The sequence below is a fragment of the Amia ocellicauda genome, chromosome 3 (assembly GCF_036373705.1).
Source record: "Amia ocellicauda isolate fAmiCal2 chromosome 3, fAmiCal2.hap1, whole genome shotgun sequence".
NCBI lineage: Eukaryota > Metazoa > Chordata > Actinopteri > Amiiformes > Amiidae > Amia > Amia ocellicauda.
In genome coordinates, this window is record NC_089852.1 from 32,949,288 (window position 1) to 33,021,376 (window position 72,089).

The 72,089-nt window shown below is 39.8% G+C and overlaps 5 protein-coding genes across 5 annotated transcripts; 2 read left to right on the plus strand and 3 right to left on the minus strand.

The window, feature by feature from the left end:
* The first annotated feature begins 3,444 nt into the window (after positions 1–3,444).
* LOC136747086 (olfactory receptor 52E8-like) lies at positions 3,445–4,389 on the plus strand. Its single transcript, XM_066700042.1, has one exon. It carries the CDS (start codon positions 3,445–3,447, stop codon positions 4,387–4,389), a length of 945 nt encoding a protein of 314 aa, XP_066556139.1.
* Positions 4,390–33,021: 28,632 nt separating this feature from the next.
* Positions 33,022–33,942, plus strand: LOC136747087 (olfactory receptor-like protein DTMT). The gene is made up of 2 exons (XM_066700044.1): positions 33,022–33,404; positions 33,714–33,942. The coding sequence occupies exons 1-2, from the start codon at positions 33,022–33,024 to the stop codon at positions 33,940–33,942; spliced, it is 612 nt and encodes a 203-aa protein (XP_066556141.1).
* Positions 33,943–39,014: 5,072 nt separating this feature from the next.
* LOC136747088 (olfactory receptor 52E8-like) lies at positions 39,015–48,555 on the minus strand. The gene is made up of 3 exons (XM_066700045.1): positions 48,468–48,555; positions 43,779–43,893; positions 39,015–39,900 (listed from the first exon to the last, which is right to left on the minus strand). The coding sequence occupies exons 1-3, from the start codon at positions 48,553–48,555 to the stop codon at positions 39,015–39,017; spliced, it is 1,089 nt and encodes a 362-aa protein (XP_066556142.1).
* A 7,238-nt stretch (positions 48,556–55,793) lies between these two features.
* LOC136747089 (olfactory receptor 52L1-like) lies at positions 55,794–56,699 on the minus strand. Its single transcript, XM_066700046.1, has one exon. It carries the CDS (start codon positions 56,697–56,699, stop codon positions 55,794–55,796), a length of 906 nt encoding a protein of 301 aa, XP_066556143.1.
* Positions 56,700–57,760: 1,061 nt separating this feature from the next.
* LOC136747090 (olfactory receptor 1-like) lies at positions 57,761–58,756 on the minus strand. Its single transcript, XM_066700047.1, has one exon. It carries the CDS (start codon positions 58,754–58,756, stop codon positions 57,761–57,763), a length of 996 nt encoding a protein of 331 aa, XP_066556144.1.
* Positions 58,757–72,089: the final 13,333 nt, after the last annotated feature.

Here is a 72,089-nt window from a genome sequence, read left to right on the forward strand (position 1 = left end):
ACCTTTTGACACCTCACTGACTCCACCTCCAAATTCCTAAACTAGGTCACCTTTCCTTCAATCTAGTCTAACCAACACAACAGCTGAATGAACTATAATTAAGGCAAACTAGGAAAAAGGCAAATCTAAAAACAAGATTAGGAATACTAAGACTTTCTGAAAATAGAAACACAACAAAATAACTCTCTCTCTAACCTGTCCTGTGTCTGACTTGGATAACTCCTTAACATTTCCCAAGTGATCAGTCTATCATTCAGTCATCATCCCTGCTTACCCTTTCCACCTGTATCCTGTTTCCTCCACTCATCAACCCTTGTATATTTGTTCCCCTCTCAAGATGTGAAGTCTTGTTTTGTCTTACCGCAGCATTAGTGAGCAGTCTTTCCTAGCCTTCTCTTCATCTTGTGTCTCCAGATCTTCCTTGTTTGCCTGGTTTGCTTGATCAATCAATTTTCCTTCTGTGACCCCAACTACACCTTTTGCCAACCCCCCTTTGTTCTGCTCGCCAGACTCGTGTTTGCAAAGTCTGTTTCCTCTACACCACAATTGGATTCAACTCCTATCTGTCATCCCGGTCCCTTTCCTGACAGCTTTGAAATGGCTCCATCAGTCTATTACAGGTGCGTACATCAATGCAGAAGATGCACTTTTCAACACTACAGTGCCTTTTCAACAGGTCTGTTTGTTTTGCATTTAGCAACCTGGCAGTGTCTTTATTCTGTGTGCCCGTGGGCAGCCCTGGAAGAAGAATGAGGAGTACCTTCAGTCCTGTATAGATAGGCTACTGATTTGCAGTGCCAACAGCAGTAGATAAATGCTAAAACCAGCCCTAAACCTAATACAAAATAATTAGCATACATGATCAAACAGGTGACTGACCAAGGCATAGATCCAACGACCTTGGTTTGCAACGTGATCAAGATTGAATTCCAAGGAAAGTAAGAACTTGCTGAGCCGATCAGAGGACAGGCAGACGAGCTATAACATGTGCGATTCTTCAATTGTTTATATTTTGTGACATCTGCTGATAAAATAAATAATGGTAATAATATATGAATATATGATGTGTAGAAATTCACGTATTTCAGCTGATGTGCTGATGAAATTGATAACGAAGAAGAAAATCTGACTATAATCATCCAAAATGACAACGACAATGACTAAATGTTTTTGCATTTTCATTTGTGAAAATATGACTAGACAAAATCAGCAGTTTGACTAAAACTCAGAACTCACCATTTGAGCTTTTACCACCTGGCTAACTGTCAAACAGCAACACCCAATCCTAGGCATGCATGACTGTTGCTGCCATGCAGTGCATGCTTATAATTGGCTGAAAACAACTGGGATCTACAGTACATGGCCTTGAGAAGGAGGAGTGTGGAAAAGTTAAGTAGAATCAAGAGTTTTGAGAGTCATTCCTCCAAAATAAATACAAATATATAATCAAAAACAGAGTGTTAAATGCAAGTTACTTACGCTATCTATAATGTTACTGTTATTATTATCAACATTAGCTATTATACACAAACTGATACAAAAACTAAAAAAACGTAGCAAGGCTACCTAGCACACTCAATACAATTGGTTAGTTCCTAGTGCGAGTAACCACTTATTCAGTACTTGGAAGAGAGAAATCTGCAGTCTAACAGTACTTCAAATACAATGAGAAAACAAAGAAAATTAGTTTTGGTAAGTAATAAGTTGCCACACAATTATTTTATGGATTAAAATGCTAACAAATTCGAAGTGTCTTAATTCTAAAGTTAAAAAGGGTAAATCAACGTAATTTATTTTATATTCCAAAGACTAAAAGTGAATTGAATGTATGCATGTTTTAGGTCGATATGACAAAATTAAATAGCATGACTAAAATTAGTGTACTTTCAGTTGACTAAAACTAAGATTTTTGTAAATTTTTAGTACACTAAAAATAAATAAAAGTGCATGACTAAAATGCGACTATATCTCATAGACATTTTAGTCAACCTGACTAAGACTACTACTAAATAAAAAAACTGGTGACTAGAGTGCACTAGAGTCAGGTCTATGACCAGGAGTGAAAACAACACCCATCTAGTGGTCACAGTGTGTAATGACACCATTATGTAAACTCACAATCCCCATCATCCATATATTATAGTACCCAAATACAACCATTTACACGTGATACAGTTAAAGTACACCAACTGTACTCCTACAGTACTTGCTTATAACAACAAAACTGGTACTATCTGTTACAGGTCATACACCTGCAATTCATACATCTGCTTAAATCAGACCACAAGGTGCTTGTCAGTCATTAAATAATAAATAAATTAAATAAATAAATAATGAAGCATTTTTTCAGAATACAACATTCAGCCCAATCATCTTCTCAGATGAAATAGCAAAAATTATTGAAATTTAGTTAATTGGTCTTCGTCCAACATGTATTTTCACAAACACCCATTTGTTTTCTGATGCTCGTGAAGTACTCTGCATATTCCATCAGGGACATTTAATGGAAACACTAGGGCATCATTATTTCCCTCGAAAATAGGCAGGCTTGTGATGCATGAACTTCCCTGGACATTTTCAGGATTGAAAACCTTGTAAACAAGTATCAAGGGGAGAAGATAAAAATCGTGGTTGACATGAACTGCATTCATCTAACTGCCAACAGTAAAAGGACAAATACTTCTAATCTACTCTTCCTCATAGTCTAGGTACGTTATATCATATGTGTATGTGTAATTATGTACTCCGTATTCAAAATGTTCCACACAAGCTTTGCTGTTTTTTTATTTTTTATTATTATTATTGAATGTTAACCAGAATGTATTGCTTTGAAGCTGAAATACAGAGAATTCCTCATGTGTTCAACAAACTAAATAAACATTAAATACAAATCCTGAAGAAAGGCTTTTCTTTCAGCTTTTATTAAAAATATATAATTTGTCTGTTTGGATCTCAGTTATGTGATTTGTTCATCTAATACTTCTTGAACAGCTTTTTCTCTTATGTTCAGTATATAAAATGTAACACAGTTCACTTCACTACAGTTGTTACAGGTCTAAGGTTGTTTCATAGTTGCAATTATCCTGTATAAGTGCAAGTGCTGCAGGGATAATGACATCTGTGTCTGATGCACCCCATTTCTGACACATGAAATTTAATATTTTAGTCATCCATTATGGACGTGAAAAAAATAAACAAATGCATATACTTATGGATCAAACTTGTATTACAAATTACCAGCACTTGAGGACTTTATTAACATTTTTTTTTCTTTTCTGAATGTGGACATACTACAAAATACCAAAGAATCTTACCATTTTGTATTTTTGTCTGCCCAAATTATCCATGGGGCCAGTGTCTGAAAGACTTAAAGCATTTGTTGAAGGTGAATGTTAACCCTGTACTTCTCTTTCCTCTCAGGTATTTGCTTGAAGAGGGAAGACAATGGAAAACTCCACACAGATTACTACTTTTAGATTAACTGCATATGCTGAAATGGGAGGTGTCAAATATTTATACTTTATGATTGTATTTCTGTTGTTCCTCATTATAATTTTCTTCAATGTAGTTCTCATCACAGTGATCTGTGTAGAGAGGAGTCTGCATGAGCCCATGTATTATTTCTTGTGTAGTTTAGCAGCAAATGGAGTATATGGGAGTATAGGATTGTTCCCTGCTGTGTTAGTTAATGTTTTATCTGACACTCATGAGATTTCTCGGGGCTGTTGCTTTGTACAGATTTTTATTCTGCACTCTTATGGCTGCTGTGAATTTTCTAATTTAGCTGTGATGGGTTATGACAGGTATGTGTCAATTTGCCATCCACTGCAGTACCATAGCATTATGTCTCCTATAAGAGTCTGTCTACTCATTGCCCTGACTTGGATGTTTGCAATCTGTACTTTTTCAATCACAATCCAACTCACTATTAGAATGCAACTGTGTGGAAGAATTATTGAAAAAATATACTGTGCCAATTATTCAGTAGTTAAACTAGCCTGTGGAAACACAACCACATTTAACATTTATGCATCACTGTCTATTGTTTATACCACATTTCCACAACTGTTGCTCATTGTTTATTCATATGTAAAAATCCTCAGGGTTTGTCTAAAATCTTCCAAAGAATCTCAAGTGAAAGCTCTGAACACCTGCACGTCGCACATAATTACACTGGTGATTTTTTCATTTGGTGGATTTTTTGAATTGATTCAGAACAGATTTGATATGAGCTCTGTTCCCAGTGTCATACAGATTCTACTCTCAATGTATTTTTTAATATTGCCTCCTCTTTTAAATCCAGTTATTTATGGAATGAGGACTAAAGCCATTAAAACAGGAATTCAAAGAATGTTTCTGGAAAACACAAAAACAAGCCAGAATGTTTGAACCATGCTCAATGATAAAAGCTCATGTAGTTTCTTTGTGTTTTATTAACTGAAAATAAATACACTGTGAAAATCTTAAATCAATTAATAAATTAAATGTTTAAATAAATACATATATAAATGTTGAAATGAATCAATCAATACATTTTGAAATAAATATGTGGACATTTATCTGTTTCAACATTTATTCCTTTATTTACTTCAACATTTATTTATTTACCGTTTGCTGCTTTTCTATTTCTATTTCTCAGTGCACTTTTACGTTTTACATTTTACATTTCACTGTGACAAAACCCACTATAGGTGTAATTGACAGAGGGGGTTGTTTCAAGTGCGCTATTGGCCTTATAAATATTGTCCCACCCTGCTCCAGGGTACATAATCGATGCTGATGTGTGCTCCCAAGATCAGTGTGTGAACATTTTATTTCCTGCACCAGTGGCGTATCAAAGGCTTCATTACCATGTATAATTTTATATTAACCATCCAACTCATTGTTACCTCATAGGAGAAGGGACAGCTTCACTCAAAAATACACATAAAGTGGTCGCAAATGCTATGTTCGAATACATGACCTAAGGTTCAAATTATTATTATTATTACTATTATTTATTTCTTGGCAGACGCCCTTATCCAGGGCGACTTACAACACACAATATTGAAAGGGAATGTAATGAATAAAAATAATCTTGTGGAAGAATAACATATTGATGTCACTACTGTGCTACATATGATCAGACATACAACTTTCATATCTTGTATGCATTTATTATATGCACATGGGCAGATACAACTCTTGCAATCTTTTTTATAATTTATTTTATTGGGGAGAAAACATATGCAGGCCTTCAAAAAGAATATCATCATCCATTTTTAGACAAAACTAAAGTCAGAAAAATAAAAATAGAAAATCCCCTTAAGTCTACCATCCGCAATGACATCAGCCATAACATTATGACCACTGACAGGTGAAGTGAATAACACTGATAATCTTGTTATCATGGCACCTGTCAGTGGGTGGGATATGTTAGGCAGCAAGTGAACATTTTGTCCTAAAAGTTGATTTGTTAGAAGCACGAAAAATGGGCAAGCGTAAGGATCTGAGCGACTTTGACAAGGGCCAAATTGTGATGGCTAGACGACTGGGTCAGAACATCTCCAAAACTGCAGCTCTTGTGGAGTGTTCCCATTCTGCCGTTGTCAGTACCTATCAAAAGTGGTCCAAGGAAGGAAAAGCAGTGTACCGGCGACAGGGTCATGGGTGGCCAAGGCTCATTGATGCACGTGGAGATCGAAGGCTAATCCAAAAGACGAGATACTGTAGCTCAAATTGCTGAAAAAGTTAATGCTGGTTCTGATAGAAACGTGTCAGAACACACAGTGCATCGCAGTTTGTTGTGTATGGGGCTGCGTAGCCGTAGACCAGTCAGGGTGCCCATGCTGACCCCTGCCCACTGCCGAAAGCGCCTACAATGGGCATGTGAACATCAGAACTGGACCACGGATCAATAGAAGAAGGTGGCCTGGTCTGTTGAATTATGTTTTATTTTACATCACGTGGATGGCTGGGTGCATGTACGTCGCTTAACTGGGAAACACATGGCACCAGGATGCACTATGGGAAGAAGGCAAGCCGGTGGAGGCATTGTGATGCTTTGGGCAATGTTCTGCTGGGAAACCTTGGGTCCTGCCATTCATGTGGATTATACATTGACATGTACCACCTACCTAAGCATTGTTGCAGACCATGTACACCCTTTCATGGAAACGTTATTCCCTGATGGCATTGGCCTCTTTCAGCAGGATAATGCTCCCTGCCACAAAGTAAAAATGGCTCAGGAATGGTTTGAGGAACACAACAAGTTCAGGGTGTTGATTTGGCCTCCAAATTCCCCAGATCTCAATCCAATCGAGCATCTGTGGGATGTGCTGGATAAACAAGTCCAATCCATGGAGGCCCCACCTCGCAATTTACAGGACTTAAAGTATTTGCTGCTAACGTCTTGGTGCCAGATACCACAGCACACCTTCAGAGATCTAGTGGCGGCAAAAGGGGGACCTGCACAATATTAGGCAGGTGGTCATGATGTTATGGCTGATCAGTGTGTATGTATATATATATATATATATATATATATATATATACACACACAGCCCTGGAACAAATTAAGAGACCTCTAATTTTTTTTCTTAAATCAGCATCTGTACATTTATGGCAGCCATTCCATTCCAGTGTCTGTTGAATTCCAACACAGACACACCTCATTCTACTGAATGAGGTACTGATTAGGTGATCACCTGAACCAAATCTAATTTAACGTGGAAAAGTATAAAACCCACTGCTGTGGTCATCACTATCCTCTTGAAATAGGACCAGCTGGATGGCACAAACAGTGCTAGTAGTTCCTCAAAAGTAATTGAAATCAAAAATAACTATTGACCATGTCAAAAGGAAGGTTGAAAAGGAAAGTTTTGAGTGAGGAAAAGAAGGGTTCAATGAGCGTCAGGTTGCTTCCATCCTTTCCATCTATTCCAACATTTCAAAGATGGCGGTTCATAAGAACAATGTCAAGCAGCAGACATTGGGGACAACAAAGTTACAGACCAGCAAAGGGCAAAAACGACTCTCTACTGACCAGGATGACCGCCAACTCATTTGAATGTCACTCAAGGATGACATCAAGTGACCTACAAAATGAATGGCAAACAGCAGCTGGGGTGAAGTTCACAGCGAGGATGGTTCAAAACAGGCTCCTAGGGGCAGGGCTGAAGTCGTGCAAAGCTAGAAAAAGAGGTTTGTCAAAGACCATAAGGATTGGACCGTAGAGGACTGGAGTAAGGTAATCTTCTCTGATGAGTCCAGTTTTCAGCTTTGCCCAAGACTTGGTTGTCTAATGCTTAGACGAATACCTGGAGAGTCCTACAAACCACAGTGTCTCGCACCCACTGTGAAATTTGGTGGAGTGATGATCAGGGTATGCTTCAGCAAGGCTGGAATCGGGCAGATTTGTCTTTGTGAAGGACACAAGAATCAAGCCACGTACAAGGTTGTCCTGGAAGAAAACTTGCTTCCTTCTGTTCTGACAATGTCCCCCAACTCTGAGGATTGGTTTTTCTAGCAGGGCCTCCTAGCGGCTGCATCACAGACCCTCCACCTCGGCCTCCTTCACTTGAGGCCGCTGGTGGTTCAGGTCTCCCGGGTCACAGTTACTCCGGCGTGCTGGAAGGCGCTCCGTTGGTGGCGGAGCCCTCAAAATTTAACCCTCTGTGTGTCCCTGGGGCAAGTCTACCACTGAGCAGTTATGACGACAGACGCCTCCAAGCAGGGTTGGGGAGCAGTCTGCGACGAACGTGGAGTCTGAGGCAGGTGGACGGAGCCAGGACGGGCCCTCCATATCAACATCCTGTAGTTACGGTACTCCTTGGACTGTCTCATTTCCTGACGGTCCTGAGGGACAGACATGTACTGGTTCGGAAGGACAACACAGCGGTGGTTGCCTATATCAACAGGCAAGGCGGTCTCTGTTCGCGCAGATTGTACTGTCTAGCACGCCGTCTGCTTCAGTGCTTACTTTGTAAATCCTAAGGTGCCGGAACACATAGTGTATATGGGAGCGGAGGTTTGACGCTGGTACCAGAACAGTGCTGTTGACAGTAAAAAAAGAATGAGAACGGGGGGTTGCACCAGGATCAGCATAAATACGTACCGGAACACAGATCCGGCAGGATCCAGCACAAATTAAGCACTGGGGATCCCCCAAAACAGGCGCCGGATCTAAATTCGGAGGTGCCGGATTCGGATCCGGCTTGTTCCAGCACAAATTAAGCCCTGGTCTGCTTCTGTGGGCGCAGCCACGGTTCCGCTCCATCAGAGCAGTTCACCTCCCAGGCCTGTCCAACACGGCGGTGGACTTCCTTTCTCGGGGAGGCCCCCGGTCTCGGAATGGCGCCTCCATCTGTCTGTGATACAGCGACTGTGGAGCCGGATCGGCAGAGCGGACATGGATCTCTTTGCCTCGGCAGAGTCCACACACTGCCCAATATGGTTCTCTGTCCAAGACCGCTCAGGAACCCTAGGGATCAACGCGCTAGACCACAGGTGGCCACGCTGTCTCCTTTACGTGTTCCCACCATTCCCCCAACTCACGGTGGTCCTGGAGAAGGTCAGGAGAGAACAAGCAACAGTTCATTGCCCCATCGGGGTCATATTGCAATTTCTACAAGAGCTGTTGGATCAGGGCAAGTCCCCATCCACGCTCAAAGTGTATCTGGCGGCCATCTCCGGATGTCATGTCCGGATTGATGGCGAGCCCCCTGGGTCTTATTTCCTGGCTGTGCAGTTTTTAAAGGGAGATCAACGGCTGCGGCCTCCTCACACTCCTTCACTGCCTGCATGGCGTCTTGATGTAGTGCTGGATGCACTTTCCCAAGCCCCATTTGAGCCACTGAACTCAGCTGAGCTGAAGCTGGTGTCAAGCAGGTGATTGCCAGCAAAGACTGCATTTTAGCTGGCAATCACCTCTGCAAAATGTGTGAGTGAGTTACACGCCCTGTCCGTACACCCATCGTGTGTCCATTTTGTGGGAGATGGCTCCAGGGTCACGCTACGGCCTAACCCTGCGTTCCTCCCAAAAGTGCTGTCTCCATTCCATGTCAACAGGCCTATTGAGTTGATGGCTTTTCATCCTCCTCCCTTCGCTTCAGAGCAAGAGAGTTGGCTTCACCTGCTCTGCCTGTGCGGGCCCTCAGGTGCTATTTGGAACGCACTATGGACATTGGCGCTCAGACCAACTGTTTGTGTCTTATGGAGCGCAGACATAGGGCCAGGCACTTTCAATGCAGCGCCTCTCGCATTGGATTCTGGACACCATTACCATGGCCTACAAGTCCACCAGGACCCAGGACTCGAGGCGTGGCCACATCTTGGTCCCTTTTTCAAGGTGCCCCCTTGGCAGACATTTGTGCGGCTGCAGCTTGGGCCTTGCCGCTTACATTTGCCCGGTTCTACAGGCTGGACGTGACAGGACTGGTCCCTTCCAATGGGAACCCGGTGTTGGCTGCAGTCGAGCTCTGGCTCCTGCCTTTTCCTCTCCCAGTCTGCCCCTGTTAAGTGCATCCTGATGGTGCTATTTGAACCGTGTCTTCCCTTCCACCGGACTATGCCTTCCAGTCGAGCATCCACGTGAGCTGCTCCTGGACTTGCTGACAGCCCTGTCGTGGTGTTCCCAGCATTATATGTGAAAAATTACATTTTGGTAGAAGAACTCGTATTAGATCCCAGTAACTGAACAGAATCTTTGAGGGTGAAACTTTTGAACAAGAGATCTGGAGGCTTAGTGGTAGGAGTGTGTTACAGGCCACCCAACTCAGATATTCAGCAAGATGTTGTATTGTACAGTGTAATCAGGACTGCATGTAGCAAGGATGTGGCTGTTATAATGGGGGATTTCAATTTCCCAAACTACAGAAGCAGAAATTGAAATGGTTGAGATGGTAAATGACTGCTTTCTAACTCAATTTGTCAAGGAACCAACCAGGGAGGGTGCATGTATTGACTTGATCTTTTCAAATTACCAAGATAGAATCAGGGGAACAGTAGTTAGATAACCAATGGCAAATTGTGATCACAATATGGTTAGCTTTGAGGCATACTTTCAAAAAACAAGGTCCAAGTCTAAAACAATGGTCTAAAATTTTAGAAAAGCAAACCTTGAAGGTATGAGGTGGCACTTAGAAGAGGTATACTGGAGCACACTGGATACAGAGTCAGTTGAAAATGGATGGGTATATTTTAAGAATATACTACTTGAGGCTTAGCAAAACTTAGAAAATTGAGGACCAAAAAACACTGGCCAAAATGGTTTAATAGAGGTATGCAAAAAAATATAAAGAGAAAGAAAATGTTGTAGACAAGATGGAGATGAAAGGGATGGAGACTAAACAAAATACATAGAATATGTTGAGCTGCAAAGAGATCTTAAGAAAGGGATCAGGAAAGCAAAGAGGGAAATAGAAAGAAACATAGCTCTTGGAGCTAAAACTAATGCAAAGAGCTTTTTTCAATATTACAACAGCAAGCGATCAATAACGGAGGAAGTGAAACAGATAAAGGGCAAAAATGGAGGTATCTTGGAAAACGAACAAGATGTGGCAAATGTTTTAATGAGTATTTCACAGAGGTTTTTACAAAAGAAAGAACAGATAACATGCCACAGGTTAACAATCAGTCCAGTCAAATCCTAAGAGAGATCAGGATAAATGAGCAGGAAGTACTAAAGGGACTAGCAGCATTAAAAACCAACAAATCACCTGGGCCAGATGGGATATTTCCAACAGTACTTAAAGAAATGACAATTATTGTTGGAAAAAATTATTAGACAGAAAATAGAGGCGCATCTTAATGAAAACCATATTCTTGAAGATAGTCAACATGGGTTTAGATGAGGCAGATCATGTCTTACTAATTTATTCGAATTTTTTGAACATGCAACTGCAGCTGTTGATCACGTGAAAGCATATGATATGATATACTTAGATTTTCAAAAAGCTTTTGATAAGGTTCCACACCAAATACTGATCCTCAAATTGGAAGCTGTAGGCATTCTGGGTAATGTAAGTAGATGGATTATGAACTGGTTGATGTATAGGAAACAAAGGGTGTCGATTACAGGAGTCGCTTCTAACTGGAGTGAGGTTGTTAGTGTAGTTCCACAGGGATCAGTACTAGGGCCTTTGCTTTTTCTAATATATATTAATGATCTGGATTCTGGGATAGTTAGCAAACTTGTCAAATTTGCAGATGATACTAAAATAGGTTGCTCAGCAGATACAATCTTGACAGCAGAGGCTATTCAGAGGGACTTGGATAATATTCAGTTGTGGGCCGACACCTGGCAAATGAAATTCAGTGTGGACAAGTGCAAGGTAATACATGCAGGTAACAAAAATGTCCACTATAATTACACTATGGGAGGTACAGATCTAGATGAAGTAACGCATTAGAAAGATCTAGGAGTCTATGTGAATTCCTCACTTTCTCCATCCAAACAATGTGGTGAAGCAATAAAAAAGGCAAACAGAATGCTAGGGTATATTGTCAAAAGTGTAGAATTTAAAACAAGGGAAGTAATGTTAAGACTACAATGCACTAGTTAGACCTCATCTGGATACTGTGTGCAGTTCTGGGCACCACACTTCAAGAAAGATATTGCTGCTCTAGAGGCAGTTCAGAGCAGAGCAACCAGACTTATTCCAGGTCTGAAAGGAAAGTCCTACTCAGAGAGACTGAGGGAATTGAACCTTTTCACCCTGGAACAGAGGAGACTATGTGGGGACTTGATCCAAGTCTTCAAAATCATGAAGGGCATCGACCACATCAAACCAGAGGAGCTTTTCCAGATCAGCAGGGACACACGTACCCGGGGACACAAATGGAAATTGGGCTTCAAGGCATTCAAAACAGAAAACAGGAGACACTTCTTCACACAAAGAGTAGTCACAATCTGGAATAAACTTCCCAGCGATGTGGTAGAAGCTGAAAGTTTGGGAACATTTAAAAATAGACTGGATAGGATCCTTGGATCACTTAGATATTAATGGACACCAAACGAGCACGATGGGTCGAATGGCCTCCTCCCGTTTGTAAACTTTCTTATGTTCTTATGTCTGTCATGTGGCCTACAGGTACGTTGCCTTACAACGCCGCCCTGTATATAGTTAGTTAATTATGCATTGTGTTGCGGTGGTGCATGCATCTGGCCTTTACCCCGCTCTGTATTTACAATGTGTGTTAAACAGCAGGACTGTGGCTCCGTTCTAGCTTGTTAGTAGACTGGGGCTCACTGCCACTGTTCCCAGCTAATGGCACTCGAGCTGTTTTCACTGCCTTGCTGTGTATATAGTTCCTTGGTCAGCAGGTCTGTGGCCCACTCTGGCTTTGTGCCATAAAGCAAAAGACCCCTGCTGCTGTCCTCGTGTTCTGCGTTGTACATAGTTAATTTGTCAACACAGTAGAGCTAACGTTGCCCTGCGTTAGCTAGACTAATCAGCAGGCGTTGACTGCTCCCGTGACCCACGTGTGGCAATGAGTTGGTTCCTGCGCCCCGTGGTGTATATAGTTCGTTTGTATGACATTTTAAGTTGTCAGCATGGGGGGCTCTCCTCTCTGTACTGTTCAGTTGAATAAGATGCTCCTGTGCTTCGCATGAATATTCCAGCTGCAACGCTGTATATACAGTTGTATTCAGCTTGGCTACTCAGTTGTGTATTATATTGAATTTCAGTGGGTCTGTAGCACTGCTCCTGTTGGATCAGGGGTCCACTGCCATGATATGCGCGGAAGGCGCACAAGTTGCTTGATTGCCCGCGCCAGATATTGTGCAAATAGATTACGGCCTTACTCCTAGCTGCACTAGTAGAGCAGCCGGCCTTGCCTTACAGTTAAACTCTGTAGCCCCGGTTTGTATATGCTGATGCTAGACAGTTCCCATTATGTAGAGTACAGTTCCCCCGCTTCTCCTCCCTTGCGACGGTTTTATTATACAGTAACCCCACTCCGTTGGGCAGTGCTTCTGATTTGAAAAATAACGATAGGTTTGACAATGCAACCCCAGTTATCTGAAAAAGGAAGCACTGTCCAATGGTTGCAAGGTCACGCGAGAGTCCTAGGTCTCGGCAAAAGAGGACGAACCTGCGCTTTTATACGAACAGTGGAAGGGACCTGTTTGAGTGATGTATGCAGGGGCCAATGGCAGCTTTGATAGAGTGATGTTTGGGATCAATTCTCGTCGTCATCCAGAGTTAAATTAAAGTCTGAAACTCTGGTTGATAAAATAAAGTGTCAATAGGTCTCTTTGAATCATTTTAAAATTCAGACATTTTAATTGTTTGTTTAGACAATTAACTAACTAAATAACTGAAGCATGTATATTGTAATAAAAAATAAAAACAAATTAAATTTCTAGTCAAACTCAACCAAATTCAGCTACCCTTAGTGTATTGGATTAGCCAATACCGCACTGGATTACCGCCCACTAGCTGTGATTGACAGAGGGGGTTTTGTCACAGTGAAATGTAAAATGAAATAGAAAACATGCTTTGAAATGTAAAAACGCCCTGAGAAATGTAAATATCAAAGTGGCAAACAGGAAAATAATGAATGAATAAATAAATGTTGAAATAAATAAATAAATTTATACATTTTAAAATAAGTACATACATAAATAAGGTTGAAATGAATAAATAGATAGATAAATGACCACACATTTATTTATTTAAACATGTATTGATTGATTTCAACATGTATTTATTGATGTGGGCTATTTATTTAATTATTTATGTTCTCTGTGTATTCATTTAACATTTTGTCATGGATAGTGTAGAACCCGTCTCGTAAATAAGTGGAGAAGTCGTCAAGATAAAGCAAATAGAACTTTAATCAAGCCGGCTCGGAAGCACCACGTCAGGAAAATTCCTTCAGTGAGGACTTAATGTTTACAAACATGAGTGCAACTTTATAGGAAAAAGACGTAACATCTTATGGCCATTCATCCAATCAGGAGGTACAAGTCCAGGTCCGTTTACGATCTGTCCTCCCGTGGAGAGGTGATGGATCCAAAAAGCAGATGTCTGTCTTTGATGTGCACTAGGAAGATGCGATCCCACGGTCGTCATTTACCTAGTGTCAATCGCTCATTAACAGAAACAGTTCCTGCCTATCTGGAGAAACGATTAAGTCACAAACACATTTTCAGCAAACAGCTGTAGGCTATTTTGGCACTGTGTGATCTTTTATTACTGACAGGAGTTTCTAACAAATTAACCTTGTTGACCTTTTGCTGAGCCTGCTAAAGCTAATCTGCTCAGTCTGTATACAAGCTACTTCTAATGCTAGTATTAATATAAAACATTATATAATTATCACAAAACACTTTCTTCAACTTTTCCTATACAGAGTCTTCAGATAGTCCTCCATATTTATTGTGGCATTTACAAGGTTATAATACAGCCATACTCCTAGCTGCATTGTAACAGATTCATAATTGTTTCCCTTAAGCTTGTGAAGTACACATTTATTTAGGGATTCTGATAATTATCTCTCCCCATTAATGAAAGTTTACCTAGTTTACTCTGTCTCATTAGGCTGCAACCTCCCTGGGCATTTCTCACAGTGGATAGCCATGCCAAAGGACAATAAAAGGGTGGTTGATGCTGCAGGTTCATTCATAATGCAGTGCAGTGCATTCGACATACCTTGTGCACAACTCAGCTTGCCAAACAATTAACTGACTCCTACGATCCTCATTACTGTAATTCTTGTACAAGTGTAAGTATGTGATTATTACTATCAGTCTGTCTTTTGATGTAGTTTATTGGGGATCATGGTGCTGTAATGACAGTTCCTGAACAGTAGATTTCATTAACTTATTTGCACTTATCTGCCCCCCCTCCCCTCTGTTTTTATTATATTTGTACGGTTTCATTTTAAATTACCTTAATTGTAACTGAATGTAGTTGTTTATTATGCATGTTTTGACTGTACTGCACGTTGCACTGTGGTAACTATTGGCTTATGTACTACTCTTGAGCTATCCATAATTAATACACTATATCCATTCTTAGTTGATTTTACTCTAATTAGGACTAAGATTATGTAAGATGTGTTCTCACCTTAGTTTGTGCTAGACCACATCAAACCTTCAACCTACACATCTGTACCCTATCACTGTTACATTTATTTTTAGAAGCCACTTCATCATATGTATAAATCAAAACATGATAAGGTACATCTTTGTGAGTCAGAGTATTGATTTGGTTTAGCCATTTAGTGTTATTGTTTACATTCATAAATAATAAAAATTAAAAATGCAATAATGTTAATATTAATTATTATGATTAATTAATCATAATCCCATATTAAACATAATTTTACCTGAAAGGACTCTTTTTAAATGTAAATGTAGCAAATTACGGCAAAAGTCATTTGTGGCAAACTTAATACATTCCTGTTCCTCCCAGGTTCCTCCAAGAGACAGAGAAGACGATGGAAAACACCTCCCAGATTATTTATTTTACATTGTCTGCTTATGCTGAAATGGGAGGGGTCAAATATTTATATTTTATGATTGTACTTCTTTTGTTCCTTGTTATAATTTTCTTAAATGTAGTTCTCATCACAGTGATCTGTTTAGAGAGGAGTCTGCATGAGCCCATGTATTATTTCCTGTGTAGTTTAGCAACAAATGGAGTGTATGGGAGTATAGGATTGTTCCCTGCTGTTTTAGTTAATGTTTTATCTGACACCCATGAGATTTCTCGGGTCTGTTGTTTTGTTCAAATTTTCATACTGCACACCTATGCCTGTGGTGAATTTACTAATTTAGCTGTGATGGCTTATGACAGATATGTGTCAATTTGCCATCCACTAAATTACCATAAAATTATGTCCACTATGAGAGTGTATCGACTTATTACCTTGACTTGGGTGTTTTCTGTTGGTCATTTCTTTGTGACTATTGCTTTAACTGTTAGAATGCAGCTGTGTAGAAAAATAATTGAAAAGATATACTGTGCAAACTATTCGGTTGTCAAATTAGCTTGTGAAGATATATCTGCAATTAGCACTTTTGTCTTAATAGCTATGATTTATTCCACATGTCCACAACTGTTGCTCATTGTCTATTCCTATGCAGAAATCCTAAAGGTTTGCCTAAAAGCTTCCAAAGAATCACAAGCAAAAGCTCTGAACACCTGCACATCCCACATAATGACACTGGTGAATTATTCATTTGGTGGATTTTATGAATTGATTCAAAACAGATTTGATATGAGCTCTGTTCCCCATGCTGTACAGATTATGCTCTCTGTGCATTTTATCATATTTCCTCCACTTATAAATCCCATTATTTATGGAGTGAGGACTAAATCCATCAAAAGAAGAATTCAAAGAAAGTTTCTTGCAAACACAAAAACAATCCCACAAGTTTAAGCATGTAGGAAGAAACACCTCCTGTAATTATATTTTACATTAATATTCAAATTGCTTCATTTCTGACCAAAAAAGAAAAAGAAAAAGACAGCTGATTAACCCATATTTCACAAAAAAAGTGTGCAGCTTTAATTATCCCTGGCACCATCAAGTGTAATGCTCTACAGACCTGCACTCCCCATTTACTGACCTTCATAAACTACTGCTTCCCCAGCTGTTTTGTTCACCAACGTTTTGACATGGCTAAATTGCCCCATTCTGTGCTTGTCATCAAGTCAATCAATAGTCTCTTGTCACCCACTCTATTCAATCCAAGAGATAAGAAAGAGGATCTTGACACTTTTTTTCCAGCACAATAAAGTATTCTGTTGCAGGATTTAAGAAAACAGAGAACAAAATAAATATTTCGTTAACCAGCTAAATACTACATGCATGTACTACATGCATGGTATCTCTTTGTGCAAATCATTCTGTTGCTTTTTTAAATGCAGGGAAATTATATTAATGGAGTGACTCATAATTTATTGCACACTCCCAGATTATGGAAACTCTCAAGCCATGCCCTTTATTTTGTAAATCATCAGCACTCCATCACTGTTAGTCACTGCACTAGGCCTTGATTATTACTTGTAATCCAAACATGACAAATAAAAGACTAACATCTTGACAATTTACTGATATTGGAAATTATATGGTACTGCGGTTTTGTTGTTGTTATATTTTTAAAGATAATTATGTTTTTACACCCACACACTTATTTATATATCTAAACGGTCACACTTTACAATAACTCATTAATTAATATATGACTAACACAGGATTAAAACATGTATATGTCATGCACTTCATCTGAGTTCACATGTATAACCGGAGTAGGTTTTAGGTTTTAGGTTTTGGGCTTAGTGCTGGTTCATGTGCTCAACATCAGAACTCAGATGATGTTCATGATGTATTGATGTTTAAATCCTATAGTATCCATGCATTAATTCATGAGTCATACCAGTACCGTATTGTAAAGTGTAACCCTAAATTAAAGTGTTAACAAAAGGTCAGCTTTTCCACTGTAATGTGCAGACAACAGTAAGACTGATGTGTTGCACTTGCATTTATTTATATTCAAATTATTGCAGGTTAGTGATTGTGAAACATTTATTTGAGAGGAAGGGGAGTAGGGAGACAGGGCGGTAGTTCTGAGGAGAGGTGGGGTCAAGGGTTGGTTTCTTGAGCAGTGAGATGACAGCAGCTTGTTTAAAAGCAGAGGGGAAACAGCCAGAGAGGAGTGAGGAGTTGAGGATGGAGACGATGAAGGGGAGTAAATCAGGAGCAGTCGCTTGGAGGAGGCGAGTGGAGAGAGGGTCCAAGGCACACGTTGTAGCTTTGTGACCTAGAAGAAGAGAGGAAAGTTCAGAGACCGAAAGAGGTGAGAATGAAGAAAAGGAGGCTAGGTCGGTAGGGTGGGCTATTGAAGATCTTGCGGATGTCTGTGATCTTGGAGGAGATGGAGCCAAAATCATCTGCAGTGAGAGACGAGGGAATGGGAGGGGGAGGGGGAGGAGTAGGTGGAGTAGATTTTGCGGGGGTTATTGACAAAGGATTCAAAGAGTGATTGGAAGTAAGACTTCTTGGCTGAGGTGAGCGAGGAGGAGAATGTGGACAGTAGACAGCAGTAGAGGTAGAGGCAGCTGGGAGTTTGAACCTCTTCCACTTCTGTTCAGCAGAACGCAGAGTGGATCAGTGAAGAACCCAGTCTAGATGCATAGATGGTAAATGTATTTATTTAACACGCCAGGCCTGGAAGTGGCCCGACATGGAAGCACTCTACCTCAGCAGAGACTTATTGAACAGCACAAGTGGTCAGCCTTATATACATTGCAGGACATGTGGGTCTGTGGCCGGGGTCTGTCACTGGGGGTTTGCCAGAGTGTTATCTTGAGGTCAGATTTCTGACCCTTGTAATGTTCATGGTAGTCTTCCTCGGAAGAGGTGTGGGATCCAAAGAACAGATGTCTTCCTTTGATGTACTAGGAAAGGTCCGATCCCACGGTCGTAATTTAACAACTGTCAATCGCTCATTAACAAAAACAGTTCCTGCCTATCTGGAGAAAAGATGTAGTCCACAAACAGACTTTTAAAAAACAGCTGTGGGCCCTCTCTCTCTCTGCAGTTTGATCCTTTCTATTATTGACAGGAATGTCTAGAGGGTATGCCCTGAACAACTTGCAAAATGGTTGTTGCTACCATAATACATTTACTTTGCTTGGTCTGCATATTATTATTAATATAAAACATAATACAGTTTATATAAAACATTAATAACGTCTCTTCAATCAGGTTGAGCGGAGGACAGAAGAGATCCAAGGCTGAGGAGGGGAGGGACGGACAGTACGAGACGTGAAAGGACAGAGAGAGTCAAAGGAGGAGTTGAGGGAGGAGAACAAAGAGAAGGTAGCACAGTTAACAGACAGATGGGAAAAACAGTCAATGGAAGGTAAGAGAGTGAGAGCTGTGGAGGCCAGGGTGGAGGGAGAGACAGAGTGGAGATTACGGTGGAAGGTGATAGAAGTTGTGGGTGGGGTGGGGAGCGAGGGGAGAGAAAGGGAATCACTTGTGTTATCTTGTTTTCCTTTTATTATTCACTTCACAAATCACCTTTTTATTACTTTTAATATTGTGTGGTTTTCTTAATTGCTTTGATTATGGATTTCTATTCAATTATTGGTTTTGTATTTTTAATTTCTTTCACTTTTGTTATTATTAAAACAGTATAGATTTGTTAAGTATCTTTTATTTATTATTGCTACTGCTGTCAGGTCCTCCTGTTGTTTCTCCCTGTTGGCCCCCACGGAACACACCGGTTAAATAGAAAGAGTGTTTAATTATCATCCTGAACATTTTACTGACCCTTTTCCCCGAATCACTGAGTTATGTACTTACTGTCATTCCTGCATAAGATTGCAGACTTCTGGACTTACCTGTCTCCATCAGCCAGAGTGTCTCGTTTAACGGTGTTGCAGCTCTGCCTCCTTCCAAGCTGCACCCTTCTGAAAAGAGAGAGAAAGAGAGAGGCAACTAGATACAGTACAAAACCTGCATTGTGGCATCAGGCGGAGGCAGTAACTGGTGGTGGTGAGGAGAGCTGTGTTGTTAGAAGTATCTGAAAGAGATAAACATTGAGGTTAAAGGTAATAGGCTTAGTGGTGGTAGTATGGTTGCTGTCTGGTGGGGACAAGCCAAGGGTTGGTGTTGCACATCTCGCACTTTATGCTCCTGAAATTTACAGCGGAAACTCTTAGATTTTTTATTGCCATTTTAGTTAGGATCCTTATTATTGAATTCTCTATTCTTATTTTTGTGTTTCTTTTGGATAGGGTTTTTATAGTGATTACGCCCAGGCTATTAAAGACATTTTGTATAGATTTTATACACTATTTCCTTTGGTGCTATTGTCTTAGTACAGACTTCCTGCCCTGTACTACTTATTTGCACTAGTATCTGATTAAAAAAAAATAATAATTGCATTAAACTTACCTGTGTGTGTCGTGTTGTCCTTTCTTCCTCAGCCGTGCTTGTACAGGGAAAAGGTTGGGTGGCTTGAACCCGCCCATCCTCATTAAACCAGGGTGGTGTTGTCAATTGTGTTCACTCACTATCTCCAACCTTAGCATGCAACAAATTGTTTAAATATAAATGAATTTAAAAAAAGTTAAAGTTTGCAAATATTGGTGCTGCAACAGTCGCTAGGCCTTTTTGTATATTCCACTATGTAATTTGTAATCAATTGGGCCTACACTTCTGCTGAAGTTTAAAAGCGTAGATGAAGACTGCCTTGTTGGAAGCTGAGTGGCAGTTCCACAGACCTCCAGAGAGTGGAATGGAGGGGAGAGGGAGAGAAGTCCCTGCCCTTTGTAAGTGTTGCCCTTCGAAAGGGGGGCACTGAAGGCTGCTGGCACTGACTGCTGGCGCGGGGATCCTTGGAGCTGTTAAATACTGTAACTAATTAGGAGGGTACACACCTGTGTTGCATTGAATGACACAAGTCTGTCAGGATGGCACAAGTCCCTAAGTCCCTCCCAGTCTGGAATGCTAGTAGCATAATTAATGGCAGCTTCGATCTTTCACTTTTGTTATTATTGAAACAATATAGTGTGGTTAAGCATCTTTTATTTATTATTGATGCTGCTATCAGCTTCTCCTGTTGTTTCTCCCTGTTGGCCCCCACGGAACACACCGGTTAAATACCTGTAAAAGAAAGAGTGCTTAATTATCATACTGCACATTTTACTGACCGTTTATCCCAAATCACTGAATTATGTTCTGCATAAGATTGCAGACTTCTGGACTTATCTGTCTCCATCAGCCAGAGTGTCTCATTTAACGGTGTTGCAGCTCTGCCTCCTTCCAAGTTGCACCCTTCTGAAAAGAGAGAGAGGCAAATAGATACAGTACAAAACCTGGATCGTGGTATCAGGCAGAGGCACTAACCTCTGGTGAGGTGATGAGGAGAGCTGTGTTGTTAGAAGTATCTGAAAGAGATAAACATCGAGGTTAAAGGTAAAAGCCTTGCGAAGAACAAATCCCAAAGAGCCCCGATACCATAATCACCTAGTGGTGGTGGTGTGTGGTGTTTCTGTCTGGTGGAGACAAGCCAAGGGTTGGTGTTGCACATCTCACACTTTATGCTCCTGAAATGTACAGGGGAAAGTCTTAGATTAGGATCCTTATTATTGATTTCTCTATTCTTATCTTCATGTTTCTATTGTATAGGTTTTCTACATTATTTCCTTTGTTGCTTTGGTCTTAGTACAGACTTCCTGCCCTGTACTACTTTTTTTCACTAGTGTCTGATTCAAAAAATAAAATAATCCTCATTAAACCAGGGTGGTGTAGTCGATTGTGTTCACTAGCTATCTCCAACCTTATAAACAATCAATTTAAAAAAAGATATAGGGCTCTAGTTTACAAATATGGCTGCTGCAACAGTCGCTAGGACTTTTTGTCTTTTCCACTATGTAATTTGCATATCAATTGGGCCTACCGGACTATTTCCACTTCTGCTGAAGTGTAAATGGTAGCATGCTGATGTTTTACTAAACTGTTGCACTTGTATGTCATTGAAGGCATAGTTAATCCTATATCCATTGCTGACTAAAACAATAGGTTGTGAACGCAACCTCAGTTATCTGAAAAAGGAAGCACACTGGAAAATGCCCAGGGAGGTTATGGCCTAATGAGACACTTTACAAAGTAAACTAGGTGCATTTTAATTAATGGGTAGAGATAATTATGCCCAGAGTTGATATACAGAATCCCTAAAGAGATGTGAACCTAAAATGTCCTTTACAATGCATCTAGAATGATTTAGAAAAACTCTAAAGAGTATGTAAAATAAACCAAAAATGTAACTAAGAAATAAGTCCTATTTAGCAATGGGCATTTTTTTTTTTTTTTTTTTTAATTAAAGGCACCAAAATTGTGTGCTTAAGGGGTTGAACAGAATTTTCTCACATGCGCACATCTTTATCTTTCAAGTCGGAAGCACTGCCCAAGGGGGAGGGGATACTGTATAACAAAACCGTCACAAGGGAGGAGGCAGTGAGCTGATAAGGGAGCCTGCCCAGAGGCATACCACTAGGGGACCTCGGCAATACAACTCCAGACAGTAACCTCAGGGGCCCCGTAGGGCCACACCTGAGCCGTCCAGGAGCAAGGACTGCAGTCACACTCTTACCGGGAACTGTCTAGAATCAGCATATACAAAGCGGGGCTACAGAGGTTAACTCTTACTGCCTCCTCTTATAATAGCAAGGCCAGCTGTTCTACTAGTGCAACTAGGAGAAATGCAGAAATCCAATATTGCCAATATTTGGCACAGGCAATCAAGCAACTTGTGCAGCCTCCGCGCATATCATGGCAGTGTACCCCTGAACCACAGAAATGGGGCCACAGACCCACTAAAACAGTCGGCTAGTCAACAGAGTAACCGAGCTGAAAACCAACAATATGAATGGCGTGACAGCAGCAAGTACAGCGAATACAGAGCGGAGAGCTCCACTGTGCTGACAACTTAAAATATCATACAAAAGAACTATATACACCACGAGGCGTAGGAACCAACTCATGCGCCACACACAGAACACAGAAGCAGCTGACGCCTGCTGATTACGCTAGCTAATGCAGGGCAACAACAGCTCTACTGTGCTGACAAATTAGCTATGTACACAGCAACAGCGGTCTCTTGCTCTATGGCACAGCCAGAGCGGGCCACAGACCTGCTGACCAAGGAACTAAATACACAGCAAGGCAGCGAGAACAGCTTGAGCGCCATCAGCCGGGAACAGCAGCAGGGAGCTCCAGTCTACACAAGCTAGAGCAGAGCCACAGTCCTTCTGTTTACACATTATATATACATAGTGGGGTAGAGGCCAGACGCATGCACCACTGCAACACAATGCAATAATGAACGAATTATATACAGGGTGGCCTCGTAATGCAACATACATGGCGGGCGCATGACAGACCCTGTGAACACATCGACAGGGCTGTCTGCAAGTTCAGAAGCAGCTGGTGTGGGTGCTCGACTGCAGCCAACACCGGATTCCCAGTGGAAGGGACCGGTTCCACCACATCCAACCTGTAGAACCGGATAAATGTAAGCAGCGAAGCCCAAGCTGCAGCAGCACAGATGTCTGCCAAGAGCCGCCTTGAAAAAGGGCCCACAATGTGGCAACGCCTCGAGACGAATGGGCCACCAGGTGTTCAGGCACCAGGGTCCTGGTGGACTCAAAGGCCATGGTAATAGTGTCTAAAATCAAATGTGAGAGGTGCCTGGCCCTGTGTCACACACCATAGGATGCAAACAATTGGTCAGAGTGCCTAATATCCTTAGTGAGTTCCAAATAGCACCTGATGGCCCGCACAGGGCAGAGCAGGTGATACTGACTCTCTTGCTCCGAAGAGAAGGGAGGAGGATGAAAAGCCATCAACTCAATAGGACTGTTGATAAGAAATGGAGACAGCACTTTCGGGAGGAACGTAGGGTTAGGCCGTAGCGTGACCCTTTAGCCATCTCTCGCAAAATGGACACACGATCAGTGTACTGACAAGGCATGTAACTCGCTCACACGTTTTGCAGAGGTGATTGCCAGGTGATTGAGTTCAGTGGCTCAAATGGGTCTTGGGAAAGTGCATCGAGCACTACATCAAGGTGCCATGCAGGCAGTGGAGGGGTGCGAGGAGACCGTAGCTGTCGAGCTCCCTTCAGAAACTGTGCAGCCAGAAAATGAGACCCAGGGGACTCGCCATCAATCAGGATTCATAAGATAACATGATTGTTAAATCTCTTGTGAGAAAATTCTGTTCGACCACTTTCATTTTCCACAAAAAATATTTGTGAGCTACCATTGCTAAACAGGGCTTATTTCTGAGTCACATTTTGGGTTTATTTTATATACTGTTTAGAGTTTTTCTAATCATTCTAGATGCATTGTAAAGGAGGATTTATTTGTTTCCCTTAAACTTTTGAGCTTCACATTTCTTAAGGGATTCTGTAAATCAACTCTGGGCATAATTATCTCTATCCATTAATTAAAATGCACCTAGTTTACTTTGTGAAGTGTGTCATTAGGCCATAACCTCCCTGGGCATTTTCCACTGTGGATAGCCATAGCAAACACTGAAAATAAAAGGGTGACTGATACAGGTACATTCATAATGCAGTGCAGTGCATTCAACGTACCTTGAGCACATCTCAGCCTATCAAACAATTGCAGAAACTGACTCCTACGATCCTCACTACTGTTATGCTTTTAAAAGTGTAAGTATGTGATTATTACTATCAGTCTGTCTATTGTATGTAGTCTATAGTGTAGTGGCAAAGGAGATCATGATGTTGTTCATGGTTCTCCCAGTTACTGAAGAGTATGTTCGATTTATTATATCACTTTATTGATTTGTTTTGTTGCACTTATCTGTAGTTTCATTTTAAATTACCTTAAATGTAACTGTATCTATACAGTTGTTAATTATGGCTGTTATGACTCTACTGCACATAGCACTGTTGTAACTATTGGCTTATTTACTTTTTAAATATTATTTTTACATTAATACATTTTTCATCATCATATTAATAATTATAATGGCAGACTGACTATTCACCCATCTGCAGCACCAGAAAGTAAGACTGGAAAATGTTCATCACTACTGTTCTATGAAGAGAACCAATCATTGGTGATGTTTACACTATGTGTGTTTTTCAGAAGTCTGTACAGGACAGTCGAGGTGTATACAGGTGTTCATTTTAAAACTTGTGACACAATAAACTAGCTACTGCTACTGAAATGAAGTGGTTTGAAAGCTACAGTGATATGTGGATCTATTTCTATCCAGCAGTCAGTGTTCATCACAGCACTCCCTAAACCAACAGGTCTTCAAAAAGACAACAACAAAAAAGCGATAGCAGGTAACCCTTACATGTTTTCCCACAACCAGGCATGCTAAAACTGTACACATTATAAATACAATAGTCATTCACTGTTTCAAAGCTATAGCACGACAGGCGTTTCAACAAAGCAATTCCTAACAAATACAGTGATGTATGTGTCTCTTTACATTTACAATTCATTCTTGAATGTCAGTGTGTAAATTATCAGATAGTCAATTATGTTAAATAGCAAGTTATGATAAAGTAATTTGTTGGCATACTTAATACCTTTATATTCCACCCAGGCACTGGTTTTGAGAGAAAAGACAATGGAAAACTCCTCTCAAATTACGTATTTTACATTGTCTGCTTATGCTGAAATGGGAGGGGCCAAATATTTATATTGTATGATTGTATTTCTTTTGTTCGTTGTTATAATTTTCTTAAATGTAGTTCTCATCACAGTTATCTGTTTAGAGAGGAGTCTGCATGAGCCCATGTATTATTTCCTGTGTAGTTTAGCAACAAATGGAGTATATGGGAGTATAGGACTGTTCCCTGCTGTCTTAGTTAATGTTTTATTTGACACTCATGAGATTTCTCGGGTCTGTTGTTTTGTGCAAATTTTCATACTGCACACGTATGGCTGTGGTAAATTTACTAATTTAGCTGTGATGGCTTACGATAGATATGTGTCAATCTGCCATCCACTAAATTACCATAAAATGATGTCCACTGTGAGAGTGTATGGACTTATTGCCTTGACTTGGGTGTTTTCTGTTGGTCATTTCTTTGTGACTATCACTTTAACTGTTAGAATGCAGCTGTGTAGAAAAATCATTGAAAAGATATACTGTGTAAACTATTCAGTTGTCTAATTAGCTTGTGAAGATATATCTGCATTTAGCACTTATAGCTTAATAGCAATGATTTATTCTTTATGTCCACAACTGTTGCTCGTTGTCTATTCCTATGGAAAAATCCTCAGGGTTTGCCTAAAAGCTTCCAAAGAATCCCAAGCAAAAGCTCTGAACACCTGCACATCCCACATAATTACACTGGTGAATTTTTCATTTGATGTTTTTTTTTTACTTATACAAAACAGATTTTATATGAATTCTGTTCCACATGCTGTACAGATTATGCTCTCTGTGTATTTTATCATATTTCCTCCACTTCTAAATCCCATTATTGATGGAGTGAAGACTAAAGCCATAAAAATAGGAATTCAAAGCAAGTTTCTTGCACTCACAAAAATAAGCCAAAAAGTTTAAAGCATGCAGGAAGAAACATCTCCTGTAATTATATTGTACAGTAATACCTGACTTGTATGCAGTCTGAAATAAATAAATAAATGTGTATATGTGTGTATGAATATATATACACTCACCTAAAGGATTATTAGGAACACCATACTAATACTGTGTTTGACCCCCTTTCGCCTTCAGAACTGCCTTAATTCTACGTGGCATTGATTCAACAAGGTGCTGAAAGCATTCTTTAGAAATGTTGGCCCATATTGATAGGATAGCATCTTGCAGTTGATGGAGATTTGTGGGATGCACATCCAGGGCACGAAGCTCCCGTTCCACCACATCCCAAAGATGCTCTATTGGGTTGAGATCTGGTGACTGTGGGGGCCAGTTTAGTACAGTGAACTCATTGTCATGTTCAAGAAACCAATTTGAAATGATTCGACCTTTGTGACATGGTGCATTATCCTGCTGGAAGTAGCCATCAGAGGATGGGTACATGGTGGTCATAAAGGGATGGACATGGTCAGAAACAATGCTCAGGTAGGCCGTGGCATTTAAACGATGCCCAATTGGCACTAAGGGGCCTAAAGTGTGCCAAGAAAACATCCCCCACACCATTACACCACCACCACCAGCCTGCACAGTGGTAACAAGGCATGATGGATCCATGTTCTCATTCTGTTTACGCCAAATTCTGACTCTACCATCTGAATGTCTCAACAGAAATCGAGACTCATCAGACCAGGCAACATTTTTCCAGTCTTCAACTGTCCAATTTTGGTGAGCTTGTGCAAATTGTAGCCTCTTTTTCCTATTTGTAGTGGAGATGAGTGGTACCCGGTGGGGTCTTCTGCTGTTGTAGCCCATCCGCCTCAAGGTTGTACGTGTTGTGGCTTCACAAATGCTTTGCTGCATACCTCGGTTGTAACGAGTGGTTATTTCTGTCAAAGTTGCTCTTCTATCAGCTTGAATCAGTCGGCCCATTCTCCTCTGACCTCTAGCATCAACAAGGCATTTTCGCCCACAGGACTGCCGCATACTGGATGTTTTTCCCTTTTCACACCATTCTTTGTAAACCCTAGAAATGGTTCTGCGTGAAAATCCCAGTAACTGAGCAGATTGTGAAATACTCAGACCGGCCCGTCTGGCACCAACAACCATGCCACGCTCAAAATTGCTTAAATCACCTTTCTTTCCCATTCAGACATTCAGTTTGGAGTTCAGGAGATTCTCTTGACCAGGACCACACCCCTAAATGCATTGAATCAACTGCCATGTGATTGGTTGGTTAGATAATTGCATTAATGAGAAATTTAACAGGTGTTCCTAATAATCCTTTAGGTGAGTGTATATATATACACACGCATGTAATTGTATATGTGTGTGTGTGTGTGTGTGTGTGTGTGTGTGTGTGTGTGTGTGTGTGTGTGTGTGTGTGTGTATGTATGTATGTATGTATGTATGTGTATATATATAAATAATATTTATCTTTAAAAATGTTAAAAAATACAATATAGCACAGTGCCATGTGACTTCCAAAATCAATAATTTGTTGAGACAATTATTTTACTCTGGTTGCTCAGAAGCCACCTGGAAAACCTATTTACTATTGTGCGAAAACATATATCTATGTTTATTATTCCTAACCTTTTGTCAAATAATATAATAAATACTTCTCAGAAACACTATTTTATTATACTGTATTTCCTTAATGGGGAATATTTTATAATCCTCCATTCTAGGGATTCCTTGTTGAGGCTGGCTGGTTGTGGTTTACCTTGATAAATTTTGTTGGGAGAGTGGGTAATGAAGATGAACAGAAAATATATAATTGGGTAATTTATTCTTTTTTCATGCACGTGATGTAAAGCCTATTACAAGAGCCTTAACATAACAAACTAGAAAGAAATGTATCCATCAATAGAATTGCACACATGGTCTCAGAGATTCAACAGAAAGCCATACAACCCTTTAAGGTCTGTAGAAGGTGCTACAATGCAGATAATGAGTCCTAATGTGAAAAATTAATGACAGCAGGTTCATCATAGCCCACTATAACCAGTCAACATGAAATAAGCATCCTGGGTTAATTTTCCTCCTCAAAAGACTGAATCTGAGAGTAAATGAGTTTCCCTTTTTCACATGCTGCAGTGCTGCACAAAAAAAAATGGGAGGCAGAATTAAACAGCTTGCTTTTAAATGCATCTCAGTATTCTCACACTTTCAACTACACTCGATGGTGCCAGAGATAATCAGAACTGCACACTTTTTTGTGTATTTGCTTTTTTACTATATATATATATATATATATATATATATATATATATATATATATATACACAGTACTGTGCAAAAGTTTTAGGCAGGTGTGAAAAACTGCTATAAAGTAAGAATGCTTTAAAAAATAGACATGTTAAATAGATTATATTTATCAATTAACTAAATGCAAAGTAAGTGAACAGAAGATAAATGTACATCAAATCCATATTTGGCGTGACCACCCTTTGCCTTCAAAACAGCATCAGTTCTTCTAGGTACACTTGCACAAAGTCAGGGATTTTGTAGGCATATAGTCAGGTGTGTGATTAAACAATTATACCAAACAGGTTCTAATGATCATCAATTCAATATGTAAGTTGAAACACAATTATTAACTGAAACAGACTTCAGGCGGATTTAGGTATAGGCATTCCCCACTGGAAGCCCGAGGTAGGGGGAGCGGGGAAATGTATCAAATTAGTAAAATCAGTCACACTACGAAATGCTACCAAATAAATCACAATTAATTCATAATACTGTGAATATATAGTTATCTTTCAGGTTGGAGGCACTGCCCAAGGGGTAGGGGTTTCTGCACACTTCCATTGAAACCTGATCGAAAACATCACTCTATCAAAGCTACCATTGGCCCCTGCACTCGTCACTCAGAACAGGTCCCTTCCCACTTCCTGTTCTATAAAACGTGACATCAGTGCAGGTACATCCTCTTTTGCCATTTCACCTGGACCCAAGAACATGACCTCGCTATGTCTGTGTTTGTAATAAAGATTCAAACTGCGTATTTCGGCTGGCTGGCTTCACACGGTTTTCACTGCACATCGTCTCTGTCTTGTGTGTTTAGTTATAGCTAATCCCAATTCTGTTACGTCCTCACACCGGAGGTCTGCCTGCGCTTTCTGTTTCAGTTTCATTCACAAGAAGAGCCTTTTAAAAATAATTGTTGTGTTTATATAGTGCAATATCTAGTCCGACTGCTTGCTGTGTTGGTTTTTTGTCCACAAGGTTTTTCCTCCACAGCAGGTGTGCTAGCAGCAGCAGTAAAATCAGTGTGCCCAAGACTCTTGGGTGCTCCAAATTATAGCAGTTGGCTACTCCCTGCAGTTTCAAACATGTCCACCCTTCTTCCGAGGCGTGGTGTTGACGCGAGAGAGGGACCCGTTACAGTGTGCGGCAAGGATTCTATTCTACTTAATTCCTTGTGCCCAAAAAAGATCTGGTTTCTGCTCTATCTTGGATCTGAGGCACCTGAACCGCCACCTCAAGGTGCTGCACTTCGAGATGCTCAACCTGCGCACCATGTCCCAGGCCATCAAGCCCAGCGACTGGTTCACCACAGTGGATCTGAAGGATGCTTACTTTCACATCCCTATTGCGCAGGCACACAGGAAGGATGAGTGTTCGAGTTTTCTGTTCTCCCCTTCGGCCTGTTGCTAGACCCATGCACTTTTTCCAAGTGCATGGACGTCATGTTAGCCCCCTTGCATTGCCAGGGGGTCCGCATCCTCAGTTATCTAGACGATTGGCTGGTTTCTTCTTACTCGAGGGGGTTCAGAACCACACAAACCTGATTTTAGGCCGCCTCTCCGAATTGGGCATCCGGGTCAATCAAGAGAAGATCCGCCTGATGCCAACTCAGCAGGCATAGTTCCTTGGACTGCGCCTCGATTCCGTTGCCATGCTCGCCACGCTGGCAGAGAGAGTTGCCTCAATACACATGTGTCTCTCCCTCTTCTGACTGAGAGCTCACATCAGGGTGTCCCTTTGCCAGAGGCTGCTGGGCCTCCTAGCGGCTGCATCACAGACCCACCCCCTCGACCTCCTCCATTTGAGGCCGCTGCAGTGGTGGTTCAGGTCTCTCAAGATGCACCCTTGCCGTGATCGAGCACACTGAGTCACAGTCACTCCAGCGTGCTGGGAGGCGCTCCTCACAAATTGACCCTCAGTGTGTTCCTGGGGCCAGTCTCTCACCGAGCAGTCATGACAACAGACACCTCCAAGCAGGGTTGGGGAGCAGTCTGTGATGGACGTGGAGTCCCAGGCAGGTGGACGGAGCACGCACAGGCCCTCCATATCAATGCCTTGGAGCTACAAGCAGTACTCCTTGGACTGTCTCATTTCCTGCCTGTCCTACGGGACAGACGTGTTGGTTCGGACAGACAACACAGCGGTGGTTGCCTATATCAACAGGCAAGGAGGTCTCCGGTCGTGCAGACTGTACTGTCTAGAATGCCGTCTGCTTCTGTGTGCGCAGCCACGGTTCCGCTCCATCAGAGCAGTTCACCTCCCAGGCCTGTCCAACATGGCGGCGGACCTCCTCTCTCGGGGAGGCCCCCCGGTCTCGGAATGGTGCCTCCACCCGCTTGTGATACAACAACTGTGGAGTCGTTTCGGCAGGGCAGAAGTGGATCTCTTTGCCTGACTGTCCACTATGGTTCTCCATCCGAGACCGCTCAGGAACCCTAGGGATCAACGCGATAGCCCACACATGACCGTGCTGTCTCCTTTACGCGTTCCCACCATTCCCCTTCTCCCGGTGGTCCTGGAGAAGGTCAGAAGGGAACGAGCGACAGTTCAAGGTGGCCCCAAGGTGGCCTAGGAGAGTCTGGTTTGCAGACCTGATCGCCCTCCTCCACAGAGAGCCTTGGCAGCTCCCAGTGAGAGCAGACTTGTTGTCCCAGGTGCAGGGCACGCCTTGGCACCCCAATCCGGGCCTGCTCCAGCTCTGGGCCTGGCCCCTGAGCGGCAGCGATTGATTGCCTGGGGTCTGTCAGAAACAGTAGTAGCCACTATTCAGTCAGCGAGAGCTCCCTCTATGAGGTCGCAGTTTTCCTACCGCTGGCAGATGTTTAGCACCTGGTGCCAAGACGGCAGTCAAGACCCAATGAATTGCTACGGCCTAACCCTGCATTCCTCCTGAAAGTGCTGTCTCCATTTCATGTCAACAGGCCTATTGAGTTGATGGCTTTTCATTCTTCTCCCTTTACTTCGGATCAAGAGAGTCAGCTTCACCTGCTCTGCCTTTTCCGGGTCAGATCAATTGTTTGTGTCTTACGGAGTGCGGACACAGGGCCAGGCGCTTTCAAGGCAGCGTCTCTCGCATTGGATTGTGGACACCATTACCATGGCCTACGAGTCCACTTGGACCCCGGTGCCTGAACACCTGTTGGCCCACTCGACTCGAGGCGTTGCCACATCTTGGGCCCTTTTAAAAGGTGCCCCCTTGGCAGACATTTGTGCGGCTGCAGCTTGGGCCTCACTTACATTTGCCCGGTTCTACAGGTTGGACGTGACGGGACCAGTCCCTTCCATTGGGAACCCAGTGTTGGGTGCAGTCGAGCCCCAGTAGCCCACGGGCTCTGGCTCCTGCCTTTTTCTTCTCCCAGTCTGCCCCTGTTAAGTGCCTCCTGAGGGAGTTAGTGAATTATGTCTTTCCTTCCACTGGACTATGCCTTCCAGTCGTGCACCCAAGCGGAGCTCTGTTCCGCATTCTGTACAAATGATGATCTCTGTGTATTTTATCATATTTCCTCCACTTTTAAATCCCACTATTTATGGAGTTAGGACAAAAGCCATACAAGTAGGAATTCAAAGAAAGGTTCTTGCAAACACAAAAATAAGCACAAAAGTTTAAAGCATGGAGAAAATATATAATAAATGCAGCTACAGACAAACATTTCACTGAGGAAATGTGAAGCCTGGTACCATCAAGTGTAGTTGAAAATGTTTGAAAAGGGAAATCCATTTTAATGGAACGCTGCTTAATTTTGCCTCTTAGCAGTATTTCAGTGTGAAAAGGGAGACACGATATCTTTCATTTACTTTCATTTGCAGATCTTCTGATGGGGAAACGGATCCTGAAATGCTTATTTCATGCTGACTGGTTATCATGGTCTATTAAGAATTTAATATCTACATGTTATTATACTGCTGTCATACATTTTTCACATTAGGACTGCATTGCAGCCCCCTCTACAGACCTTCTTAAAGGGTTGCATGGCTTTCTGTTGAATCTCTGAGATCATGTGTGAAATTCCAGTTTGTTCATTTAAGGCTCTTGTAATAGGCTCTACATCTTGTGCATAAAAACATGTTAAATTACCAAATTATTTAGTTTCTGTCCAATATTCATTGTGCACTCTCCCAGCAGGTAAACCGCAATTAGCAATGTTCCCCAAGGAAATCCCTAGAATGGAGGTTCATTAAATATTCCTTGCAGGGGATTACAGCATAAAGTACAGAACACGCAGCTACTGCAAAACATGTACAATTATCATTATACCTGGTGCATTCAGAGTCAGTGTTGATGGGAAGGATTTTAAAGGTATGTGCTGGAGATATGATAACGACTGGAGATTATGTAATTAATAAATGCTACACATTTATATTTAATAGCATAATTATTGTTGTTATTATTATTATTATTACTATTATAAGTATTACATGTACATGTGCATGTACAGACAGTATGTCATGATTTCACTAATTCCTATTAGTTACTTATTTAAAAGAGTTTCTGAAAAGTTTTTTATTATAATTTTCTATAAACGGTTTTATGGTTCATAAAGGGTTTATAATCACATAATAATATGTATGTTTTTCAGGTGGCTTCTGAGCAACCAGAGTCAAATTACAATGCAAAACTCAACACATATAACAATATTCTTGCTGACTGCCTATGGTGAAAATGGCAACATGAAATATTTGTATTTTGCTGCAACCCTGTTGGGCTATCTCTTGATACTCCTTGCAAATGCAGTTGTCATTGCAGTTATAACATTTGATAGACAACTGCATGAACCTATGTACATATTTATTTGTAATCTTTCCCTGAATGGACTGTATGGGAGCTCTGCATTTTATCCTATGTGTATGGCAAACCTCCTTTCAGAAATCCCAACTATATCCAGAGCTGGCTGCTTGATACAGATATTTTCCCTTCACACGTACGGAGGATTTGAATATTCAGTCTTGGCCCTGATGGCATATGACCGATATCTATCCATCTGTCATCCATTGAGGTACAACAGCATTATGACTCCATTTAAAGTGACTCAGCTGTTGGTCTTTGTGTACATGTATCCTATTTGTATTTTTTCTATACACCTTTGTTTAACTGTAAGGCTGCCATTATGCGGGTCTGTCATAGATAAGGTACACTGTGACAATTGGTCAGTTGTCAAACTTTCGTGTGTTGATATCACTGTTAATAGTGTATTTGGCTTATTTGTTACAACAGTTCTCTTGGTTCCACCAATACTACTGAGTTTATACTCTTATGTCAGAATCCTTGCAGTGTGCCTGAATGCTTCAAAGGAAGCTCGTTCTAAGGCTCTACAGACTTGTGCTCCCCATTTACTGACATTCATAAACTACTGCATCACCAGCTGCTTTGAAGTTGTTTACCAACGTTTTGAGATGGCTAAATTGCCCCATTCTGTGCTTGTCATCATGTCGATCAATTGTCTCTTGTCACCCCCTCTGTTGAATCCAATCACATATGGGATTAAATTACAAGAGATAAGAAAGAGGATCCTGAAACTTTTTTCCAGCACAATAAATAATTCTGTTGCAAGAGTTAAGAGAACAGAGATCAAAAGACGTCAAACCACTTAAATACTACATGCATGTTATCTCTCCATGCAAATCATCCTATACCTTATATAAATACAGGAAAATTAAATTCACAGAGTAAGTAATCTTTTATTGAACACTCCCAGTGTTATTTTATTAGCACAAAAGGGATATATATTTACTACACAGAAATTGAGAGTACAAATCGAAGCTCCCAATCCATGGTCTTTATTTTGTAAATCATTAGCACTTCATCATTGTCATCACTCCACTGGACCTTCATTATTACTTGTAATCCAAACATGGCAAATAAAAGACTAACATCTTGACAATTTACTGATGTTGGAAACTATAATGCACTGTGTTTTTTAAATTAAAGAGAATTATGTTTTATTTATATACATAAAAAAGGTGGAGTCCCTGTGTGTTCCATCTTTGCAGTAAGGAGACATCATTTTACTAATAGATCCATCCATCTTCAAAACTGCTTATCCTGGTGAGGGTTGAGGGGAAGCCAGAGCCAATCCTGGCAGGTATACACCCAGGACGGGAGACCAGTCCATCACACACAGGGCAATTTTAGAATGATCAATCAGCTTATCCTGCATGTCTTTGGACAGTGGGAGGAAACTGGAGCACCTGGAGAAAACCCACATGGGAACGGGGAGAACATGCAAACTCCATAAACACAGCCCCCACCCTCAGCCTGGACTCAAACCCGGTACCACAGAGCTGTGAGGTAGCAATGCTAACCACCGCACCACCGTGACACCACTAGTACATATCTATAATATATAAGTTTACTTTTAGGAGGTATAAAATGCAATAAACTTAAAGCTGCAAGAAATGGCTCCACTAAAGCGTGTGCTATGGTCAGTGACTGGTGTGGGCACCAGGATGGCCTTGGCACTCCAACCAGTGAAACGCAGTTGTAAGGTGCAGGAAATGCACATGCTCAGATCTTAATTATGTACTGAAGAGCACATGGATTGCACCTGGGGGCACCGAGAGAACCGAGTACCAGTACCGAGTTGCACTGAAATTGCACCGGGTTAGACTGAGGTACACTTCACTGTACCAAGCTGCACCAAGACATTTCATGCACTGGTTGTAGCACAGTACTGGAGGCAACACTGAGACCAACAGCCACACTGCATTGGAGCATTGGAGATGGCAAGATGGCTGCTTGAAGTATGCAAGGATAGATAAGAGTGAAAAAATATACCACCCAAGTGTTTTGGAGTCCTAGAAGAGTTTGGAGAGCGAGACCCCTGTGCCCTGTGTCACACATTTATTATTTCAATTTTTGCTCTATAACACCCACATTAAAATTGCATAAACTAAATCATCACTAAGTTGAAAAATCAGGGGAAACACTGAAATCCCAATTATGAAAGGCATTTTTATCAGATCCTGTGTAATTGAATACAATTTCATAAAATTACAGACCTTTTTCATGTCTGCTTTGCAAAATAATATATATCTTGTTTTCTTTCATATTCTTTATTGCACATAAATTTTAAATTTGAAGGAATTGTAAACTAACACGTATTTTGAAGGATGTGTTGATCCTGTCCTGGTAGGCACATTGTGCAGCAAATCACTTTCTGGTGGGAGAGGAAGTGATGTGTAAAAAAAAAAAAATCTTTAATGTGTTTTGAAATTCCGACAGTTTGATATTTTTGGGAAAACGTAAACTCAAGTTTGAGTAGCAGGACAACAGCCAAGCAGCAAGCACTCCTACAATCTAGCTGTCAATCAATTAACTCACTCATTTTGTAAATCAAACTAACCTCAAATGAAGCAATATAACCACACCTACCTGTAAAAAACACACCCCTCTGCCTCCCTGTTTCCACATTTTGTTCATGGTGTCCTTTCCTTCATTAGTCAGATTTGTTCTTAATGAGACAAGACTGACGACCAGCAAGTACAAAGTCAAATACACACTAATAAAACAGCAAAGTACGCTCTCCGCCTTAATTTCAACAAAATCCCCATAACCACTTTAAAAAGAATATGTAAATGATAAACAAACAAACAAACAAACAAAAAATAAATAAATATAAAAAATGTGTTGGGAGTATTATTTGTGTGTGCATGCGTGCGTGTGCGTGTGTGTGTGTGTGCTTATTGGGAATAATGATGGTGCTAACAATAATAACTCTTGGCCCTGAGCTCTTTACATATAATTAAGATGAAGGCACAATAATGGATCCTATTTTAGAATGTCGTTATGATGACTAGGAGTACATAGATACATGCTATCCCAAAACACCTTCATACTGTTGCATTTCACTTTTTTTTTTTTTTTTAATAATTCTTAAACTATTGTGCGTTTCATTGTAAGGATAATTATGTATTTCTTTATTTTAATTGCTACCTATCCATTAAGGCCCTTTGAAACAAATTAGTGGGAAAGCAGCTGAAGTTCAGCCTGACTGCAGAGGTCCCTGGCTGACTCATTAAATCAGACCTCTCTGAAGGCTGGTCACAACATAGCTACCATTACTTTCTGAGGGTTTCTGTTTGCTTTACTAAATCAGTTTGCTTTACTAGGCAGCACTGTGGAGTAGTGATTAGGACTCATAACTGGAAGGTTGTGGGTTCAAATCCTGGGCAGGGCAGTGCTGTTGTACCCTACTTCACTTAGATTGCTCCAGTAAAATGCAATTGTGGTTTACCTAATTCTTGACTAGTACACAAAATATACTACCTGTGTGGTTTACTGAGATTTAGTTATGCAGACGGTCGAAAGCGGTGAGGGCTGGCAAACTGCTTTGACTTGAGGACAGTTGCAAAGCTTTCAGGTTTTTGGTGGAGAAGTTCTGGTTCTGGTTCCGTTCAGTCTTTCTGGATTTCGTCTCCTTGGTTTCTTCTCCCAGGTTGTTCCACTCCAAATTGTGCCACTCCCAACTGCTAATTGTTTTAACTTCCTGTTTTTATACATTTTAGACAAATAGATTCTAATCTCTTTCCTTCCAAACTTCTGATTGGTCTGGTTTGGGGTAATAAAATTGAAATTCGAATTGAAGCAGTCTTTGCCATTCCTCTCCCTTGATTCCTACAGAATGTGTGTTGGGGGTGTGATGGCTTTGAGGAATGTGAAAATGGTCCAAATGTTACCTAGAGTTTCTAATTCTCTATATTGTCAAGTTTTAGTTCTATCAATTACATTTTCAAGTCCCTCAAAGCAGGACCTTACAGTTGATACCAAACAAGCCAGGTGGTCTTTTTCGGTAATGTAAAATTTTTGTGTTTTTGGAATCCCAGGGGGGCTGGTCTGATGCCCATGTCAGTGGAGGATCAATTAGGATGTGTAAATACTTATTTTACCAAATGTGAATGTTGCATTGTATGTGAAATATAAATGGTCCAATGGTTGTTTTAGCTAATGGTCTTTCTTTTAAGACCAAACATGGCTTGAGCATGTTCTGAGTCTGAGATAGAATTATTTAAGTCACCTTTTATTTTTTGTTATCAAATTGAGGAAGAAGCTGGGTAACACTTCTGTTAGAAGCATGTCGTTTGTATTTGGGTTTATTGCCCTGGTCTATGGAATATATAAAGTACCTTGAATGTTTGTGTTTCACAAAATAAATCTTCAATTGGAATGTGATGCTAGTCATGGCAGCCCATTTGTCAGTTGGAGGGGTCCTTCCAGCATGGATGTGTTATCTGTCATACTTTGGTGAGCACAGGCCTGTCGTAAAACACAGAGCTTCAAAGCTGTCTCCTTAAGTCCTTTAGCACAAGCCTAAACTTCTCAGTTAGGAAGGTATATGCATTTCAGTACATATTTGCCAAAATAAGGTTGTATGATTTACAATATCAAGTTGAGAAGTTAAAGACACTAACAAAAAAAGCTTATTTACATTAAGACACATGATTAATGAATTTGAAGTTAGTTTAAGACTTGAATTCAATCTCAAAGTGGATGCTGGAACTTTTTATTACACCTTTTATAAATGCATAATACTCATAATAATACATTAATAATAATTATTATTTTATTTTATTTTAAAAAGACTCCTAAAGGACAATACTGATATTACAAGAAACCTTTACTAACCTTAATTTAAATCTAAACCTTTTTTTTTAAATATAATTGTTAATGGTTTTGATGTTTAATACATACAAACACCCACAGTTATCAAGTTACATTTCTGTTACATATAGATGTTGGTAAATGCTTATCAGTAAAACAAAAAATAAAAGCAAAGTGGGTTAAATCTCCAGTTTCAAAAGCTCACAACACAAAGGCCATTTTGTTTTACTAGTACAGGTTAAAACAATAACATTATTTTTTTATGTGTATTATGTTTTCCTAATTGTCAGACCTTGTTTTTCCAATTGCGGTTCAGGTGCACAGTGAGAACAGCACAGCTGAGGTGTATTGGGATTTCTAATGCAGCTCTCAATGAGAAATTAAAAACAAGCTCATATGGCAAACATGGAAACAGTTTCAGATTTTGAGCCCATTTAACCCTGGTATTGCCTAGGGATTCCAGCAAACAGCTGAGTGTGATTTAGCCTTGATTCAAACAAGTGTTGCCAAGGTTTTGGTACCCAACATGTGCATCAAGCATAGGCCTTTACAAGTATAATCACTTTTGAAACTCAGCCCTTGAAATATTTTTTGGCTGCAAGGATTCCAGGCAATGTTATTTGTGGCAAGCATACTCTATTAATTTCTTTAAGTAGATCAATTCTCATGTCCTCAAGACAAAGGTGTTATATCCTATGTAGCCTGTTACAAGGGAATATTCTGAGGAAGGAAACGCACTGGGGTGCAGAATCCATGAACAAAAGGGTCTGATTTTCAGATGAGGCGGTAGAGCTATGCTGAAGCTTGCCTGCCATAATGTGCTGGCCAGCACCCGATGGTCTCTGTCTAATGTTCTAATTACTGCGGATAAGAACGGCTCTTGAATGTCCTAGAGCCTTCTTTTGAAAAATAATCAGCATAATTCATCAAAGTCTGAGCTTTATAATCAAATAAAGAAGGTAGTGTGAGTCTCTCAATACAAATATAAAATGAATCTTCATTCCATGAAGACCCTAAAATATCAGTTAAGAACTTGTACTGCATTCTGCAGATATGTCACACCAGTTCAGGTACTCTGAGAACTTGTCTGAAATGGAGCAGGTTTTATGGTGAAAGCTGGTCTTTTCTGCATTATTTTTATAATACATTTCCTAATTTCCTGAGTTCGTAGTCCATATATTATTGGGTGCAAGAGAGGAGGAATTACAATGACGTGGATTGACATAAATACGTTGACAACTTTTGGTAGAATCAGATCAAATCGATTGTAAATGACAGAGAATAGAGTCGCTGTTGAAAAATTGACAAAAGTGATTAAATGAGGAGCACACGTGCTCAAAGCCTTCCTCTGGGCCTCATGCGAGGCTTTCACGCTTACCATCAGAATCTTCATATAGGACAACACCACCAGAAGGAATGGTAGAACTACTAATCCCAGTGTAAGAAACAGGCCCATTGCATTGTCAAGACTAGTATTCACACAGGAGAGATTTACAACAGCCAAGTTGTCACAAAACAGTTTACTGATTGTGACTCTGCACAGTGGAAGTCTGGATGTTAACAATATTTGCACTGACATTCCAAAAATGGGAAGAAAGTACACGAGGGCCAAAAGCCTCTTTACCTCTGCAGAAGTCATTATGCTGTGATATCGTAAAGGCTTACAGATAGAGATGTACCTATCATATGCCATCACTGTTAGAATGCCATATGCACACGTTGCATAGGTGTTAATACAGAACACCTGCATTAGACAACCCGTATAGGAGCTCTCTTGGACATCCCAAAGAAGAGGATCCATTAGTTTAGGATAGAAAGCAGAGCTTCCATACACTGCATTGAATGACAGATTAAACATAAATATATACATGGGTTTGTGGAGACTGGATTCCAGATAGATAACAATCATGAGAAACACATTTGCACAAATTGTCATAAGGTACAGCAATAAACTGAAAGTAAAATGCAGGTGTCTCAGACTGCCTAAGGAGCCATATGAAGTAAATATTAAAGTGCCATTGAAGGAGAAAGATGTGTTTTTCATTGTGCCAAATCTGTCAAAAAGAAAATAGTATTTGTAAGTTTTGAAAAAGATCCAAAGCTGCCCAGTCTTGGTCATGCAGGGCTACAAATCCAGTTAGAATCTTACAGATCACTTTGTTATTTTGGTTTGGTTTAGCCAATGATTACTTGGATTAGGTCTACCGTCACTAGATAGATAGACAGACAGATAGATATAACCTAATAAAGGCATTTACTGTTAAAACACAGCATTAAATTGAGTATGTCAAATCACTGTTTTACTTAAACTATTTAAACCCATTTAACTACAATTGATTTACAATATACAGTGACAGTTGACTGAATTGGATATTTAAAATATAGATTAATCATTTTATGCTGCCTAACATATTACCTTAAAGGATGCCTCCTTCTCTAAGATGATGTGCATAGCAACTGAAAATCATCAGCTATATATCCTTCAAACTGCACATGTACTCTGGAGGGTATTTTCTCATTTCGAAATGCCTTGAGGAGATCTATCAAATCATATGTTACAGTTTTATATATATATACAGTGAGGGAAAAAAGTATTTGATCCCCTGCTGATTTTGTACGTTTGCCCAGTGACAAAGAAATGATCAGTCTATTATTTTAATGGTAGGTGTATTTTAACAGTGAGAGACAGAATAACAACAACAAAATACAGAAAAACGCATTTCAAAAAAGTTATAAATTGATTTGCATGTTAATGAGGGAAATAAGTATTTGATCCCCTATCAATCAGCAAGATTTCTGGCTCCCAGGTGTCTTTTATACAGGTAACGAGCTGAGATTAGGAGCATTCTCTTAAAGGGAGTGCTCCTAATCTCAGCTCGTTACCTGTATAAAAGACACCTGTCCACAGAAGCAATCAATCAATCAGATTCCAAACTCTCCACCATAGCCAAGACCAAAGAGTTGTTCAAGGATGTCAGGGACAAGATTGTAGACCTACACAAGGCTGGAATGGGCTACAAGACCATCGCCAAGCAGCTTGGTGAGAAGGTGACAACAGTTGGTGTGATTATTCGCAAATGGAAGAAACACAAAATAACTGTCAGTCTCCCTCGGTCTGGGGCTCCATGCAAGATCTCACCTCGTGGAGTTTCAATGATCATGAGAACGGTGAGGATTCAGCCCAGAACTACACGGGAGGATCTTGTTAATGATCTCAAGGCAGCTGGGACCATAGTCACCAAGAAAACAATTGGTAACACACTACGCCGTGAAGGACTGAAATCCAACGCCCGCAAGGTCCCCCTGCTCAAGAAAGCACATGTACAGGCCCGTCTGAAGTTTACCAACATCTGAATGATTCAGAGGAGAACTGGGTGAAAGTGTTGTGGTCAGATGAGATAAAAATCAAGCTCTTTGGCATCAACTCAACTTGCCGTGTTTGGAGGAGGAGGAATGACCCCAAGAACACCATCCCCACCGTCAAACATGGAGGTGGAAACATTATGCTTTGGGGGTGTTTTTCTGCTAAGGGGACAGGACAACTGCACCACATCAAAGGGACGATGGACGGGGCCATGTACCATCAAATCTTGGGTGAGAACCTCCTTCCCTCAGCCAGGGCATTGAAAATGGGTCATGGATGGGTATTCCAGCATGACAATGACCCAAAACACACAGCCAAGGCAACAAAGGAGTGGCTCAAGAAGAAGCACATTAAGGTCCTGGAGTAGCCTAGCCAGTCTCCAGACCTTAAGCCCATAGAAAATCTGTGGAGGGAGCTGAAGGTTCGAGTTTGCCAAACATCAGCCTCGAAACCTTAATGACTTGGAGAGGATCTGCAAAGAGGAGTGGGACAAAATCCCTCCTTAGATGTGTGCAAACCTGGTGGCCAACTACAAGAAACGTCTGACCTATGTGATTGCCAACAAGGGTTTTGCCACCAAGTACTAAGTTGAAGGGGTCAAATACTTATTTCCCTCATTAACATGCAAATCAATGTATAACTTTTTTGAAATGCGTTTTTCTGGATTTTTTTGCTGTTATTCTGTCTGTCACTGTTAAAATACACCTACCATTAAAATTATAGACTGATCATTTCTTTGTCAGTGGGCAAACATACAAAATCAGCAGGGGATCAAATACTTTTTTTCCCTCACTGTATATATATATATATATATATATAATAATTTCTAATGAAAGCTCTTATGGAAGCAAAGCTATCAATATTAAACAATTTAACATTTTTGTTGGGCAGTGTGATGAGCAGACTGACACTCTCATTACCCACTATGATTGAATATATACATTCTATGCATCATTTTCCTCATATGCAGATTACACTATTATTGCAAATATATCGATAGATAGCAAATGCAACCCCGGTTATCTGAAAAAGGAAGCACTGCCCAAGGGGGAGGGGTTTCTGTGCAACAGATCGAAACGTCACTCTATCAAAGCTGCCATTGGCCCCTGTGCATGTCAATCAGAACAGGTCCCTTCCCACTTCCTGTTCTATAAAACATGATGTCAGAGCGGGTTCGTCCTCTTTTGCCGGGTGAAGGACTCCCACGCGACCTTGCAATCCTTGGGCAGTGCTTCCTTTTTCATTCGCAACCTATCGATATAGCTGGGAGAGGAAAGGCAGGAGCCAGAGCACGTAGGCTACTGGGGCTCAACTGCAGCCAACACCGGATTCCCAATGGAAGGGACCGGTCCCATCACGTCCAACCTGTAGAACCGGGCAAATATAAGCGTCGGGGCCCAAGCTGCAGCCACACAAATGTCTCCCATGAGGGCACCATCAATCTGGACATGACATGCGGAGATGGCTGCCAAATACACTTTGAGCATGCACAGGGGTTTGCCCTGGTCCAACAGCTGCTATAGAAAATGTAATATGACTCCAATGGGGCAATTCATCGGGTCTTGACCGCTGTCTTGGCACCAGGTGCTAAACATCCGCCAGCTGTAGGAATACTGCAACCTCGTAGAGGGAGCTCTCGCCGACTGATTAATGGCTACTACCGCGTCTGCTAGACCCCAGGCAATCAAACGCTCCCACTCAGGGGCCAGGCCCACAGCTGGAGGAGGCCTGGATTGGGGTGCCAAAAGGTGCCCTGCACCTGGGACAACAAGTCTGCTCTCACTGGGAGCTGCCAAGGCTCTCTGTGGAGGAGGGCAATCAGGTCTGCAAACCATAATCTACGAGGCCACTGTTGCTCGTTCTCTCCTGACCTTCTCCAGGACATGTGTGGCCTAGCACGCCTAGCCGAGGGGGAGGGTCAGTGATGCAGCCGCTAGGAGACCCAGCAGCTTCTGGCAAAGGGAAACCCTGACACTAGCCCTCAGTCGGAAGAGGGAGAGACACGTGCATAATGAGGCAACGCTCTCTGGCACCAGCGTGGCGAGCATGGCAACGGAATCGAGGTGCAGTCCAAGGAACTGTGCCTGCTGAGTTGGCATCAGGCGGATCTTCTCTCGATTGACCTGGAGGCCCAATTCGGAGAGGCGGCCTAAAATCAGGTTTGTGTGGTTCTGAACCCCCTCGAGTAAGAACAAACCAGCCAATCGTCTAGATAACTGAGGATGCGGACCCCCTGGCAATGCAAGGGGGCTAACACGACGTCCATGCACTTGGAAAAAATGCGTGGGTCTAGTGACAGGCCGAAGGGGAGAACAGCAAACTCAAATGCTCGGCCCTTGAAGACGAAATGAAGAAACTTCCTGTGCGCCTGCACAACGGGGATGTGAAAGTAAGCATCTGATCCACCGTGGTGAACCAGTCGCCAGGCTTGATGGCCTGTGACATGGTGGTTCAGGCACCTCAGACCCAAGATGGGGGCAGAAACCGCCATCTTTCTTGGGAACAAGGAAGTATGGGGAATAGAATCCCTCATACTGCCCCAGTGGGAACACTTCGCAGATTGCTCGCTTCTCCAGGAGAGCTGCAATTTTGACGCAAAGGGCCGTACACTGCAACAGGTCCCTCACTCTCATCCACACCATGCCTTGGAAGGGGGGTGGACATGTCTGAAATTGTAGGGAGTAGCCAACTGATGTAATTTGGAGACCCCAAGAGTCTTGGGTACGGAGTTGCCAATTTGAGAGTTGCTGGGGAGTATAAGGGTGGGCCAGAGGCTGCTGGAATGCCTCAGGGACAGGGCTCGGGTGGTGGAGGAGGTGGGGTCGGGCCAGGCCTCCTCCTACCACGAGCTGCCATGGGCTGCCGGGGGCCAGGGCAGCGAGCCTGGGGGGGCGCATACCTGCCAGTGAGATCAGCAGGTGGGCGGGGCTGTGGCCTGGGCTGTGGCTTGGGAGCCTCCCTGTCGGCAAGCTGCCTGCGCTGCTGGGTCTGGGGTGCAATGGGGTAAACCCGGGCCAGCTGCAGGGATTGCTCCCTCTCCTGGAGATTTTATTTCTAAAATTGTCAAACAACAGTTTAATGCAGCACTCATTTATATTTAAGAAAATACTAAATGATATTACACATTCTAAAGTTTATGACTCACAGAATAACATTTCTAATTGATTTCTCAAATGTCATGAATAATAAACTCCAAACTGTTAAACGTATCTGAGCTTCATCGCAAAGAGGCCTCTCTGCCTTCGGGATCAGATAAAAACACATGGCACAAGGTCCGTGTGGTTTGGAACAAAGGCAGTCCGGTTCGGCTTTGTGCAATAACTTCCACTTCAGTCGATGCTCCTGGAAGTTGGGGTTTCGCGAAAATAGTCTTTTCCAAACAGATTTTCCACTGGTTTGAAGGCTCCAAGGGTGTGCACAGGATGTCTTCTTGGCAAGCAGGGTTTTCCACCATAGTTACTTGAAGACAAAGTCTTTGAGGAAAGCAGGGCCCTGTTCGTTTCAAAGGGTCAAGTTTCTTAAGACTCAATAGCTATTTAAATGACTGAACACTTCTGTATTACAGTCGACTTAGTCAATTGTCCAGCTGTAAAACTCCACTGATCAGGTGGGTACAGTTGGGCAGGCACAGGTTCTAAAGTTCTTTACTTAGTAAATTTCTTTAAAGAATTCTTCGTATGGCTCAATCTCCTTCTCCCAGTTAAACTCTTCTGTTGCCGGCAAAGACTTGGTTGGTTTCTGGTTCCGGTTCTGGCAACAGAGCTAAGTTGAGTTGAGGCAGCGAGTTACCGGTTCAGGTGAGAGAGAGAGAAGAAATGCTGTGCGTTATCTATTATGCCTTCAGATCATAGGCGATTGGTTCTTGAGTTTGTGAGGTTGGATTTGTGCCAGCCCCCAGTCTCCTATTGGAGGAGGCTCGATTCATGCCTGATGCCAATCCATGCCATCTTTTGGAAATGCCGGTTTGCCTGGGTTCGTAGCTCTGTTTCGGGATTTCGGCTCTCGCCCGCTTCAAAGGGTTTTATTACCTCCACGCCATATTCCCCAGACATTTTCACAGCAGGGATTCCAAGCCATTTGGCCCATTCTAGGTGAGCCGACTCCCTAAACTGTCATTTTGACATAGAACAGTTCATGGGCCGATGAGCTCAGGAATTCTGGTAATTTTGGGGGGAGAAGTCTTCTTTAGATCAGAGCTCCAGCTCAGGGCTAGAATGCTCTATCAAAATACACCCCCCTTAACACTACATTGTAAATAATAAAACAAATGAAAATGGCATGGACAAAAATGATGGGACCCTCAACCTAATATTTAGTTGCACAACCTTTAGAGGCAATCACTGCAATCAAATAATTTCTGTAGCTCTCAATGAGACTTCTGCACCTGATAACACGTAGTTTGGCCCACTCTTCCTGAGCAAACTGCTCCAGCTGTCTCAGGTTTGATGGGTGCCTTCTCCAGACTGCAAGTTTCAGCCCCTTCATAGATGTTCGATAGGATTCAGATCAGAACCCATAGGAGTTTTTTGTTTTTCTCTCCTCTGTGCCTAAATGGTTTATTTACTTAAATGTTCACTCACTTTATTCTAGATCATGTAAAATGTTTACAGGTCTATATTTTATTTTATTGTATTTATGTATTTTAATTTGCTGTACGTTTGTTGTATGTTTACCAGTCTGTAAAGCGCTCTGTGGCTACCCTGCGAAGGGCACTATACAAATAAAAATTGATTGATTGATTGATTGATTCACATTTGGAGGCTTAAGTGCGTTCACATATGTGGGCGAAAAGGAGGCCTATACGAAATGGATGCCGGGAATTAAACAAATCTGCTCAAACAAACCAGTTACGCATTAAATCTGCTTACGGGTGTATGCGATGTATTTATAATCACAAATCACAACTTATTAATATTGATATTAATAATTGATCGGTTCTATATTTTCTTTGAAAGTAATCTTAACCCTTTGCAGCTGAAGCTTTCTAATATAATTAAAAAATGTCCTGGTTCAAGGGGAATCAAATTTATATATTTCCCTTTTCAAATGTCTATCTTCGGTTCTGCAAGTCTAAAAGTGCTGCTATACAATTCACCTGAAAGCGAAGCACATTTAGTAGGACATCTACATTAAATCACAAGAAATCGTATGGATTAGTTATCAATAGCCTATTGAGATTTATAATCTGAAAATGTCTATTACACACACACAAACACACACACACACATACAGTACATATAATATATTACAGTAGTACTTCAAAAGTATCTGTCTCTTCGGTGCTGATTGCTGCAGGTCGATGTGTCCCATGCAATCCAAGCTGCTGCTCAGTATTTCTTATGAGTTCCTCGGAAAAACATGTAACCTTTTCTCTGAACTCCACTGCGTTTGTTGTCATTTTTAAAGTCTGATCTTTGCATTTTTATTTTCCTTTTAACTTGGTCGGGCGAGTGATTGATAGCCATCGAAAGAATTCTTCTGTGATCGCTTCTACAGATATATCCTCATAGAGAGTAGTGCTCGTACACTTCCTTCCGGGTTCTTTTTTAACTTTATCTTCCATCCACATTGTAAACAGTGCTTTCATTTCTGCATTGTCCCAGTTACCTTGAAAGCCAACATTTGTAATTGTACTGTTCAGCTAAATATAATTGCATTTCAGATTGCATAGTAAACAGCTGGTCTCGTTTTAAAATGCATTGATTTGAATGGAAACCTGCTTTGGTTAAATTTATATAATTTTAATGCAAAATTCAGAGAATCAAGTTACCTGGTCCCATTCACAATTTCACAATGCAATTTTCAGGTGTAAAATGCATACTGTTAAATTTCAGACTTCAATCATACTTAGTACAAGAAAAAAACAATAGCAAGTTTATCAGCTACAGACACTTATTTTAATTGACCGAGTAGTTTGAACTGTTTACAACATTATAACTCTTAGCCTATACTATTTTAATATATACAGTGGGGGAAAAAAGTATTTGATCCCCTGCTGATTTTGTATGTTTGCCCACTGACAAAGAAATGATCAGTCTATAATTTTAATGGTAGGTGTATTTTAACAGTGACAGACAGAATAACAGCAAAAAAATCCAGAAAAACGCATTTCAAAAAAGTTATAAATTGATTTGCATGTTAATGAGGGAAATAAGTATTTGATCCCCTATCAATCAGCAAGATTTCTGGCTCCCAGGTGTCTTTTATTCAGGTAACGAGCTGAGATTAGGAGCACTCTCTTAAAGGGAGTGCTCCTAATCTCAGCTCGTTACCTGTATAAAAGACACCTGTCCACAGAAGCAATCAATCAATCAGATTCCAAACTCTCCACCATGGCCAAGACCAAAAAGTTGTCCAAGGATGTCAGGGTCAAGATTGTAGACGTACACAAGGCTGGAATGGGCTACAAGACCCCACAGCTCCCTCCACAGATTTTCTATGGGATTAAGGTCTGGAGACTGGCTAGGCCACTCCAGAACCTTAATGTGCTTCTTCTTGAGCCACTCCTTTGTTGCTTTGGCTGTGTGTTTTGGGTCATTGACATGCTGGAATACCCATCCACGACCCATTTTCAATGCCCTGGCTGAGGGAAGGAGGTTCTCACCCAAGATTTAACGGTACATGGCCCCGTCCATCATCCCTTTGATTCAGTGCAGTTGTCCTGTCCCCTTAGCAGAAAAACACCCCCAAAGCATAATGTTTCCACCTCCATGTTTGACGGTGGGGATGGTGTTCTTGGGGTCATTCCTCCTCCTCCAAACACGGCGAGTTGAGTTGATGCCAAAGAGCTTGATTTGAGCTTGACACAACACTTTCACCCAGTTCTCCTCTGAATCATTCAGATGTTCATTGGCAAACTTCAGACGGGCCTGTACATGTGCTTTCTTGAGCAGGGGGACCTTGCGGGCGTTGGATTTCAGTCCTTCACGGCGTAGTGTGTTACCAATTGTTTTCTTGGTGACTATGGTCCCAGCTGCCTTGAGATCATTAACAAGATCCTCCCGTGTAGTTCTGGGCTGATTCCTCATTGTTCTCATGATCATTGAAACTCCACAAGTTGAGATCTTGCATGGAGCCCCAGATCGAGGGAGACTGACAGTTATTTTGTGTTTCTTCCATTTGCGAATAATCGTACCAACTGTTGTCACCTCTCACCAAGCTTGGTCTTGTAGCCCATTCCAGCCTTGTGTAGGTCTACAATCTTGACCCTGACATCCTTGGACAACTCTTTGGTGTTGGCCATGGTGGAGAGTTTGGAATCTGATTGATTGATTGCTTCTGTGGACACCTGGGAGCCAGAAATCTTGCTGATTGATAGGGGATCAAATACTTATTTCCCTCATTAACATGCAAATCAATTTATAACTTTTTTGAAATGCATTTTTCTGGATTTTGTTGTTGTTATTCTGTCTCTCAATGTTAAAATACACCTACCATTAAAATTATAGACTGATCATTTCTTTGTCAGTGGGCAAACATACAAAATCAGCAGGGGATCAAATACTTTTTTCCCTCACTGTATAAAGATGTGAACTAGCAAAATGTATATGTACATGTAAGGCTATAGATCGATATGACATTCAAACAATATAGAGACAATACTGTTTGTCTTGTGCAGTGGTGTGAGAGGTTTTGGTGCCTGTGTTTATTCCGCGTCTCTTTTGAATCAGACACTCGAGTCTCGGTGGCGTGGCTTGAGTTGCGTCACGCGCTGACACTTTCCACCCGGCCCAGGGCCCAGTGCATTCATATTCAAATTTAGGTCACCTTTAGGCTGCCTCAAAAGATTTAGGCCAGGTCAAAAAGCGGGACTAGTTTTCACCCGGCCCAGGGCCACCTTAAATCTATGATCCCGTTTACGTTTGAGTTAAGGCAGCCCTGGGCCGGCCTAAATCTCAAATGTGAATGGGGTCTTAGCAAATTCCAGTCTGGCTTCTTTATGTTTTTCTTTCAAAAGTCTTCTTCTTCCATGGAGGTCACTTTCACTCAAAAAGCAACGGATGGGGTGATCAGAAACTGACGTACTTTCACCTTGGAGTTCAGCTTGTATCTCTTTGGCAGTTATCCTTGGTTCTTTTTCTGCCATTTGCACTATCCTTCTGTTCAATCTGGGGTCGAATTTCTTCTTGCGTCCGCGTCCAGGGAGGTTGGCTACAATTACATGGACCTTGAACTTCTTCATAATATTTGCAACTGTTGTCACAGGAACATCTTGTCTTGTAGCCTTTATCTTTACCATGCCTGTCTATTATTTTCTTTCTGATCTCCTCAGACAACTCTGTCCTTTGCTTTCTTTGGTCCATTTTCAGTGTGGTGCACGCAATGATAACAAACAGCACAGTGACTACTTTCCTCCATTTAAATAGGCCAAATGACTGATTAGAAGATTGGAGACGTGTGATAATATTAAAGAAACTAGTTCGGAATATCACTATAATCCAATTATTGATTATCTTTTCTAAAGGATACCAACAAATGTGTCTGGGCCATTTTAGAATATCTTTGTAGAATGAGCAATAATTCATCTCTTTTCACAGCTTCTTTGCTTTATTCTATGACATACCAAAGGCAAGCAAGTATACAAGATGCAATAGCTTTTCATTTAATCACTTTTCAGGAGGAATGAAACATTATTTCAATGAGCTGTAAGGATACCAACAAATTTGAGCATGTCTGTATATGGCACTATATAAACATGACTATTATTTTTAAGGGGATCTTCTTGTGAACAAAACTGAAACCGAAAGCGCAGCTGGACCTCCTGTCCGGGGACTGAACAGATTTGGGATTAGATATCAAATAACTAAACACCATCAAGACATAGACGATGTGTAGCGAAAGCGGTGGTGAACAACACTAAGAAGTGAAGCCAGCCAGACAAAATTTGAAATTTGAATGTTTATTACAAACACAGACACAGAGAGCTCACGTTCTTGGGTCCAGTGAAATGGCAAAAAAGGACGAACCTGTGCTGACGTCACGTTTTATGGAACAGGATGTGGGAAGAGACCTGTTCTGAGTGATGTGCGCAGGGGCCAATGGCAGCTTTGATAGTGACGTTTCGATCGGGTTCCTACGGAAGTGCGCAGAAACCCCTCCCCCTTGGGCAGTGCTTCTGACTTCAAAGATAACTACAGTAGTCCCTTGCCAACCGCGGGTGATAGGTTCCTGAAAATCCAGCGGTTGTCAAAACCAGTTGGCAAAATTAAAAGCCTTAGGTTCCATGGCCATGATTTATTGTAACTATGCATCATATACATTAATAAACATGACAAATATGTATCTGAATGAACAAAAATATGTTACTAGTGAACAAAAATACTTTAATTTACCTTTAATACTGATAATGATGATGATGATGATGATGATGATGAGGATGGGGAGGGGCTGTTTAGAGTCCATGATTCAAGGCAAAAATAAATTAAATATATAAGTTTCACAAACACGGTGCGACTTCACAATTCCACAATCTGTTTATGAACGAATGCCAGAAATCTTGCAGGAACACAAAACCATGAAAACGCGAACCTTTACACCACAGTAGCCAACATGTTATATAAATGTTTTTGTTGGGAAACTCGAAGCCTTTTAGGCAAACCTATGGTTGGCAAGGGATTACTGTATATGTCCATCCAATTCAGTCTGTTCACTATATTTTCAATAATGTTAAGCAACTAGATATAGCCAGAACTGTATTTTTGAATGTTATTTTGTGATAAACATTGACAAGAAAGTGGTTGGGCCTGTAATGGTGTTCTTTAGCCTGTGTGCTGTGTCACATCCTAATTTTTATATGCATGTGACTGTGCTATTTCATTAAAAGGGCAAGCTTACCACTGAACTTTATTGTTACTCATCTGAACAAGAGTCTTTGTACATGTATGTGTAAGTTTCTTACTGTGTGTATGTAGTTTATATTTAAATATATAATATAGATATATAAAATATAAATATGTAAAATATACATACAGAAGTGTATAATGCTCTGTACATTTTGTCAATCATATATTGCTAAATATTTATTCTCCTCCTAATGTTTTATCCCAAACATGGAAGGCAGGACATAAGTGACTTTTTATTTATTTGTATTTTGCATTATTTTGTTTTTGATAAGCTTCATTCAGTTCATAATAACCCGTCACCTGCTTGATTATCAACTACTCTTTGTCCCGCTTCCCAAATTAGCATGGGGATTATAACCAGACAGGACTAGCCACCTTCCCAGTCTACCCTTGATCTCTCAAGGTTTTTAACTTTGTTTTGAAATGCAGCCGCTTCTTCTTCAAGAAAACGAAGGAGAGGCGGCCTGCAATGTCCTCCATGATCGACTCCTCGGGGCAAGAGGTGGAGGGCAGAGAGGCTGTTGAGACAGTGGTGCGGGATTTCTACAGGGAGTTGTACGATCAGAAGGTGGTGGATCAAAATCTGATCCATCACTTTCTGTCCCTGTTGGAGTCCCGCAATGAGGGGGACGAGGAGGAGGAGGAGGATCCAGAGATCACCACCACTGAACTCTCCCAGGTGATAAAGAGTCTTAACTCTGGAAGGACACCGGGTCCCGACGGGATCCCTGCTGAGTTCTATAAGATCTTTTGGGAGGTGCTTAAAGAAGATCTGGCCCAGGTCTTGGGGTCGATGTACAGAGAGGGCAGATTGGCCCCTTCTATGAAGAAGAGTATCCTCTCCCTTCTTCACAAGAAGGGAGACCAAAAAGATCTGAGGAACTGGCGGCCGGTCAGCCTCCTGTGCACCGACTACAAGATACTGGCCAAAGCACTGACGCTCCGGCTGCAGCGGCCACTCCCTCAAGTCGTGGGTCCCGACCAGGTCTGTGGTGCCCGGGGGAGATCGGCGGCCGACAACGCCATGCTGCTCAGGGATGTCGTGGCCTACTCGAACGAGAGAGGGCTTCCCCTGGTCCTAATCAGCTTGGACCAGGAGAAAGCCTTCGACAGAGTGGGCCACGAATACCTGCAGCTCGTCATGGAGAGGATGGGTCTCGCTCTTGGCCTGAGGAAGTGGGTTAAGATCATCTACAGCGGTCTAAGCAGCAGGGTCCTTGTGAACCGCCACCTGACCGAACCATTTCCGGTCAGGTCGGGGGTCCGGCAGGGTTGTCCCCTGTCGGCCCTGCTGTACGTCCTCTGCTTGGAGCCGTTCATGCAGGCGATCCGCCGGGACGTCCGGGTGACAGGTTTCCATCTCCCGGGTTCCGGCAGAGAGCAACTGAAGGCCCTGGCCTATATGGACGACGTGGCCGTGGTTTGCACGGACACTCCGTCCGTGGCCAGGGTCGAGGAACTGCTGGACGGCTTCTGCAGGGCGACGGGGGCCACTGTCAACAAGGCCAAGAGCGAGGTCTACCTCTCCAGGGCATGGCCTGTCGGCCGGGGCCCGCCGACCGTGTTCCCTGTGAAGCCGTCTATCAAGGTTCTGGGGATCACGATCGACGGGACCAACACGGGCACCCGGAGCTGGGAGGAGGCCATATCGAAGGTCCAAAAGAAGATCCACGGCTGGAGCACAAGGACCTTGACGATGGCTGGTAAGGTGCTGGTCGTAAAGGCCATCCTCTTCCCGATACTCCTCTACGTAGGAATGATCTTCCCCCCAGACAAGGTCATTGCAAAACTAGTGACCCGAATTATATTTCGGTTTGTCTGGGGGAGCAAAATGGAGAGGCTGAAAAGAGTGCAGATGGTGAAGGGTACCCTGGATGGAGGCAGGGGGGTCCCGGACGTTGTGCGGCTGATAAAGGCGCAGGGGCTGGCCTATGTGGTCAAGAACATCCAGGCTGCTGGCAAGAAAGTGAGTTTCATGAACCGCTTTTATTTTGCCAGCAGCCTGAGACCATTCGGCCTCTGCGCCATGGATAACACCAGGCCGCACTCGTGGGATCCCCCGCCGTTCTACAGAGCGCTCCGAGCCTTTGCGCTCGAAGTAGGCCTCCATAAAGTCGTGCTGGCCTCCTGGGATTATAAGACCATCTGTAGCCAGATGAGATCTACCCAGGAGACCAGCCGGATAGAAGATTTCCCTCCCGAAACCTGTCGGTTTATCTGGGCTAACGCTACGCACGTTTGCCTCACGAATACGCAGAAAGATGTCTCCTGGATGGCTGTGAGTCGGTGTCTCCCCACCCGAGTGTTCATGCACAGAAGGGGCATAGCTCCTTATGACACCTGCCCCTATAAGGGTTGCCTGGGGAAGGAGACAGAGGCTCACATCTTTAGTGAGTGCCCCTCCGCCCACAGGGTCTGGCTCCTGTTTTCTCCGTTCCTCCACAGGTTTGCCGTTCCTGCACGGGCGACCGCCCAGCAGATCCTGTACGGTCCTACCAGGGGACTAACATCTTTCACCCTGAGGTGCTGGTGGCGTGTCGTCTGCGCAGTGAAGCAGGCCCTGTGGGAGGGACGGAACATCTGTCTATTCAATAAGCAGGAGCTGGACCCGATTGTCATCGCGCGGAGGGGCATGGTGCTCGTAAGGGACTACGTCAATCTGGAGGTCCATCAGAGGGGCAAGGAGGAAGCCTATAAGAACTGGCACATACAAGATCTGGGGGAGCTCAGGATCCCATGATGGGACCCACCTCCGGGGACGGTCAGTTCCCCCTGCTGGAGCCCGAGTCCAAGACCTTTTAATTATTTTATGGATGATTGTTTTTAAAACGATTTTAAAATGAATCTTAACTGTTTTTAAAGATTTAGTTGTTTTTAAATCATTAATTGTTTAGGGGTTTTTTGGTTTAGTTTTGTTATATTCTTTTGTCAAATACATTGTCCGTTTTGGATTTAATTTTAAATGCATTGGACCTTTTTTGTTTGTTTTTTATTTTTACCTTTTAATTGTTTCTTTATTTTGTCCAATGCATTTTCAGTTATTTTCAATGTATTTGACCTTTATGTTGGTGAGCAGTTTTGCTTTAATCACGTTTGTTTTGTTGTTTTGTGCACATGTTTATTTGAAGTTAATTATTTTGTTTTTCGTTAAATCACAAAGATTTTAAAAATTTTAAGTGATTTTAAGAATTGATTTTAAAAGTTTTTAATCATAAGTATTAAAAATTTGAATTGTTTTTTTTAAGTAAATTTAAAATACTACACACAATAAAACAGTTTTTAACTTTGTTGTCATAGCATATTGGCAGCTGCATGTAGGAACAGTGCCACTCAGTGGTCGTCCCAAAAACAAAATAAGTAATTGTTTTCCTTTTAAAGTTTATAAAACAAATAATAAAACAAACTTTGCAATGCCATTCACTGACACCAATATGTCATCTGTGTGCTGTAAAAAATAAAGCATGTTTTAAGCTTTGAAAATCTATATCAACCTGTAATTCCTGAAGGTAGCTACAGATAACTTTCTGGTAACCAGATGGCACACAATGTCATTACACATAGGACTAAGAATGGCAGCTGCAGTCAGTGGATCATCAATAATCATAGGGACACAGGTGGTCTGTTAGAGACAGATGAGGTTTTACCTTCCCTAAAGATTGACTGCACAGCACAAAGGTAATTAAAATATGCTGTATGGAATACAGCTTTTAAACAAATAGAATCAGTATTATACATGTTTTTAATATTGTAGTATACAGATAGATTATGTTAATTATATATTATTGTGTCCAGTTTGCTTGGGGTCTGTGTTCACTGTAAGGGCTTACCTGGTAGATAGATACCAGGGATTCATAGTATCACTGCTTTGGAGAATAGATACATAAGACAATGTATTTTTTTGGAAAAGGAAAACAAACTACTACGGTATTTTTTTATTTTAACTGTATTTTTATTAAATTGGTCAATATTCTGCAAGCACTTAGAACAGATAACATATCACCATCAATCATCATATTCAGTCTGAGAAAGGGCAATTAACTGTGGACAGATGACATAGAAGACAAAATATACAGAGAATATCTAGAAGGAAGCAACAAAATATCATTCTTACCTAACAGAAAAAAAACATAGCTCCATGCAGTCATAAATATCAATAAGGAGTAAAAGCTTATACACATTACATTCAAACAGCTATTGAGAGTTAAGTAGGTGGGTCATTGGGCAATGCAGATATTAGTTGTGTTTCATTTGTATATAATTCAATATATGTGCTCAGTACAAAGATAAATCCAAATGTAGGGCAAAGTCACAATGTTTAGACAAAAGCTGGCCCTCAAACAGGTACTCTGGTCAAAGCCTCTGTCTGGAGAACAGGATACGACCATGGGCCTGATTGATTAAATCCATTAGCCGGAATCAGGAACACAGTTCCTCAGGTCCATGAAGCCGGCTTGGCCCATGCAGGATGATGCAATGGCAGTGTGAGACAGGCTTGTTCTGTGGGAGTCTTATGTTCTGCAGTTTCAGATTGTGGTTGTGCAGTCCCAGAAGCTGACCCGTTACTCCTCAGGGTTTGTCTGGATTGGCACTTTGAAATATTGAAAACAAAATGCTGGCTACCTATATAGTGTTGGATATTCTAATCCTGAGTTACAACTGCCAAGGAAGTTTTGTCAAATGCCTTTCTGGGTTTATCAGCTAAGGCTTTTTTACTGAGTATTTTTAAAATACAATTCCAAATGTCCTGACTTCTAACTCCATATATCACTGGGTGTAAAAGAGGAGGAATGACAATAAAATGAATTGACATGACTATATTCACACTTGTTGGGAGATTAAATTCAAAGCGATTATAGATGATTGAAAAAAGGGCAGACAAGGAAAAATTTAAGAAAGTGATTAAGTGAGGAGTACAAGTCCTCAGTGCTTTCCTCTGTGCTTCCTTTGAAATTGACAGACAGACTGCAAGTATCCTTACATAAGAGTATATAACAAAGATGAAAGGAAAAAACACAAACACAATTGTCAGAAATATACCATAGATATTGTTAATGTTAGTATTAACACAAGACAGTTTGACAACTGCCCAGTTGTCACAGAAAAGTTTATGGATTTTAAACTGGCATAATGGAAGTGTTCTAGTTAATATGATATGCATAACAACACCTAACACTGGAAACAAATAAGCACCAGTCAAAAGAAACTTAACCTTTGAAGGTGTGATAATGCTATGATACCACAAAGGTTTACAAATGGAGATGTACCTGTCATACGCCATTACTGCAAGAACTGTGAATGTACAAGCACCATAAGTGGTTATACAAAACACCTGAAACAGGCAGCCCACATAGGAGCTTTCCTGAACAGCTGAGAGGAGATGGTCCATGACTTTAGGATAAAAAGCAGAGCTCCCGATCACTCCATTGACTGCCAAGTGAAACAGGAAGATGTACATGGGTTTGTGGAGATTTGGTTTCACATAGATCACTACCATTAGGAAAACATTAGCAGAAACAGTCAAAAGGTACAATAACAAACACAACATAATATAAAAGTACCGGAGGCTGTTGAGAGAGCTGAATGAGGTAAATATCAAAGTGGCATACAAGGAGGAAGATGAGACATTCATGGTGTATATATCCCTGTACAATAGAGCATAACAATTGAAATACATTTAAATAAATGAAGGTAGAAAAGGCACAAACCTAAGCTGCCATAAGAACATGATGTGTTCAAGGCACATAAAGAAGCATTATTTTACAATGACCTTTGCATTTAAAAATACAGCTCTGCTTCTTTCATGATCGTTTATAATTACCTTGGCTGTGCTCTGTTGAACAGGTGCTATATAGAGTGAGCAGAGCACAGAGCTGGGCTTTATATATTTAACTCTGCCTGGCCACTCTTGTGTAATGTTGCTAGTTTTAAGGCACACTGGGAAATGCTATTCATGTATATTTAACACTGGGAGATTAATTAAGAGTGATGAAGTATATGTAAATATGAAATAGATAAAAATACTATTTTATTAATTCACTTGATTGCCTGATTAACTACCACTTTTTACTGTTCACAATAGGGGACACATTAAAACAGACCTTTGCTTATTACAAAGTCAACGTGAAATAAATTTTCTTCTCAGATGTGTGTTCTTCTACTATAAATAAAACCTTTATAGAGTACATGTTTTTAGTTTGTTATTAATGGGTGAGGAAAATTTGGTATTTATTATGGCCCTAGTTTAAAAATACTGATTTATAAATTAATTTATGTTTGCAGTATGAACGATGGTCATTTATGTTTTCTTACTTATTCTTTTCTCAGAAAGGACATAATAAGCAAGAAACATAACTGTCTATGTGTGTTAAATTAGACATTTCCATAGTTATGTCAATTGTGAAATTGCCAGTTTAAAACAGACCAAAGAAGAATTTCACATTTTGTAACCCTATGTCCTGATTGGTAAAGCTCTGAATATTGCATGTTTTATAGAAAATATTTGTGTAAATCAAACATTTCAGATTGCAGTTTTAATTTAATTTAAATATTTAGAACCAGTCAACTACATTTGTTTATGAATTAAAAACACATGTAGAGTGTCTCATATTATTCATACCTCAAGACAGCTACTGGGGGTGTTTTCTTAGATTGAGTAAATCTAGTGACAAGTACTCGTTTGCTTAGTATCTTTTTGATGCATTTCCTAATTTCTTGAGTTCTAATCCCATAAATTATAGGATGCAAAAGAGGGGGGATCACAACAAAATGAATGGACATCATGATGTTCACACTTGGAGGTACATGCTGCACATCGAAGCGGTTGTATATTAAAGCAAAGAGTATGGAGACGGAAAAGTTGCTGAAGGTGATTAAATGAGGTGCACAAGTGCTCAGAGCTTTCTTCTGTGCTTCCTTTGAAGCTTTCAGACTCACCATTAATATTTTACCATAAGAGTAAACAACGAGACACAATGGCATGATGACATATACACCCACCACAAAAAGACCAAAGATATTGTTGAAGTTAGTATTTATACAGGAGAGCTTGACAACTGCCCAGTTGTCACAGAACAGTCTAGGTATGTTAAATCGGCACAGTGGGAGTCTGCTGGTGAAAAAAACCTTGACAGATATACCAAGAATGGGTAAGAAATATGAAAGGCTGACAAATATCTTGACTTTTCCCGGAGTGATAATGCTGTGGTACAGTAAAGGCTTACAAATGGAGATGTAGCGGTCATATGCCATCACTGTCAGAATGGCATAGGCACAGGTGGCATAAGTACTCATGAAAAAGACCTGGGAAAGGCAGCCTGTGTAGGAGCTTTGCTGGAGATCTGAGAGGAGGTTGTCCAGGAGTTTAGGATAGAAAGTAGTACTCCCGTACAGTCCGTTCACAGCCAGGTTAAACAGAAATATGTACATGGGCTTGTGGAGACTGGATTCCATGTAGATTACTGTCATGAGGATAATATTTGCAGCAACAGTAAATATGTATGCAAGCAGTGCGAGAGTGAAATACAGATGTCTGAGAGGATCAAGAGAGCCGTATGAAGTAAATATGAAGGAGGCAGCATAGTAAGTGAAGGAAGCATTGTCCATCGTCATTTGAGATATCTGTTGGTTAAAAAAAATTACAAATTTTATTTTACTACTACTACCACTACTGCCATTGTAATGGATCATGAAACTTCAATCTGCAATAAGACACCTGCAAATTAAAAAATAGTAATTCATTAAAAAATGATGTTGTTCCAGGAGAAAAGGTTCTATAACTGTAGTTGCATTAAAATAAGGCTAACAGCCCATTTATAAGAAAGCACAGACAAAAAGCCCTAGTGGTAATCAGAGCGGACAAAACATTGCTCAGTGACATTCAGTCCTTACCTTTTCTTGTGCAGTGCATTGCAGACTGCTGTGGAAAGCTTGGAAGCAGAGCATGGAGTTTTATATAATTCACAGCTTCCCCTGTGCCATGATCTTATTTTCAATTTACCCCAGCAGAGGGAAATCAAGTTTAATGTGAGACTGAGTCTTGAGGGCCCTTGCAGGATATTTGACACCGGAGCAACACCGGAGCATTCTCAGATATGCAGAATCTATAAATAGCAGCAATTACAATAAACTGTGTAAGAAGAAGCATTAGCATGTCTATCAGGCAATGAGGAAGTTCAAATTACAATGTTGGAGTTCAAGTTAATGTTTTTATGTTTTGTAAAATCTTTGCAGTTTGTTTCCAACTTTCTTCCCACGGTTATATGATACATAGAAAATATGTGCTCCCTCTGGGTGAGGACACCTATGGACTTGCTTGGAAATCTTGATCTATGAATACATCAGGACAAAATACCTCCATTGGGAATTAGTCTGCCTTCTTTTACATAATGTTGTGGAGACCATAATATTGTTACATTGTTATTATTTTTGTATAACTATGTTTTTCCTTATATGTTAAAGTTATATAAGGTATCAAAATAACAATATATAAGTACTAAAATAACTAACCAAAACACAATGCAACTTTCAATTTTGGGGTTTAGTTATTTAAATACACATTTACACATCGCAGCTTACTGCTTACTTACTTACATACATTAACAACAGACACAGTAAACTAGAATCATACTGTTTGAATTTTTGGTATTGCAGTTATTTCATAGGTTTACCTTTAGATTATCAATATAAACAGTTTCTGATGAATTCAGCATCTATAAGTTCCTTTGCTTTATGGACAATTTCTATTCTTCCTTTCATTGCTTTGCACTGTCTTCAGCTATACTATAGCATCTTCAGACACCCTCATCTGCCAAATAATTCAGTAATAGTATGGGGGAAGAGAACATTTTATTTTTCAGTTATTCAAATACATAAAAATATACAGAACATCATTTGCATACACCCTTAAATTTATATATATATATATATACAACATTCAATATTCAATGTCTCACTCCTGTCTAAGTGTGCAGTTTTGATGTCCAGAGAATGTTTTAAATGTATTGAACTAGGGCTCTGTGAGAGTCATTATGATGTCTATAGACCCTGAAAAAAATGAAAACTACTTCATAAAAAATGTTGAAAAGGCTGCATTTATGATCTACCAGCTCCATCTAGTGTTGTAGTGAACAAAACACCTGCACAACAGAATTGCAGGCAAGATCTAGGCAAGGCATTGTGAACACCATACTGCACCAAAAACAAGATACTCGGTGAAATGCATTTCAGCAAAACATTGGTACAGGTAATTATTTTTGTACTGATTCTCCTTTAAATTAAGAATTTAGATCATTTAGCTAAAGAGTAGTGTAGTCATGATGTAACTGAATTGTATTAACCAAGGGAATCAAAATATTTGCTATACTTATCAAATTAAGTATACAAATAAAATCATGATATTATGTGTTTAAATAGATAAATACCCCTTAACAAATAGTAAGATTAAAATTTAAGACTGGAGTCTGCAAGTGTATAAGAAATACATACTATGTAGTTAGAATGTACTTTTGATTACTTTATTTTTCACAGACTATTGTTTTTTTCTTCAACATATATATTTGAATTATGTAGTATGTGCTAGTTTCCTCAAAAATGTGTAAACAATACTTAATAAAATTATACATAGTAAACTGAAGCTTAAATGTATGACAATATATTATATTATCATAGTACACATATTACATCTCAGTAGCAGTCTTTATAGCCAGTGTGTGTTTGTGTATACTCTATATGGTAACACTTTACAATAATGGGCATTAATTCCTCACAAATTGCAATAGTACAACACAGGAAAAACACATGAATACATTATGTAATTCTTGTAAACTCAGATTAAATTAATTTGTAATTCAAGTATGTGAATTCATTATGATTTAAAGACTTTTATTCATATGGAATTCCTTTTTAATAAATTAAGTTGATCATATGTATAAATCATATCTTCACACATTAATTCATCTTTTCAACAACCCCCTGGTGAGTGAGTAAGAGGGTATGAGTTAATTATGATTCATGGTTATTAAGGGTATTTTTTTCTCAGGTATGTTCCTCATGAATTCATGTCTAATTCCTTTGCTTCTTTAAAACTTAATCACATGTACTTCATGTTTACAGCCAATTAGTCATGACGTATTCATGTTACTTCCTTATGAACAATACATGAGCAGCCCATTATAGTAAAGTCATACACTATTCATGTTATTTCCTAATGAACACTACATGATCAAACAATTATAATAAGTCATTAGTCTATTGGCAAGAATGTATACTGAAAGTTATATGTATAAGTATTTCATGCTATGCTATAAAAGATTTTATATATACTTATACACACATACATATGTAGCGATATCTGCTGTATGCTGTGGCATATTGTAATAAAGTATGGGTATAGCTTTAAGAGACGTAACATAACATATGCAGGCACGGGATAGGAAGACTGGCGAGGGCCAGGGTATGTCATCCTCACTCAACAATTCCACTGTTCGCCAACAGAGGTCAACATCACCAGAATTCTAAACTTGTCCTTCACATTCCCCAGCACCAATCATCCACTTGACATTCCTCAGCCTACTGTGGCCTTGAAGTGCAAAACACACGCAAATAAAAAACAAAAAGATGACTTTACAATTAAAACAAAACACCAGCAAACTTAATAAAGTGTCTGCAACATTACAAAAGTGTCAGCAAACTTAAAAAAGATGCTGCAAACTAACATAAAAAAGATGTTGCAAACTAACTTAAAAAAGATGTTGCAAACTAACTTAAAAAAGATGTTGCAAACTAACTTTAAAAAGTTGCTGCAAGCTAACTTAAAAAAGTGTATGCAAACTAACACAAAAAACTGTATGCTAACTTTTAAAAGTTGCTGCAAACTAAAAATAGTTGCAGCAGGCTAAAACTAATTCTCTACCGGAAATTACCATTAAAGTAGGCGGGCTTTGACTGCAAGGAGAAAAAAATTATTAGATCTCTGCTGAGGAATCAGTATTCAATTGTGCAGACCAGGAAACGTCCTTCAGCAGATCAAGTTACTGTCATTCTATTGTCTTTCTGTTGTTTTCGTAGGTATTAAAAATACATCTAAAACACAAGACAGACTGGAGTATTTTATATGTGGTTTTACTTACAACATAAGGTGGGAAATATGAATTATAAAGAACGACATGTTTTGACTGGTAACACGCCTACACGTATCGTTTGGAGTCTAATACTACTACTACTACTACTACTACTACTACTACTACTACTACTACTAATAATAATAATAGGCCTAGTAATAATACTACTACTACTACTACTACTACTACTACTAATAATAATAATAATAATAATAAATACTTATGTTTGGACACATCCCGAATACCTCCTCGGTATTAGTGTACACTTCTGCCATTGTTCTGACAGGGCAAACGAGGCTTATACGTGTATTTTATTCCAAACACAATATTGTGGATGTAGTAGTAATAAACTCTTCCAATGCAGATGAAATAATTTGCTCCCCTTACACTGGGTCTGATTAAATCAAAACTTTGACCCACCTGCTAATAGAGAACTACAGAACTGCATTATGTTGCATCTTCATTTTCACTAGTAAGATGCCACTTTCTTCAAATTATAAATGTAACCGCTATGATGTACAGATTAGCAATTTTCTCTTAGCGGTTGTGTCAAAGTTTAGATTTAATCTGGCCCTGGGTTTGTTTGCTTTGAAACAGTGTATCAGTGTGCTGCTGTTAACACTTGCCTTGTGTACAAATGTGCAGTTTGAACTCATTTTTGAGATTCACTTCCGTGAAAAAACGGATATTTATATTTTACATGATTAGTGCGTATAATAAATGGCTGCATGCCGCTTACAATAACACATTTATAAAGGTAATTAAGTAATTATATACAGTAGTCCACCAAACACATTTCAGTCTACCTCTGATGAAACAGAATACATGTGTGCGTTCACGTGGTAACGCTTTATTTGAACACCCCTCTATGTAGCCTACATAAAGGCTACATAACACAGCCATAATACATTCATAACCAGCCATAGCCATTTTTCCAACTGACATAACAGGCACATAAGTATTCATAACACTGATTATAGCACTCTCTATTAAATGTTTGACATAATCATACATGCCACATGTCATAAAGTGATTCGACCTGATTTTGGGGGTAAAGTGTCATAATGCAGGTATAAATACGTATAAGACATAATGTTATAACACTCTGCCATGAAACATGGGACATAACATCTTGCCATAGGACACCAAAGAAAATTGTAGATTTCAATGGAAGAAAATGTATGCAGCTTGGTACATATTGTTCCCATCATAATTAATATTGTGTTCTGTTCATTGTGGACCTAAATGGATTATTGATGTACATCTGTATCTTATTGTTTGATCATGTCACACTTTTCTTATTTTATAATAAATATATACCTTTGTAGCTCAAATGAAGGACCATGTCAATCTTTTACTTGCTGCTCTTTTTTGTGCTGCTTAAATGGAAGTAAGCTACCCATTTCTATATGTAGATTAAGTATATTCAATAAACCAGGACATTAACATGTATTATAACAGTGGTATAAGGTGTTGCAAGAGTTATAACACTCACATTACATTGCTATGAAGGATTTTTTGCAATTCAAATAAACTGACATACATATTATAGGTCATATCACTTTCATAAACACTTCTTCCAGTGTTATTTGCTTGAATACAGAGTAATAACACACTCAACACCAATGCAAGTAAACAGCTTTATTACAAAATAAAAAGGCTAGTTTGCCATAGTAAAATGTACAGGTAGGCCTTTTCGGTCAATGTAAAAAATACAAACAAAATAGACATATATAGATTTACATGTTGCTGTATTTTTTAGATATACATTCAGTTTTGTGTGTAAGTGTGTCCTCGTATTTAAAACAAACAAATAAAAAAGATTCTGTAGGTCAGAGTCATTGCACTTTGAATCAAACCTAACAAATGTTTGATCAATGTTTTTCTTTTCTTCTTTAAAAGTAAAATATGTTAAACATTCAGAATTTGAACCTTTTCACATCATGGAAAAGTCTGCCTAGAACACCATTGTGATGTCTTCTGCCTAACCAATGATTCCACTCAATTATTTTTAAATGTTGTCGAAGTAGCTTCTTTGTGAGGTTCCCTCGATGGCGCCATACCTCCAACTTAAAGGTCTTCTCTAAATGCTGAGTATGAGCAGTGTTTATAAAATAATAATGTATTTATAAAAAAGATTCTGTAGGTCAAAGTCATTGCATTTTTTATCAAACCTAACAAATGTCTCTATTCTGATATTTTCAAGAGTAAACATACAATAATATCAGCTTAAAAAAAAGGTTTGCAAGAGACCAACACGTGCTTTAGAGAAAAAATACACATTTGAAAAAAAAAAAATGTAATTATCTATTTTGATTATTAAATCCAGTTATATTTTTACAGAAGGAGAGTTTTACTGTAAGATTTTCAGTATTCATTGAAACTTGTACAGTATTGGAAGAAGTTTTCCATTTTCTTTCATTTGGTCAATTTTTTCTTTGATCAGAGAATCAATTCTTATGAAACAGCGAATAGAAAAGTCACGGAGTGTTTATTTTTTTTCATCAAACTTTTCCACAGAGGTAAATGCTTCTGGAGCAGCTATTTTTAATTCTGCAATGGGTGCTGTTCGAGAGATTGTGTTGCGATCCACACCCACTTTTTCAAAGGCTTTTGCCATTGATGTACATTTCTGAAACTTATGGAGAGCCTTCTTGTAAGGGTGAATAACTCCGCTGATGGTTGTCACTGCAGAAAAAATAAAACACTTTCTGACATAACTGTACATTTTGCAAGAAATACAATAGTTATATTTATATTATTTTTAAGATTCTCTTATCATGGCAACAGACAGAATTTGCAGACTGAAATGAGGTTAGTATTTTATTTAAATTATTTCAAATGTTATTTTCCATGTGAAATTAATTGGAACATTTAACAAATAAAAGATTAAGATATTTTCATATATATTCTCTGTATAGGAAGTTGAAGAAAGTGTTTTGTGATAATTATATAATGTTTTATATTAATACTAGCATTAGAAGTAGTTTTGTATACAGACTGAGCAGATTAGATTTAGCAGGACAAGTAAAGGGTCAACAAGGTCGATTTGTTAGAAACTCCTGTCAGTAATGAAAGATTACACAGTGCTGAAATAGCCTACAGATGTCTGCTGTGAATTTGTTTATGACTTAATCGTTTTTCCAGATAGGCAGGAATTGTTTCTGTTAATGAGCGATTGACACTAGGTAAATGACGACCATGGGATCGCATCTTCCTAGTGCACATCAAAGACGGACATCTGCTTTGTATCCATCACCTCTTCACGGGAGGACAGATCGTAAACGGACCCGGACCTGTATCTTCTGATTGGATGAACGGCCATAAGATGTTACGTCATTTTTCCTATAAAGCTGCACTCATGTTTGTAAACATTAAGTCTCACTGAAGGAATTATTCCTGACGTGGAGCTTCCGAGACGGCTCGATTAAAGTTCTATTTGCTTTATCTCCACGACTTCTCCACTTATTTCCCACACGGTTCTACAGTGTTAATTAAAAGAAATTTATAAGAACTACTTGTGTATGTCTAGAATGGTATTCATACACATTCAATATTCCAACACCCAGGGTGGTATAGACGGTAAAAAAACATTTATTCATCCAATCAAATTGCTTGTTCAGTGCTTCATAGCCACAGTTGAGATTTTTAATATAAATACATGTATAGTGTATGCCTACTTCTTATTCTTTTTTCCCTTTGTGGTTTTCTATGCTTTGACTTGGTCTTCTTTGCCTTATGCTTACTTTTCATTCTGACTTCATCTGATGAGTCAGAAGATGTGACTAAAGTGTCTTCACTTTCCTCTGACTCATCAGAAGAAATCTTGATGCTCACAGATTTGGCCGGAGAACCTGTGAAATCAATTAAAAAATATAAATGTATTTCTGTTATTTACTTAACATCAGACATAGATAATAATATAAAGATATATAGTATTTTTTTGTTTGTAATTTCAGATTAGCTTAATAGACCCTACACTAGACATTCACAACATACCAATTAATGATAAATTTAAGTCAAATTAATCAAATCAAAAATCTAAATTTTATTTCTACAAATATACATAATATAACAAGTAATTCAAACCCAGCATTGCCATATGCTCGAAATATTACATGATGGTTCAATTAAGCCAGAAGACACATCACTGTCAATTATAGACAATTATAGTTATCAAACAATATAAACAATATCCCATAAATTAAACAACATTTTTGCAGACAATACTGTATGTACGTATATATGTGTGTATTTATATATAAACCATATACTAATTTTCCAGATATCTCAGCAAGAGAATTTAAAGTTTTACATAAACATACCTGAGAGACTCTTATTAAGTTGCAGCTGCAGAAAGTCTTTATCAGCCCTAAGGTCCTTTATTGTGTCTTCCATCATTATATTTTTAATTCTTTCGCCTTGCAGTTCTGCTCTTAATTTTTGTATCTCCATTGAAGCAGTAGGATACATAATACTGACCTCTGCAATACATATCCAGAACAATTATTTTACTGGTGAATAATTGTATTGTTACAATGTATCACATTTAAGAAAGGAGAAAAAACTATTTAATTAAAGAAGAAAGCTATTCATGTACCTCTTCTTTTCCTTGGAGACTGTTCATTCAATAGTGACTCTGGTTTCATTCCTGAAACGTGTGCTTTTTCTTGAGGTTGTTCTGTGTCTTCAAGCAGATGTCTGGGTTTCTTTATATTTCGATTAGTCATCCTTCTAACTTCCATGTTTCCTGTACAATTTAGAGTTCATCATATATATATAGGGGGAGAGAAAGGGCTTGGGGCCTAATGGCGATCCTTATTGCTAAAGTTAGTCAAATGTAACAATAAACAGTTGGGAGTAAGTAAAACATAGTCGTTTTAGCCTTTTACTAAGTTCAAGTTCATTAATAATGATAGTTGGGCTAATTTATGTAACGCTTAAAAGCTTAGGACTGTGATATCGTACTAGTCGAATGCTGGCAATAATGTCTGTATGTGTGTGTGCGTATATATATAATATACATTTATTTTATGTTATATAATTACAGATTTCTAGTGTTCTTAAGCACGATCTAGTAAATTAATTAATTCACGAACCATTTGTCCAATAAACACATATAATTTTTAACGAAGTGCAAATTTTCAAATTCTCCCATGCATGTATCTTTTGTTATGACGTGGGCGGGATTAAATCAAAACTTTGTCTCACCCGCTAATCGAAAACTACAAACTGTACTCAGTGGCAGGTTTATTTGTTGTAAGGGTGCTATTTTCTTCTTCTCATAAATGTACCACTATTATGTACAGACTTGTAGTTTTCTATTAGCGGGTGGGTCAAAGTTTTTATTTAATCCCGCCCATTGTTCATTCAATTAATTATCAAATTGCTGCTCTTACCAACGTACTCAGCTCCACTCCTCACACTTGCTAGACGCACTGTGCTCAAGTCAACACTCGTGTATCTACAGTGGGTTTAGAATGCTTTGATTCATCACGAAGTAAATCATGTTACATTGTTGATTACTTGGCAAAGTAAAATAATTTAAACATTTCTAAACATACATTTTTTGAAAATTATAAATTATATATTTTGTACTAATAATTACAATCGATAGGCAAATGTGTGGAATGTGCCGTTATTAAATTAAAATGTGTGTGTGTGTGAGAGAGCGGGAATGCAAAGGTATGCATTAATAAGCTATCATAATACGTTTCTGTTACTACTACTACTACTACTACTACTACTCAGGGGCGTCGTAAGGGGGTAGGCATCCTAGGCAATTGCCTGGTGCCCCGGGCTCAGGGGGCCCCCCAAAATGTGAACATACCCTAGAATCACCTCTACTACTACTACTACTACTAATAATAATAATAATAATAATAATAATAATAATAATAATAATAATAATAATATTTAGTAGGCACAACTGAGTAATTTGTTTGAACCACAGAACGTTTAATAATGTTCCTTTAATGCATACAGATAATTTGTGCATTACAGAATTTAGACACAGAGACAAGTATTCATTCAATTAAATCTGTTTATATAGATATTAAAACACTTGTATGTAACAGGGCAAGATGACTGGTGTCTGTATACAAAAGGAGTTGCTGAGGCTTATTCATTCAAGACCAACAAAAAAAATCAAAGAAAAACGATTGAGTGGATGCAGCACAAAGGATTGTTAAGAAGCAAAGTAAGATGCAAAGTGTGTAATAATTCAATGCGACTTCAGAAACATAATAATTGTGATGGTTGTATATGGTAAGTTTTTACCTTTACTTATAATAAATTATAGGATAGTACAAATAAACACTATAGAGTACTAAACTATATGAATGTTTGCATAGGTTGGACTAACACTATTATTAAATAATAGTGGTTGTTTAAATAAATATTATTAATTTCTTAATCCTAGGCAATGTCGCAGTAGAAGCCATACAAAGAGAACAGCATCAGTTGCTATTGGTTCGATATTCTTCAAGTCTCACAGACCCCTTAGAAGCTGTCTGGAATTCATGTACAGGTTTGAAAATGTAATTTGTTTCCTAAAACATAATAGTAATACAAGTTTATCAGTTCTCCTTTGGTGAATTTATATGGTGTGTCTATTGAAACTTTGAATTCTTAGCTTGTGTGACTGTAAACCAAATAAATATCATTAGGGTGAATGACCAAGTGGCATGATTTGTTGCCTAAACCTTATTACATTTTAAATGCTATTTATTTAATTGGTGTGAAAGGTTCTCCCAAGGTCTGCTACTGCGGCAGATAGACATGATGGAAGATGGAATTGCTGGCAGTTCATCGACACTGACCAGAATGGCCAAAAAGATAAGAATGGTAAATGTTTTGCACAAGATGTAATGTTGGCATAGATTGTGTAGTATACGCAATAAGATTATATATAATAATAACAATTTCTGAAAGCAGAGAACTAGAAATGAAAAATAAACAGAAATGGTTTTCAAGTTCATCATTACAAACTAATGTGCCATATTATTTTGTAAAGAGTGCTTTATTTTACTTTTTTCAGGTTTGCCTTCAAGCTGTTCAGAGGCTTAAGAGGCGTGGTATGAGAGTTGGTGGTACTCGCCATTTTGTTGTCTTGGATGAGAGCAAATTTGCCCACAAAAGAAATGTATGTTCAGTAATTATGGATTTATCCATGATTCAAAATCTCCAAATGACCATGTACCATTCACACAAATATTTACAGAATTGTTATCAAAGATATTTAAATATCTTTAATATTAAAAAATGATATTATACAAAATTTGGTATAACAGGTATATAGAGTGTATTAATGTGGAGCAAATTTTTCACTAATATTTTAATTGTTTTAATCTTTGCCTTGAATATGTTTAACATGGTATTCCTTTCATTTGTATGTTGTATAAACCATACACATTTAACACTTAATATGTTCTCTATATTTTCAGTATGCCCGTGGTAGATTTGGAAATACATGGCGGAGAGACAGGAAATGGGTCTTTGGCATCCTTGAAGTTGGCGCTACATCAAGAAGGCCTATCCTAAAACTTGTGAAAACACGTTCCTGACGACATCTCCTGCCCTTAATTTGCTGCTATGTGAAAAGAGTCCGGGGGAGTCCTTGACCAACTTGGCTACCGTCATTAACCTGTTTGCCACAATCGGCACTTTGTAAATCCAATCAGTGGGGCTCATACTCAGAATTTAGAGAGGGCATGGCAAACCTTTAAGTTGGAGGTATGGCGCCATCGAGGGAACCTCACAAAGAAGCTACTTCGACAACATTTAAAAATAATTGAGTGGAATCATTGGTTAGGCAGAAGACATCACAATGGTGTTCTAGGTAGACTTTTCCATGATGTGAAAAGGTTCAAATTCTGAATGTTTAACATATTTTACTTTAAAAGAAGAAAAGAAAAACATTGATCAAACATTTGCTAGGTTTGATTCAAAGTGCAATGACTCTTAACTACAGAATCTTTTTTATTTGTTTGTTTTAAATACGAGGACACACTTACACACAAAACTGAATGTATATCTAAAAAATACAGCAACATGTAAATCTATATATGTCTATTTTGTTTGTATTTTTTACATTGACCGAAAAGGCCTACCTGTACATTTTACTATGGCAAACTAGCCTTTTTATTTTGTAATAAAGCTGTTTACTTGCATTGGTGTTGAGTGTGTTATTACTCTGTATTCAAGCAAATAACACTGGAAGAAGTGTTTATGAAAGTGATATGACCTATAATATGTATGTCACTTTATTTGAATTGCACAAAATCCTTCATAGCAATGTAATGTGAGTGTTATAACTCTTGCAACACCTTATACCACTGTTATAATACATGTTAATGTCCTGGTTTATTGAATATACTTAATCTACATATAGAAATGGGTAGCTTACTTCCATTTAAGCAGCACAAAAAAGAGCAGCAAGTAAAAGATTGACATGGTCCTTCATTTGAGCTACAAAGGTATATATTTATTATAAAATAAGAAAAGTGTGACATGATCAAACAATAAGATACAGATGTACATCAATAATCCATTTAGGTCCACAATGAACAGAACACAATATTAATTATGATGGGAACAATATGTACCAAGCTGCATACATTTTCTTCCATTGAAATCTACAATTTTCTTTGGTGTCCTATGGCAAGATGTTATGTCCCATGTTTCATGGCAGAGTGTTATAACATTATGTCTTATACGTATTTATACCTGCATTATGACGCTTTACCCCCAAAATCAGGTCGAATCACTTTATGACATGTGGCATGTATGATTATGTCAAACATTTAATAGAGAGTGCTATAATCAGTGTTATGAATACTTATGTGCCTGTTATGTCAGTTGGAAAAATGGCTATGGCTGGTTATGAATGTATTATGGCTGTGTTATGTAGCCTTTATGTAGGCTACATAGAGGGGTGTTCAAATAAAGCGTTACCAGAAATATGAATACAATAGTGTGACGTCCCCATAATATCTAAATATGGGGTATTTTACTTCTACTTTACATAATACATTAAATGAAGGGTTTTATAGCAATTCATAATTTCTGACACTTATTTTGTCACACAAACAAAAGTACAAATAATCCTTAAAATTAATACAAAATTCTCCCAGTGCCACATTCACGTTTTTCAAGTGAACCGAACTCAGTTATTTTGCCAAACGGACCGACACAACCTCTTTCGGTGTCTCAGTTTGTTTCGGTTCGGTTCACTAGCCAATCGAAATGTGTTGTTCACACTCTTCTCTAAAGAACCGAACCGCACTGAATACGAAACAAACCTCTAGTGTTAACGAGCCCCTAGTATGAAACCTGCTTTAAGTACCTTATTAGCTCTCTTCAGTTGTATTTGAGTCAATTACTGGAGTTAGTCTAATAGAATAGACTCTAGTCTAGTCTAAGAAATAAGAACGAATGTGTGTATGAATATATATACACTCACCTAAAGGATTATTAGGAACACCATACTAATACTGTGTTTGACCCCCTTTCGCCTTCAGAACTGCCTTAATTCTACGTGGCATTGATTCAACAAGGTGCTGAAAGCATTCTTTAGAAATGTTGGCCCATATTGATAGGATAGCATCTTGCAGTTGATGGAGATTTGTGGGATGCACATCCAGGGCACGAAGCTCCCGTTCCACCACATCCCAAAGATGCTCTATTGGGTTGAGATCTGGTGACTGTGGGGGCCAGTTTAGTACAGTGAACTCATTGTCATGTTCAAGAAACCAATTTGAAATGATTCGACCTTTGTGACATGGTGCATTATCCTGCTGGAAGTAGCCATCAGAGGA

Excerpts from the sequence above, each read along its gene's own strand:
- LOC136747086 (XM_066700042.1), top strand. The coding sequence starts at position 3,445 with ATGGAAAACTCCACACAGATTACTACTTTTAGATTAACTGCATATGCT.
- LOC136747087 (XM_066700044.1), top strand. The coding sequence starts at position 33,022 with ATGAAATATTTGTATTTTGCTGCAACCCTGTTGGGCTATCTCTTGATA. Across the intron at positions 33,405-33,713 it reads CTGTTGGTCTTTGTGTACAT|CTGCTTTGAAGTTGTTTACC; the intron begins GTATCCTATTTG and ends CTGCATCACCAG.
- LOC136747088 (XM_066700045.1), bottom strand. The coding sequence starts at position 48,555 with ATGGCCAACACCAAAGAGTTGTCCAAGGATGTCAGGGTCAAGATTGTA. Across the intron at positions 43,894-48,467 it reads GGGCTACAAGACCAAGCTTG|CTCTCCTGGAGAAGCGAGCA; the intron begins GTGAGAGGTGAC and ends TCAAAATTGCAG. Across the intron at positions 39,901-43,778 it reads GGTTTCTGCCCCCATCTTGG|TTTATTGCTGTACCTTATGA; the intron begins GTCTGAGGTGCC and ends TTTTACTTTCAG.
- LOC136747089 (XM_066700046.1), bottom strand. The coding sequence starts at position 56,699 with ATGTTGTGTTTGTTATTGTACCTTTTGACTGTTTCTGCTAATGTTTTC.
- LOC136747090 (XM_066700047.1), bottom strand. The coding sequence starts at position 58,756 with ATGGACAATGCTTCCTTCACTTACTATGCTGCCTCCTTCATATTTACT.